The sequence below is a fragment of the Lontra canadensis genome, unplaced genomic scaffold (assembly GCF_010015895.1).
Source record: "Lontra canadensis isolate GAN:19392208 unplaced genomic scaffold, GSC_riverotter_1.0 scaffold19, whole genome shotgun sequence".
NCBI classification, from domain to species: domain Eukaryota; kingdom Metazoa; phylum Chordata; class Mammalia; order Carnivora; family Mustelidae; genus Lontra; species Lontra canadensis.
This window is the reverse complement of record NW_022631013.1, coordinates 9,405,126-9,476,498: the sequence shown is the minus strand read 5'-3', so window position 1 is coordinate 9,476,498 and position 71,373 is coordinate 9,405,126. Positions and strand designations below refer to the sequence as shown.

The 71,373-nt window shown below is 41.8% G+C and overlaps 2 protein-coding genes across 3 annotated transcripts; one reads left to right on the top strand and one right to left on the bottom strand.

The window, feature by feature from the left end:
• Window positions 1-24,216: 24,216 nt before the first annotated feature.
• SMU1 (SMU1 DNA replication regulator and spliceosomal factor) lies at window positions 24,217-44,621 on the top strand. The gene is made up of 12 exons (XM_032860363.1): window positions 24,217-24,302; window positions 27,308-27,518; window positions 29,044-29,196; window positions 30,638-30,748; window positions 32,519-32,647; window positions 34,063-34,182; window positions 35,865-35,981; window positions 36,589-36,716; window positions 37,562-37,688; window positions 40,658-40,825; window positions 42,882-43,034; window positions 44,106-44,621. The coding sequence occupies exons 1-12, from the start codon at window positions 24,277-24,279 to the stop codon at window positions 44,202-44,204; spliced, it is 1,542 nt and encodes a 513-aa protein (XP_032716254.1). The 5' UTR covers window positions 24,217-24,276; the 3' UTR covers window positions 44,205-44,621.
• Window positions 44,622-52,178: 7,557 nt separating this feature from the next.
• On the bottom strand, window positions 52,179-61,991 carry DNAJA1 (DnaJ heat shock protein family (Hsp40) member A1). Of its 2 annotated transcripts, none has more exons than XM_032860361.1 (9): window positions 61,860-61,991; window positions 60,619-60,760; window positions 60,298-60,475; window positions 57,926-58,030; window positions 56,999-57,226; window positions 54,505-54,619; window positions 53,732-53,847; window positions 53,339-53,439; window positions 52,179-52,551 (listed from the first exon to the last, which is right to left on the bottom strand). In XM_032860361.1, exons 2-9 carry the CDS (start codon window positions 60,748-60,750, stop codon window positions 52,333-52,335), a joined length of 1,194 nt encoding a protein of 397 aa, XP_032716252.1. In that variant the 5' UTR covers window positions 60,751-60,760; window positions 61,860-61,991; the 3' UTR covers window positions 52,179-52,332. The 2 variants fall into 2 exon arrangements, with proteins under 2 accessions (XP_032716252.1, XP_032716253.1); XM_032860362.1 differs by lacking the exon at window positions 61,860-61,991 and adding an exon at window positions 61,673-61,767.
• Between the last annotated feature and the right edge of the window lie 9,382 nt (window positions 61,992-71,373).

Below are 71,373 nucleotides of genomic sequence, written 5' to 3'. Positions count from 1 at the left end.
GTGTGTGGGGAGGGTGGAGGGAGAGGTCAAGGAAATGAGAAGATGTTCAAGTTCTAGGTGTTGCCAAGTCTCCACCACACTTCCAGGCTCCCCTCCTCCTGTTTGTTCCAGGAGGTGAGAGTTTGGACATTCCCAGGGGCCGATTTCTTAGAACTGGAACTTCTTAACCCTGTTAGAAAGGAAATGAGGTTTGTCTGGCTGAGCGGGTCATGCCAGACAAGCCTCATTTCCTTCTCTGGCAGAGTCCCCAGGCAGGGAACGTGGCTGTTGCCTTCATCTGGGCTCAGGAAACTGTATGCGAGCCGTGAGGCAGAGGAACCTTCAGGGCATGTTTGTTGTGGGGAGTGTTAGGGTCAGTAGACCAGAAACCAAAGGGCTATGACACTCCAAGGACATCTGCCCTTGAGCAAGATGTGTGCCAGGTCACCAGGCAGGGGGCCCAGGAAGATGCCAGGAAGAGGCCATATAAACAGCAATCATTACTTCTGGCTCTTTCTGCCTTCCCACTCACTGTGTAACCCTGGGCAAGTTGATTTGCCTCCCTGAGCCCTCAGTTTGCTCTTCCTCTGTTTTAGAACTTGCTCTCAGAATCCACATCTGGTCTCCCCATGGTTCTGCCCTTCCCCCAGTAGGAAATGCCCTGATCTTGGGTTTCCTCCTGTTCTTGAGGTGAACCCTTCTTATCACCTTGAAGGAAGTCACTTTATCTCTGAGTCTTCGTTTATAAAAATAGCAGGATCGGGGCGCCTGGGTGGCTCAGTGGGTTAAGCCTCTGCCTTCAGCTCAGGTCATGATCTCAGGGTCCTGGGATCGAGCCCTGCATCAGGCTCTCTGCTCAGCAGGGAGCCTGCTCCCCCCCCCCCGCCTCCCCCATCTCTCTGCCTCTCTACCTACTTGTGGTCTCTGTCAAATAAATAAATAAAATATTAAAAAAAAATAGCAGGATCACCCCCATCCACCCTGTGCAAATCAAAACCATGCTGAGATACCACCTTGCACCAATTAGGATGGCTGTTATAAAAAAAAAAAACAACAGGATAAGTATTGCTGAGGATGTAGAAAAGTTGGAACCCCTGAGCCCTGCTGAGGTAGGAATGTAATACGGTGCAGAACCTGTGGAAAATCACGTGGTGATTCCTCAAAAACTTAAACATAGAATTGCCATAGGGTCCAGTAATTCCACTTCAGGGTATATATGCAAAAGAAATGAAAACAAGGACTTGAACAGCTATTTGTATACCCACGTTCACAGCAGCCTTATTCACAACAGCCAAAAGGTGGAGATGACCCAGTTGTCTGTCAACAGATGAATGGATAAACAAAATGTGATGTATACAGACATTGGAATATCATTCAGCCTCAAAAAGTAAGGAAATTCTGGGGCGCCTGTGTGGCTTGGTTGATTGGGCATCTGACTCTCGGGTTCAACTCCCATATGATCTTGGGGTCATGCGATCAAGTCCTGCATTGGGCTCTCTGCTTGGCCAGGAGTCTGCTTGGGACTCTTCCTCTCCCTCTCCCTCACTCTCTCTCTCTCTCTCTGAAATAGATAAAGGAGTAAAATCTTTAAAAAAAAAAATTCTGGGGTGTCTGGGTGGCTCAGTGGGTTAAAGCCTCTGCCCTCGGCTCAGGTCATGATCCCAGGGCCCTGGGATCAAGCCTCGCCTCCGGGTCTCTGCTCAGCAGGGAGCCTGCTTCCCCCCACCCCTCTCTCTGCCTGCCTCTCTGCCTACTTGTGATCTCTGTCTGTCAAACAAATAAATAAAAATCTTAAAAAAAAAATTCTGACATACACTACACATGGATAAACCTTGAAGACACGCTGAGTGAGATAAACAAGTTACAAAAGGACAGATATTACAGGAGTCCACTCACTATATGAGGTATCTAAGTCGTCACATTCACAGAGACAGAAAGTCGGGTGATGGTTGCCCTGGGGCCACAGGGGAGAGTGAGCAGAGGGAAGAATGGGGAGTTAGTGCTCAGTGAGTCCTGAGTTTTAGTTGTATAAGATGAAAAAGTTCTGAAGATGGATGATGGTGATAGTTGCACAATATGAAGGTACTAACACCAGAGAACTATGTACTTAAAAGTGGTTAAAATGATAAACTCCATGTTACATATATTTGCTATAGACTGAATATGTCCCAAATTTATGTTGAAACTTTATTCCCAATATGATGGTATTTGGAGCTGGGGCCTCTGGGAGGTGGTTATGTCATGAAGACAGAGCCCTCGTGCTTAGGATTAGTGTCCTCATGAAAGAGACCCAGAGAACTCCCTCATCCCTTCCTCCCCCTAAGGTTATTGCAAGAAGGTGAGCAGTCTGAACCGGGAAGCAGCCCCTCACCAGACCTCAAATCTGCCGGCACCTTAATCTTAGACTTCCCAGCCTCCAGAACTGTGAGAAATAACATTCCCGCTGTTGATAAGCCATCCAGTCCATGTTATTTTTGCGATAGCAGCCTGATAAGACTAGGATAGTATATTTTACCACAATTTTTTTTAAAAGGAGGCAGCTCCCTGTGGCCCAACTTGAACTCCTCCTGCTCTGGCGGTGGCTGAGTGTGGCGGTGTGAGTCCAGCAGCCCCCTGGAGCTCTTGAGTGTCAGAAGAGCTGGCCAATTGGGGCATGCCACCTGGGGATGTGCAAACCACGGGTGCTCCGCTTGATTGCTGACTCCAGCCTGGTGCTCTGTCCCCCATGACCGGCTTTTCAGTCACTGCCTTTGCCCAAGACAAACACCCTTTTCTAAGGAAGCCAGATGCAGCAAAGCTATGACATAGGCACAATTATTCCTTCGCCAAGGGGGTCTGGGTGGAGAAGGTGAAGCTTGGACTCTGGCAGTTAGGGTATCAGGACTAAGGGGCAAGGAGGTGCTTATTCCCAGAGTGCCCCCTTGGTTCCCATTCACTGTTGGCCAAAAGTAGGGGTTGAAGTGGAGGCTTTTTAAAGGAAGAAATGACAAACTGGGCCAGATTACACCTAGGCATGGAAACAGTCACCTAGACGGGTTCTGTCCAGATGAAGGGGAAGTCCCCCAAGGGTCAGCAGGGAGAGCACAAATGAGTTCTGGAGGACAGGAGGGACTTTGGAGAGATGGTCCTATGACGTGGTGTGGGTGAGGCCAGGGGAACCTCCACCCCCATTCTGCTAGACTGGTACAACCTTTCTATGAGTGGACTGTAGAGAAGTTACTCCTTTTTTTTTTCTTTCTTAGAAAGGGAGGGGGGCACCTGGGTGGTTCAGTCATTAAGCATCTGCCCTCACCTCAGGTATTGATCCCAGGGTCCTGAGATACTCAGAGCCCTATGTCGGGATCCCCGCTCAATGGGAAGTCTGCTTCTCCCTCTCCCACTCCCCCTGCTTCTGTTCCCTCTCTCGCTGTCTCTCTCTGTCAAATAAATAAATAAAATCTTTAGAAAGAGAGAGAGAGGGGCGCCTGGGTGGCTCAGTGGGTAAAAGCCTCTGCCTCTGCCTCAGCAGGGAGCCTGCTTCCCTTCCTTTCTTTCTGCCTGCCTCTCTGCCTACTTGTGATCTCTGTCAAATAAATAATTAATACAATCTTAAAAAAGAGAGAGAGAGAGAGAGTGCACATGTGTGTGCTTGAGCCAGGGGATGAACAGAGGGAGGAGAGAAAGAACCTCCAGCAGACACCCCACCAACCCACTGAGCATGCAGCCCAATGCGGGGCTTAATCCCATGACCCAGAGATCATGACCTGTGGTAAAATCGAGAATCAAGATGCTTAACTGACTGAGCTCCCCAGGCGCCCCAGCAGAGAAGTAAATCTTAAAAGAGGACCTATCCCTCGACTTTGCACTTCAGCTTCTAGGAATTTATCTGAAGAAAACAAAGCTGCACACCGAGATGTATGTTTTACTCAGCCAGTGCTTGTAAGTTGAACACTTAGAAGCTACTATCAATGGGGGCCTGTGCTAGGGAAGATGAGGGGCATCCGAGCAATTAAGTACGGTGAGACCATTGAGAATGACGAAGCGGATCTATATTTATCGACTGGGAAGAGGTATAAGGAAAAAAAGCAAACTCCACAATGGTATTTCCATATACAGCAGGGAAGTGTATGAATAATTCAGGGCAGAAATTACTCTGTAATTGTTTTTGGGAGCAGATGCACGAGCAGTAGAATGAAGAGATGATCTTCCCTTCTCTGCACAGACTGGACAGCCAGGCTCCCATTTGGGGGTAACAATCTTTAGGGTTTGGGGATTGCCTGAGGGCTGAGGCCATTAACAACGCCGCCCCGTTGAAAGAATGAGCTGGATAGTCGCCTGGCGTGGGGGTTGCATGCCCCGCTAGAGCCCTGACTTGGAAGGAAGCTGAGGCGTCCTCCCACGGGGAGCGATTCGGCCTGTTCACCTGTGGTAGGACGTGGCACGCTGTGGGGCTGCTCACGGAGGCCAGACGGCTGGGGCTGAGGAGCTTCTGGCTATTCTCTCCGATTTAGAAAAATAAAGGTAGGACATCGCTTGCCGCTACTCCCTGAGCACAATGGGGTAATGGAAGTATTCGAGATCAAAAAGAAAGGGAGGGGACTCTGTTCCCTGGCTCTCAAGGAGCAAGACTGGCCTGAGGCACCTGATCAGCACCCTGTGAAGAAGGTGAGTGAGGGAGGAAGTGAGGGGGCCCCCCACTGCCCACGAATCTTTGGCCCCAGAATCTAGGAGCTCTGTTGCTGAGGGAGGCCCTGACATCTGGATTCTGACGCAGATTTGAGCATGGAGCTATTGCAGACTCATGTCCGGTCCAGATGTGAGTGCTAGACAACAGGCCTGTGCTCCTGGACCTGGGCCCTGCCTGGGGAGTATGGGCCAGAGGAGGGGGTGGGATAGCAGGCCTTGGTACGTCTCAAACTTTGAATCCCTATCTGGTAGAGTGTCAGGAGTTGTGTGCCCAACCTTGCCCCACCCCGCTCAGCTAGCTCCATGGGGCCCCACCAGGTGGAGTTCTCTGTATTAAGAAATCTGGACATGGTGAGCTAGGGGAGGTCATCCAGCCAGGGCCTTGGGCCTTGGTGTGAACGAGTCCTGTTGTTCTCTCAGTAACTTTGGCCTGCTCTGATAACAACAGCCCAGGAGACAGCCCAGTTCCAAGGTCCCGGCTCTGTAGTTGGCAACTTCACCAAAGGCATGTCAGCAGTGAGGGAGCTAGCAAGGGAGGCTGCAGGCAGACGGGGTGAATGTGAACGGGTGAACTGCTGTGTGTGGGCCCTGAGGAGCGCACCTGGCACTTTCCTACCTGCTCTGCACTGCTCAGATGTATTCCCCATCACAGGGAACAGAGGCTCAGGGGGCTCATGTGACTTGTACAAGGTCACACAGAGTGCGTGTCTGACCCAGATGTCCTGACTTCCACTGGCCGCTGGACCATGAGCCAGCCACTCATGCAGGCTCAGCAGCCCTTCCTCCCCCAAACAGGTAGCAGCTAGAGGCTTCGGGCAGAGTGGCGCCCCACCCCCGCAGGAAGATGTGGCCCTCTCCGCAAGCCTGGCGTCAGCAGCAGTGCCCAGGGAAGTGCAGTGCAGGTCAGGGACTGGGCCCAAGAGCATGGTTTTTCATTTGTGTGTTTTCCGGTTTGTTCGGTTTTCCCTTTACAGTTTAGAGGACTTGGGAATCAGGCATACCTCCTGGCAGCAGCTCCCGGAGCAGGGATGTCTGCACTACCACAGTCTGGGAGACACGTGGGGCGGCGGACACTGAAATTCTCCACGAGGATGCAGGAGACCCGGGTCATGGGGTATGAGGAGGAAGGGAGACCCCTGAGGGCTGAGGCCCCACATGGCCCTGAAGAAGCAGGGCTGCTCTCCACCTCTGGAAGCATCGCTCTGGGAAGCAACAACCTGGTTCACTGCCGGCGCAGTTCCTTTAGGCAGCTGCGCAGCACCGCCCCTGCCCGGGGCTGACACATGGCCTCCAGGAGGATTCACCACAGCTTTGCCCTGAGGCTGCGGAGACCAGTGGCTTGGGGTCGAGAGAGACCCCTGGACTTGGGTTCAGCCCTCCTTTGGATCCTTCTGGGCCCCTATCCCCCCAGTACCATCCAGCCTCTGCCCAAAGGAGGGCAGCTGCCACACCATTCCCAAGCCCCCCGAACATTCTCAGCCAAAGGCATCTTCCTAAATGAAGCCAGGGGCATGTTTTGATTGGGCTGATGGTACCTGATTTTTAGACAGGCTGAGCTAAGAGCATTCAAGAGCTGGTCTTTGGGTTTGACTTTATCAGACTTCAGACCTCAGTGATTCACGTTTCATGTGGTTTGCCCGGGATGGGAGCTGAGCCAGCCGCAGTGAGACCGTGGAATGAGGAGAGAAGACCAGCTGCTGAGGACAGGAGAGACCTCCCCCATGACTGCTTTGTCAGCTCAGAAGCCAGCCTGGGTTCTGCCTCTGACTCAGGTGCTAGGTCTCAACTTTGTCTCTCACAGGCTTTGTGATTGGTGGGTTGGGCTGATGAGCTTGGCCCTGCTGGCTTCCCAGGGCCTGTGAGCACTCTCCCCATCTTGGGGCTGCCCTATCTTATTGCAGGTTCACTGCCCACACCTTCCAGAAGAGTGTTCCAGGGCTTTTCTTCATGAGAAACAAGGCCTGCCTGCCAGGCCTTTTGCTGTCCCGCCACCAACACTGAGGTGAGGACAGGGCTGGGACTGCTTTGCTTTGGGGAGATGCAGGCAGTAGAGGAAGCTAAGGAAGCCCTGGATGGGGAGCCCGGTGTTCATCCAATGGGTGACCAAGGCCAGAAACTGGGTGGGGGGGGGGGGGGGGGAAGGCATGGTGGCTCTGAGGGCCCTTTAGGGCGGCCAACCATGGTTCTAGGAAAACTCTCCAGGCTGTTTTATTTCTCCATCTCCTTCTGCCTGTTTGAGGTTGCTGCTGGGGTGCTTAAGATAGGACTCAAGGCCAGAAACAAAGGTCCCCTTTGTCAATCCAGGAAATCAGGGAGGGGGAGGGCGGAAGGAAAGGCAATTCCTGGCAGTTCTGAGGCATTCCCAGGGGCATGTTTCATAGTCCAAAGGGAACTAGGCCTTTGCTGCAACCTTCCAGGAAGGCCCTGTTGCTCTTCCTTCTTTAGTCTGCATTACCACCTGGACTGAGGCTGCAAAACCATGAAGTTCAGCCTACAAGGTGAAACACAGACTTGTCCCAAGGGTCTCTGGGGGCCTAGTTTCTGTTTTCTCCCAAACGCTGCTAGAGACAGACCCTGGGGGTACATCAGAGCATCAGCCTCGCACCATGCCCTGGGAGGGCCCCAGCCCTGAGCATCTGTGCTGGAATGTCAGCCTCCTGCTCAATTCCCCCTGCAGGTAGAGAGGGCCACTCTCTTACAGGGGACTTGGTGTTTGGGCCCAGCTGCAATCTACAGGAGAGGAGAGGGGCCCACCAGAGGCTTTAGCGCTATGGAACAAGGCCACTGCACTCTTCTGGAAGGCAGTAGTCATCTCAATGGACACAGCCTTTCCCACAGGTGCTCCCAGCACTTGCCAGTTCACAGAGCACTTCCGTAACTTCCAGTCTTGCTGGCTTTTTGGGAGGTGACTTTGGGAGGCTTTGGGAGGTGACTGGGCCATTGGCAGAATGTAAAGGGTATGGACTTATATTAGGGCCAGATATATTTGGGTTCAAACACCTGACTTCAGGGTGCCTGACTGGCCCAGTTGGAAGAGGATGTGACTCTTGATCTTGGGGTTATGAGTTCGAGCCCCACAGTGGGTATAGCGATTACTTAAATAAATAAGTAAGCAAAAGAAAAAAAAAAAAGACATGATTTCACCACATAGCCCCTTTAGGGCATTGGGCAAATTATTTTTTTTCCATACAGATATCCAATTATCACAGCACCATTTTTTGGAAAGGCTGTCCTTTCCCTACTGCTCTGCAGTGCCACCTTTGTCATGAAGCTGAAATCCCACCATAACTGTGACAGTCTATTTCTGGATTCTATTCTGGTGTGTTGCTCTATTTATCTACCCTGTGCCAGACCATACTATTTTTTTTAAAGGTTTATTTATTTATTTGAGAGAGAGAGAGAGAGAGAGAGAGCATGCACGCATATATGCACAAGTCAGGGGAGAGGCAGAGAGAGTGAATCTTCAAGTAGACTCCCTGCTGAGTGTGGAGCCTGACGTGGAGCTCCATCCCACCACCTTGAGATCATGACCTGAGCTGAAATCAAGAGCTGGACGCTTAACTAATCGAGCCACCCTGGTGCCCCAGATTGATTTTTAAATACTAAACCAAACTTGCATTCCTACAACAGAATCGATTTAGTCATAATCTATTACCCGTTTTACATAGTGCCAGATTTGATTGATTAATCTGTTAAGGATTTTTGCATTTATATTTATAAACGAGATTGGCAGGTAATTTTCCTTCTCATAATATCCTCATCAGGTTTTCATAATTTCTGAAGGAATTATTTTTCCTTTTTATTTCAATATTACATTTCTGTTCAAAGAAAAACATTATAGTTTGGATTCTCTCTATTGTATTTTATTTCCATTTCATTAATTTCTGATCTAATTTTTAAGATTTTCTTCTACTCTATTTGGATATAATTTGCTTTTCTTCTCATACTTTGAGATTAGGGCTTAGCTCTTGATATATATTTAAATATATTCATTTAAATTTTCCCTATAACCACATATTTAACTGTATTCTATGTGTCATGTTCCTTTTTTAAAAAAAATAAATTTTCCTTTTGTAAATTTTAAAAAGATTTTATTTATTTATTTGACAGAGAGAGAAACATTAAGAGAAGGAACACAAGTGGGGTGAGTGGGAGAGGGAGAAGCAGGCTTCCCGCTGAGCAGGGAGCCCGATGTGGGGCGCAATCCAAGGACCCTGGGACCATGACTTTAGCTAAAGGCAGACCCTTAACAACTGAGCCACCCAGGTGCCCCTATGTGTCACGTTTCTTACTATCTAATTTCTACTTCGAAATTTTTTCTAATTCCAATAGATTTCTTTTTCTTATGATAACATACAAATATGCTTTTTAAATGTCTTTTCATGTGTAGAGATATGTTCACGGAGGGAATGTGACTGCCAGTTGACCCAGGAGCTGGACCTTGGGCAATCAGGGGCTCCTTACCACTTCCCTGGTCCTTAGAATGTACACTAAGCTTACTATTCCACAGTGGGAACTGTTGCAAGGACATAGCCTTGAGAGACGAAGGTGTTATTGAGAAAATCTGGACAGTATATGTTACTGAACCCTGTTAAGGCCTCTATATAAACTCTTAATATTGGATGGGTGGGTGCAGAAATCTACTCCTTTTGCAGTAGCCTAAGGCAAGTCTCATAAATAAGTCTCCTTGCTTATGAAAACTGCCACTTACCAATCAGGAGTGGTCTGCTTCTGCCTCTCCTGGCCCTCTGCACACAGTAGCCAATTTAAGATTACACCCAGAAAGCTCCTAAATTTTTGAATCAATATTTGGGTTTTCAAATTATTGCTTCTGTTTCTTATGGCTTTCTAGCTCAATTTCATTGTAAGCCGGAAGCATCCTCAGTATATCAATCCTTTGAAATTTGTTGAGACTTGCTTTGTGGTCCAGCATACGGTCAACATTTGCAAATGTTCTTGTGTGCATAAAATGGACAATGTAGGGCTCTCTGGGTGGCTCAGTGGGCTAAGCCTCTGCCTTCGGCTCAGGTCTTGATCTCAGGGTCCTGGGATTGACCCCCACATCAGGCTCTCTGCTCAGCAGGGAGCCTGCTTCCTCCTCTCTCTCTCTCTGCCTGCCTCTCTGTCTCCTTGTGATCTCTCTCTCTCTGTCAAATAAATAAATAAAATCTTTAAAAAAAATGGACAATGTAGTCAGAATTTTGAAGGACAGCATTCTGCATATGCCATTAGGTTAAATTTGCTAACTGCATAGTTCAAATGTTTCATAGCTTTAATGAATTTTTAACTCAGATGTTCTAGACCCTTTGTTAAAAAACTTCCACTATTATTGTACATTTTTCTGGTTATTCTTGTAGTTCTATCAATTCCTACCTTTCATGTTTTGAGGGTATATTGTTAGAGCCCTACAACCTTAGAATGATTATATCTTCTTGATTTACAGCCTTTGCCTTGAACTCAACTTTATCTAGGCATCAGAGAGTGGTGATGGTTGCATAATCTTGTGAATATCATAAAAATAAATTGTTAACGTGTACACTTGAAAAGGTATGAAAAAATTTACCTCTTCTGATACTAATATAGCTACATCAGCTTTCTTTTGGTTAGAAGTCTTTGCATTATATATTTTTTCATCCTTTAAATTTTTCTGTATCCTTATGTTTTACCTGTGTCTCTTATAAACAGCATTAGTTGTTTTTAAATCCAGTCCAACAATGTCTGTATTTTAATTGAAGAATTTTTTCCATTTATAGTCAAAGTAATCACTGATGTATTTCAGTCTAAATCTATCACTTCATTAAGTGTTTCTGTTTGTCTCACATGCACTATATTCCTTTTTCTTTCCTTCCTTGACCTATTTTTGAATTCACTACATATTTTTAACTTTTCTGTTTCCCCTCTATTGGCTTAGAAATTTTACATTCTTTTACTATTTTTTTAGTAGTTATTTTCCAGGGATTACCAGATCAATTGTTGATTTGATCAATTCTACTAGGAGTTTGCCTTCTTCCAGAAGAATGCAAGAACTTTGGAACACTTTTGCTCCTTTTATGCCTTCTTGACTTCTATGTTATTGTTGTCATGCATTTTAATTTCACTATATTTGAAACCTCACAAGAGATTATTATTGTTATTGTTTTATAGTCAATATCAATTTGAGATTATCCACATATTTACTGTTTTCATTGCTTTTCATTATTTTCTGCATTTTTAATGATTCCCTCTGGAGTAATTTTCCTTTTGCCTGAACAATATTTTCAGTGTGGCTCAACTGGAAGAAAATTTGTTAATTTTCTCTCTCTCTCTCTTTTTTTTTTTTTTTTTTGGTCTGAAAATGTCTATTTATTTCACCTTCATTATTTCTGGATCACATTTTTAGAATGCAAAATTTCAAACAAATACAAAAACAGAGATGCTGGTATAATGAACCTCTGTGTTCATAATTAAACTTCAACAATGATCAGTACCTATTCAATTTGTTTCATTCCACCCATCCCTTCCCAGTCTCAGATGATTTCAAATCAAATATCCAGCATTGTAATGTTTCATCTGTAAATATTTATTGTCTATCACAAAAAAGAGAAATACTCTTTTTAAAAACCCAAATAATTAAAAATAGTAATTCTTTAATATCAAATATTCAGTGTTCAAATTCCTCCAATTGTTTCATATATTTTAATTTATAATTTTTTTTGAATCAGAATCCCACCTTTCTTTTTTTTCCCTACCTTTCTTCTTGAAGGATATTTTCACTGTATGTAGAATTGAATTTGTCAGTTATTTTCTTTTTTTAAAAATATTTTATTTATTCATTTGACAGTCAGAGATCACAAGTAGGCAGAGAGGCAGGCAGAGAGAGAGGAGGAAGCAGGCTCCCTGCTGAGCAGAGAGTCCTATGTGGGGCTCGATGTGGGGCTCGATCCCAGGACCCTAGGATCATGACCTGAGCCGAAGGCAGAGGCTTTAACCCACTGAGCCACCCAGGCGCCCCTGTCAGTTATTTTCTTTCAGTGCCTTTAAGATACAATCAATCCCAATGTCTACTGGTTTCATTGATCCTTATGGGAAGATACATATTAGTTTACTTTTTGCCTTTTTTTCTTTTTTTAAGGTTATAAGTCCCCCCCACTGCCCAGATGTTTTTAAGATTTTTTTTTTGTCACTGGTTTGATCAGCTTTTCTATGATGTAGCTAGGCATGGGTTTCTATTTAATCTATTTGGGTTTCCAGGACTTCTTGAATCTCTGGCTTGATACTTCCTTTTTGAAAAATTTTCAGCCATTAGCCCTTCAAGTTTTGCTGTCTGTCTTTTGTCTTTCTTGAATTTGAATTACCCATTGTTAGATCCTTTCATCACACTCTATGAATTATTCTCCTCTTGTATTTTCAAAACTTTTGTTTTTCTGCACTTATTTCTGGTTATTATTTTATGACTATTTTCTAATTCATGAATTCTCTCTTTAGCTTGTCAATTGAATTGATAAACCTGTAAGGACCTATTTAGAAACTGTCCCTGCCCCCCTTCCCCCAGGGGATAAACCAGCTTCAGGTAACAAAGCCCAGATACAAAGGTGGATCAGGCCAGGTGGAGATGTCTGATCAGTGGGGGGATGCATACTGTCTCCCTGGTTACCAAGGAGTATGGGCCCCGCCCTTTGGGAGCCTTTTGGGCGCCAATCCCAAACAAGGTGTAATAGGCTGGTTCAAATGTCTACGAGGATAAATTGTAACTCAGTTGGTCACCTAGCATCACTGTGGAGTTTCCTGTGTGTGTTACAATCTCATTGGCCACCTGTGCATGGCCAGGCCTGACCACATGGCCTTTGCCCTTAAAAGCTAGTCTGTGAAACAGAGAAGGGTCGCCCTCTCTTGTAAGAGGTGCGGCCCTAAATGTTCGGTTAGATTCTTGATGCTTGGCACAAAATAAAGCTTTGCTTGACCTTCGCTTTGTATCAGTCTTGCTCCTTTAATCACGGACCCATTATTGGGGCATAACAAAACCTATCCATTATTTCTTCTTATTACTGTATCTTTATCTCTGAGATTCCATTTAGGTTTTTTTTGTTTGTTTGTTTGTTTGTTTGGTTTTTTTTTTAATTTTTCCCAGTCCTCTGTTGAAAATCTCAATCTTGCCTTTGGTATATTTACCACATGGTAAACACAGTTAAAGTCTGTATCTTATAATTCCAATATTTGGAGACCCAGTGAGTGGTTTCTTTTTTTTTTTTTTTTAAGATTTAATTTATTTATTTGACAGACAGAGATCATAAATAGGCAGAGAGGCAGGCAGAGAGAGAGAGGAAGGGAAGCGGCTCCCTGCTGAGCAGACAGCCCGATGTGGGGCTCGATCCTAGGACCCTGGGATCACGACCCGAGCCGAAGGCAGCTGCTTAACCCACTGAGCCACCCAGGTGCCCCCAGTGAGTGGTTTCTATTGTCTGTTGCTTTTGCTGATTTTCATTTATGCCCTATTGTCTGTGCATGGACCATTGTATTTTAAGATTTTATTTATTTATTTGACAGAGAGAGACACAGAGAGAGAGGGAACACAAGCAGGGGGAGTGGGAGAGGGAGAAGCAGACTTCCTATTGAGCAGGGAGCCCAATATGGGGCTCAATCCCATGACCCTGGGATCATGACCTGAGGCAGACACTTAACAGTTGAGCCACCCAGGTAACCTGTGGGCCATTGTATTTGTATCTGTAAAACACAATGCAAAGAATTGTCTATGGTAATTAATTGAGGCGTAACTGGTCTTCCTCCAGAGAGGATTACCTTTACTTGCTTCTGCCAGGCTCTGGGGAGTTACTGGCATTCTAGAATCACTTTATTCCAGTTTTAAGGATTGAGATTATCTGAAACTGATCCCCGTGAGGAGGGCCCATCTACTTTGAATTCAGCCTTATTTTTAAGGTTCAGCCTTTCAGTATAATAACCCAAGGGTAGTTCATCAGGGCTCCTCACTTTGACCACTCCTAAACTCCAATCCCTGTCCTCTGTTCCAAAAAGCCATCTGTCTCTTGGTCATTCATTCTGTCCTTGACAAATAGCCCTCAGGGATAAAAAATAGACCCAAACACTAATTTATTATCTCTTCTATGCCTTCTGGCAGATTTGTTTTATACTTCCCAGTTGTCTTCAGTAGGGGGGAATGGGTCAAACTACAAGAAGTGAAACTCTCCTTAACTTTCTGAACCTTAATTTTCTCAAGACGAAGACCTAGATGTGTTTGTTGGATTTGGCAACACGAAGTCACCAGTGACCTTGACATAAGCATTTTTTTGTGGAATGGTAGAGGGGAAAGTCATATTGGAATATTAGGAGTGAGTTGGGTGAGGAGGTAGAAACATTTGGAGGCAATTCTTTCTAGAAATTTGGCTATGAAGGAAAGAAGAAAAATGAGGTAGGAAATGATGAAGAATGATGTTGGTCAAAGGAGAATTTTAAGACACAGAGTACTAGAGCATGCTTGTATCCTGCTGGAAATGCTTAAGATGATATATATATATTTGTCATCCTCATGATAGGTATATTTCATACCCATATGACAGTTAAATTAACAAGTTGGTTTTCCATGTCTGCCACATAGTGGTGTTTTAATTAGCATGAGTCAAAACCCATGGGCCCTGCCAGCCCCATGGTCCAGCTCTAGCTAGCTTTTCTTATCATATCCCTAGTCACTTTCATTTCTTCTTTTACGCACTCCAATACCATGCTTGGTCCTAGATTAAGCCCCCATTCCCTTTTACTTGATCTGATTCTCCTGAGGTTCCTACCATTAGGGTCATAGTTCCCAGCCCCTCCCAAAAGAAGTCACCAGAGCGATTCATATATATCATGTGCCAGGTACTATTCTAGGTGTTGGGAGCTCTAAAATGCAAATGTAAACACGTCAGTCTCCCACTTAGTAATACCTCTTTACTCTCCATTTCCTCTGGCTGAAGCCTTACATTCTACCTGTCTCTAGCCTGCCCCCTCTTCACCCTTGTTTCCTTTCTTCAGCAGGCCACTATGTGGTGTAAAGCAGGCCTGGCTGGGAGAGAGATACTTGGGCTGGGAAAGGCAGAGGCTCTGTGTGTCCCAGCTTTTCTGCCCAGCCTGAGCTAACTGTCTCAGGGCTGGGAGTCTCTGGGGCAGCATTTGAGCCCGAACTCCAGTTCTGGGGAGACAAAAGTAGGAGCAGACACCCTGGACTGGTGAGTCATGCCTGAGCTGTGTCAGGGCCTTTGTTTCTAACTTAAGAGAGGCTTCGGGTTTCTGTGTTTTTTCTAAGAGTGGGGGATATGCCATGTGGGTAACACAGCGGCCAAAATCAACAGGAAAAATGATACCCGGGGGAAAAACCTACTCCCTTAAGTCAGAGCGCTGTGGTGTGTGTATGTGTCAAACTTTCCGTGTCTGTCATAGGACTTTATGTGTCTCTGTATATATATTTCATATCACTGTGGGGTGTGTGTGTGTGTGTTTGTGTGTGTGTGTGTCCCTATGTTCCTGGCTGTGTGCCTGTCTGTGTTGTATGCTGAGAGGGAGAAAAGGGGAGTCTGGATTGTGCCCTGCATCCATGAATTAGTGATGGCTGCCTGTTCTGTGTGCCTGTGTCTATCTGCATGTATGTCTGTATCATATTTCTGGGTGTATCTGATATATGTTTGTATGTGTTCTAAGCCTCTATGTTTATGTGTATTCAGCCCCCAAATTCCATGACTTCTTCCCCTCAAACATTTCTTCTTGACTCACTTCAGCCACTCCCTCTTGTGGTCACGTCCTGAATCTTGTCTTCACTGAGAAGGGCTCTATTCTTTCCAAGATCCAATGTTTCGGATTCTGACACGCCCTCTCTCCAATTCTCTTCAGCTCTGAACCTCACCCCACAGGTCTTTTACACTACTGGGGCCTCCAGGCTTTCATGGCTCCCCTCCCCCTTCAGCCTTGGTCTCCAGGTGTATCACTTCCTCAGTTCTCTTCTCAGATCCTCAAGGTCCTAACCTCCCACTTTTATCTCACCCAGCTAATCCCCAGCGATGTAGTTGAGCCTTACTGGAGAAATATCATACACAGTTGGGTGGGATGAGTCTACCTAAATAAAGTTTATCACCTATAAACACATCCTCTACCTGATACAAATGGTCTTTCTTCTCCTACTTAAAGCTATTCCTTTCTCGAATTCAACCTTTACCCCACTGCAAGTGCTTCAGTTGATCTGAACACAGAGGCTTTGCCTCCTACCACCTCACAGAAAAAAAAACAAAATAAACCCTGAGGTTAATGGGTGTAAACTTCCGCCACTTCCTGGCCCCCCCACCTCCAAACTTGTCTGTAGCTGTACCCATTCTCATCTCCTTTTTCTGTATCTTGGTGTATTTTCTCACATCAAGGCTAGATCTACCCAAAAGAATCTATCTCAGTTCTCTTTTGTCAGTACCCTTTTATTTACTTATTTCTTTTTTTTTATTATGTTCAGTTAGCCACTGTATAACACATCATTAGTTGTTTTTTTTTAAAAGATTTTATTTATTTATTTGACAGAGAGAGATATCACAAGTAGGTAGAGAGGCAGGCAGAGGGAGAAGGGGAAGCAGGCTCCCTGCTGAACAGAGAGCACGATGCTGGGCTCCATCCCAGGGCCCTGAGATCATGACCTGAGCTGAAGGCAGAGGCTTAATTCACTGAGCCACCCAGGCACCCATACATCATTAGTTTTTGATGTGGTGCTCAATGCTTCGTTAGTTGTGTATAACACCCAGTGCTCATCACATCATGTGCACCCTCCTTAGTACCCATCACCCTGTTACCTCATCCCCTCCCCCAATTTACTTATTTCTTACGTAGATTCCACGCCCAGCATGGAGCTAAACATAGGGTTTGAACTCACAACTCTGAGCTGAGCCTGAGCTAAGATCAAGAATTGGATGCTTAACCAAGTGAGCCACCCAGGTACCCCATCAGTACTCTTCTAATCAAAAATGACAGAATCCCGGGGCACCTGGGTTGTTAAGCGTCTCCCTTTGGTTCAGGTCCTGGGATCAAGCTCCACGTCTGGCTCCCCAGAGAAGGAAGCCTGCTTCTCCCTTTCCTACCCATCTTGCTTGTGTTCCCTCTCTTGCTGTGTTCCTGTCAAATAAAGTCTTTAAAAAAAAAATGACAGATCCCAACCAACCAGCTTAAAGAGACAAAGAGGGATCCTCTACCAGCTCACATGACTAAGATGGCTCAAGATGTATTCTTTTTATTTTTTTTAAGATTATTTATTTATTTATTTGACAGAGATCACAAGTAAGCAGAGAGGCAGGCAGAGAGAGAGGAGAAAGTAGGCTCCCTGCTGAGCAGAGAGCCCAATGCAGGGCTTGACCGCAGGACCCTGGGACCATGACCAGAGCTGAAGGCAGAAGCTTTAACCCACTGAGCCACCCAGGCGCCCCAAGATGTATTCTTTTTAGGAACAGCTATGTCCAGGAACTTACGTCATACCACCTGGAAATGTCATGATTCTGTGCCTCTGTTTTCTCATCTCTAAAATAGGATATTAATAGTTCTTACCACATAGAGTTTTGTGAGGAAGAAAGACATCAGAAACCCAGAGAGCACTACTGGTGTCTATCATGTCTTTCTCTATGCAGTGGTTTCATTTTTTTCTTCTGTAGCCTGACTTTCTTTGCTCTGCAGTCATGCAGGAGAAAGTGACCACCCACAACTCCTCAGCATGTCAGACCATTTAGAACTAGAATATTTAGATCCCAAATCTTAATACCTGGGAGAGAAAATCCTATCAGCTTAGTTTGTGTTAAGTGTCCACTACTGGGCCATTCTAATACGGTGAGGAGAGCAATGCCTTGTAAAATGCAACTGCAGCAGGCCCATCCCTAAGGAGGTGGCTGGAGCACCTCAGAAAGAAAGGAGAATTATGGATTGGCCATCCCAAAAGGTGTCCATTGCATTGGGGAATGGGGCAACTTGGTCTGCTTTATGAGTAAGAATCATATGGGGAATGAAGCTAAAAGCTTCCCATCAATGTAAAGAAAGGCCAAGCATTCCAGGTGTGTAAGTGTAGTCCTTATTCTATTCCCTGGAGTCCCTAGAGGTTGAAGGAAAGTAGTGTAGGTAAGGAGATCAGAAATACTAGTTACAAAAAAGGACAACAGTGGGAAGTCCCTGTGGGGGAAGTACATGAAGCTGCTGGGGCTCGTCCTGGCCTGACCCTGTTGAATCTATTTGTACAGATAATACATCAAAGAGTGCTAAGAGAAACCTCTGGAAACCACAAGTGCTAACAAGTCAAGGTGTAGGGAACTGGGCTCTCCAACCCTGGCCTCCCATCCAAGCCCCAAGGCTTGTGGGAAGAAACCTTTCTGTGTAAATAAAGGAGATGCTGGCCACACCCCCATTATGGGATTGGGTCACAGATGCTGACTTGGCCAGTAGTGACACAGACAGGGATTCCAAGGGTCTAGATAAAATGGAGGATTATGGGGACCCACCCATCCACCAGCTGGTGGCACATGAAAAGGTACAAACCCATCTGTGAGAGCAGCATTGCATCAAAGAGGGGAGGAGTCCCTCCCTCTAAAACTAACCAATTTGACTTTATTTTGACTTTCGGTAATTAATTTTCATTCTTTCCTTCCCTCCCTCCCTCCTTCTTTCCTTCCTTGCTTCCTAGAGAGAATGCAAGCACGAGAAGGGGGAGGGACAGAGGGAGGAGGAGAGAATCTCAAGCAGACTCCATGCTAAGCATGGAGCCTGATGCAGGACTTGATCTCATGACCCTGAGATCATGACCTGAACTGAAATCAAAAGCTGGATGCTTAAGCAACTGAACCACCCAGGTGCCCTCAGTATTAATTTTCTTCTTGCTTTAAGAAACATAAATAAGAGAAGGGTTTTTACTTCATAATGTATCATCATAATAATAGCAAACCCTTATTCAGTGTTCACTATATGCCAGACAATGCTGTTTCATATATATTAACTCATTTAATTTTCATAGCCTTCGAGGTAGGTACTCTCATTATCCTTATTTTACAGATGAAGAGACATGGCAGAGAGAAGTAACTTGCCTAAAGTCACACAGCTGGTAAGGAGCAGAGCTGGGATTCCAACCTGGGCGACCTGGGCTGTTAACCACTCTCAGCACTGCTACTCTCACTCTAATGGTGTGTGTTGCTTAGGTTCTTTGGAAGCAAGGAGCTCAGACTCTTTGGAAGTGAGATGCTTCCCACAAGCTAGTTCAAGGAAAGGAGGAGTTATTCAAGGATAGAAATTGGCTAAAAGAAAGAGATGAAAGAGCTTGGAAGTCTAAATATAGACACCATGGTACAGGCCTTTAGGAGTCTGGAAATGGAGGTTCTCTAGGGCTCAGAAGTCACTCCAGCATCCTCAGCAGCAAGGTGGAGCTCAGGGCTCACCACTCAGAGTCCCTTTATTAACACCATGCAACATACTCAGGTGTCTGCTCCACGCTCACCTTATATACTCACTGGCCTTCCTTCCCTCAGCTAAATATCTTCCGGCTCTCTCAGCTAAAGCTGCCTCACACTTTTGTCTTACTCATCTCATGGCTCTCCCTCCCTTAAAATCTTTCAGCTGATCTCTCTACATTTTCAAGGTCATAATTCTGAGACAGAGAAAAACTAACTGGCTCAACTCATTTTTTTGAGTCAGTTCAAATCATAGGAAGCCAGGCAGTCTACGGTTTGTCTGCTCTTGTATATGGTATCTCCCTCTAGTGTAATTTCTTCAGACTGAGATGGAGACTGGTGTCACATGCTATAAAATATGGTTGCCTATGGTTGGCCTTTTAGGTGGTACTATGGTGAGGCTGTTTCCTTTGAAGGTGCCTCCATGGTAGGCATGTGGAACTCAAGTCTGTCTGAGCATCGTGTCATCAGGCTAGAACTATTCTCTGTGCCCCAAGTCAGTCCCATTTCCTTGCCCTCATAGGAAGGCATCTTTCCCCCCTCTGCTTCTCTCTAGTCCTGTAAGCCTGGACTTGGCTGGTCCACCGACAGCATCTGCAGCCATTAATTTGGGCATTGGTTAAAGAAGGGAAGGAAGGGACAGAAATCAGCATAAATGAGTTCTTACAAGGTTGGGACTCACTCAAGTGAGTGAGTCTGGGAAATCTGGGCAGATCCCTTCGTTCCTCTTCTCCACTCTCTTGTTCACGAATTGGGACACTTCAGCGCCTCCTACCAGCCTCAGAGACCAGACCGTGCAGACAGGGTTGGTTGGCTGTCCACCCAACAAGCTCAATCTCTTCCTCCTTGCTGGATGATCTGCGATTGTATTTTGATGCCCAGGAAAGCAATCTCTTCATAGCCCCACTTGCAAATGTGCATGTCAGGTCGACCACGGTAATTCCAATCCCCTTGCCGCTGATGGCTTCAGCTTCACCATGGACACATACTGCCATCTTGGTCAATGTAGCAGCTGAAGGGGGAGGGGTTTCTGAAAGATTTTTGTTCCTGATAAAAATCAATCCATGTGGAGAAACTGCCCATTTGACTATAGGGCCAGAGTCACACTGTAATCTCTGAAGGGAACAGACTTGCTCTTTGGGAGTTACAGAAAAGCCCATTTTGTTCCAAGTTGAACAGGTGGCTTTCAATCAAGTGGGTATATAAAAAAAAAATGAAGGTCCTTCATCAGAGATGATGGAGAGATTCCTGCTTTGGAGAAGGAGGTGCAAATTAAAAAGGAGAAGGCTGAGTTAGAAGACCTATAAGTCATGTCCTGCCTCGAATAGGTAGAATTGTGTGATAATTTTTCCTCTAGACTTTGCTTTATTATTATGTTAGATGAAATTGATCTCATTTAATAGGAAGGGTCAATCCTTTGGCCCATTTTGGCACTCAAATATTGACCTGCCTTATACTTCATTTGCTCATTGGAGGATCTCTCTCCCCTATACTTTTCCTACCGAGTTAGACATCTGGAGATCCACTTTACAGTGCAAGCTTTTCTGTGGTCAGCCTGCCCTCTGCTGGATTAAGGAAATAGACTGCAGAGATGCAGACTTCTGGGAAGAGCCAGCTTCCGGGAAAGGGGACATGATCAGTAAATTAGTTTTCTCTTGGGGTCACTCTTGGCCATTTGTTCACCAGAAATCAGATCTAGGAGGCTGCAACCTAGTTCCTGAGTGCAAGGTGGGAAGCTTCGTGATGAATATAACTGCCTGGTTTAGAGGTTAGAAGTTGTGTTGTGGAATTTCTTTACAGATAAAAAAGAGATGTGAGAGGCCTCATTTGTCTAGTATTAAAAACAAAATTTCCTAGACAAGTTGGTCTCCTAGTAACTGCTATAGTTTATTATCTTGCTAATAAGGGATCAGTAAGATGACAAAAGTCTATGCTTTTGGTATGAAGAGGACATGGAAATTGATGGGTTATATAGTTGGGATACAGAAGACTTAGTAAGCAGCTAGTTTAGGGATAAAAAAAACCCTTCCCAACTAAACTGGATAAAGACTGCAGTTTTAGGACACAGTAACAAAAACATCATATTTAAATCTATTACACAGGAGACATGGAAGAGGACAGTGTGTGATGTCAGAGCTATTGGCTGTTAATCAGAGATTACAAATCCAACACATCTAAGAAATAAAGGATGAGACTGCCAACTGTAATAAAATTTCATTTCTCAGGAATGGTGTCTGTTTGTCATGGATGCATGAACTACAGACACAGCCACAAATAAGTTCTGACTTGAAACAGGCCGCCTGACAACAGGGATTATTTTTAAGCAGTAAGCAGTGCAGATAGAATACAGATTATGTGCACCCTCCCACCCCTCACACTTTTTTCTCTTTTTTTGTTAGTGCAGAAGCAATTTTTATTTCTCTGAAGTTAGAATTATCAGAGTGAATTTTTCCATACAAGTTAAATTTTGAGATAACTGATATCTGCACTGTTAAGTACTATAACTGTTCTTCTTAAAATTCAGAAAAATATTTTACATGCTTATGAAAAATAATTTTAATGATGCAGAAAAGTGAAAAGGATAAAATATTAGTCCAAATCTTATCATCCAGACGTTAGATGAATATCATTTTGAAGAATATATGTATATATACACACACACACATACAATAGAAGATTAGATGGAGAGAAGATTAGATTAGATAGATGAAGATGAAGCTCACAATACTTTCTGAAAATGGTGAGGCTACATGTTTTGGATTTTAGAATTTTTTATATTTTGGAAAGATAGTATGTTTTATATGCTATATGTTTATAATATCTCTGAGCAGGCTCTAGGGAGTACTCCATAATTAAATATGCTAACATTTCTGCACATGAATATTCACACTAAAAGATCTTTAAAAAACTGCAAACAGCCTTACTTAAATTCAGGACAGATTGTGCTGCCAAATAACATAAAATATCTTTAATTTTCACAGCTTTTTAGATTTCAGAATTTGAGGTAAGGAGTTGTGGACCTGTGTTTTCATAAAATAGGGTAATATAGTACATGCTATTTTTTAGAGAAAAAACAACCTATTTAATTTTACCTGTAACTGACTGAATAAAAAGAAACTAAAGTGAAACCAAAGGAGCTGTCTCACTTTACATAAATGTTTCATTTTCAAAATAAGTATTTTCTAAATTATTTTTCCAAGGTTAAAAAAAGAGGGGCCACCTGGGTGGTTCAGTGGGTTAAGCCTCTGCCTTCGGCTCAGGTCATGATCCCAAGGTCCTGGGATCGAGCCCCACATCAGGCTGCTCGATGGGGAGCCTGCTTCCTCCTCTCTCTCTGTCTGCCTCTCTGCCTACTTGTGACCTCTGTCTGTCAAATAAATAAATAAAATCTTTAAAAAGAAAAGAGAGAGAGAGAGTAAGAATAATAAGAGGGCATCTGGGAGGCTCAGTCGGTTAAGCAGCTGCCTTCAGCTCAGGTCATGATCCCAGAGTCCTGGGACTGAGTCCTGCATAGGGCTCCTTGCTTAGCGAGGAGCCTGCTTCTCCCTCTGCCTGCTGCTCTCCCTGCTTGTGCTCTTTCTCTCTCTCTGTCAAACAAACAAACAAACAAACAAATAAATATCTTTTAAAAAAGGAAAAAGAATAAGACATTGAAGTCATTATGTTGGAATTATTTGTGATGGAGATCTTCCCTACATGTTCTGAAGTACTATTAGGCTCAAGGTCCTCCAAATATTTGGTAACATTCCCTTTGGTATCTTGAAATTCTTGGGTAATATAATCTACTCATACACACAATGAAAGAATAAATATAATGCCTAATACATATGAAAAAATTGGTATAAAATATAGTAATGTGTGTTTCAATATTTAAATCTTTGGGCCTAAAGATTTAATAGGAGTTACAAGAAGAGAAGCCATTCCATTTAAAATGAAAGCAGAGGTGTAGCAGACACTAGAATAAAACGTGTGGCTAAGTAATTATAGAGAAGACTTATTCATATAAGTGCAATAGGGAAGCAGCCTTGATTGAAGTAAAAACAACATGACAAGTATTAGGTGAAGATAATGAATATCCTATTGTTGAAAATGAGTTGGCTCTTCTCAAGGAGGATGTGTAATAATCTTCCATGTTGTGTCATGGGATGGGATAGTGCAAGAATCTCAGAAATCACACAACTATCTAGCTACCTCACCACATGCTGGAGCAAATATTTGGATTTTATTTGTGATATCAAAGACCAAAGAGTTGATGGGAAATTGAGAAAGATTTGAAAACAAAACAAAACACAAACCAGTATTTAAGAGGCTAGAGAGAAGCTGTGTGCAGATCTTTGGGGATACACACAGTATCAGATAAGACTGAAAGCCAACAGGAAATCTCCAAATAAATCATTTCAGTATGTAATTTTCACAACATAGATTTCTTACCATTTTGCTGCAAATATTTTTTTAAATTTATACAGAATGGCCATACAATATTTTAAAAACTAGCCTTTATGAAATTCATTAACATCTCTACATTTCATTTGTCTAGATTAATTTAATAATGTATGGGTTGAAGTCTATAAAAAGGAGTCTCAAGTCTCCCTTCGAACATTTGCATTTAGTTTCTTTGTTTTTCTAGTAACCTACCACTGCAGTGAAACTCTTTTAAACTAAATACTTAGTTGGAAATGCTATAAATCATTCCGCTCTTTCCAAGAAGTGCGTATGCAAATCCCAACTATGTCCCCAACTTTTCATAATTAGATTGACTAAACTGTTTCGGCTTTAAAGTCTTATGCTTTTAAATCTTTCTGTTTATTTCTTAACACTTAACTCTTCCTACAAATGTTGGCTAGCGTTCAACTGGTTTCGAATGCATTAATCTCCTAGTCAGGTATTGTGAATTCAATCCTATCTTTAAGCCTAGTCAACTAATTGCATCAAAGGAAAGTAAAATTTCCAAACCACTGCTTCCAAGCAGTTCTCCCTCAGGGAGATAGGAGAATTCTTCTCCCAAATAGGCGGAGCAGGCGCGCAGACTCAGACCTCTAACAGCAGCTCGAAGCCCCGCCCCCCGCGCACTCCACGCCCCTCCGTCGTACACGTCATCTCCGGAGAGGGCGTCGGACGTAGGGCGGAAGTGGTGTAAGGCGGCCGCCGGGGGTGCATTTGGTGTGTTGCTCGACTGGGCCTAGGGGTGGACTGGTGTGTGTCCCTTGAAGATATCACTATGTCGATCGAAATCGAGTCCTCGGAGTGAGTCGTGCGGTGGCGGAAGTTCGCGAGGTGGTGGGGGCGGGGAGGTAAAGGGTGTGGAGTGGAAGATGCTCGGGGGGGGGGGGGTGTCTGAGAGTGGAGGGCTTTTCCTTGCCCACAAAGAAGCTTCTTGGATCTGGCTACCTCGGAGGCGGGCCCGCTAGAAAGTAGCGAATGAGAAGCCCAAAGCCCCTTGGGAGAGTGCTGGTGGCTGGGAGGAAGCATAGGCCTTGAAGACCTGAGTTCTAGCCATCGCCGACTCCTGGCGCGCTCTGTGACTGGTCGGTCAAACTGCGCATACATGCTGAACTCCAGTCTGATTACCTGCACAAGGGAGCTTGGATTCTAAGCTTTCTTCTCTTCTCGCTCCCCCTTAAACGATTTGATTCGTTTTCCTCTGTGCTTACATGGCCCCTTTGCGTTTCTCTGCCTCGCACTTACCCAGCATTGTAGCTGTTTCTCTGCCCACCCTACAGGCCTGTGTAGGCGCCGAGGAGTCCTAATAGTCCAAGTTCTTAGCACATCGTAGATGCTCAATTACTGCCTTCGGAACGAATGAATAATTAGCTGTTTTATCAAGCGGCATCTGGCGCTGAATTTTGATTGGTCAGAGAGTTCTCTGTAGCTACAAAGGAGAGACGGAATGTGAAGACGAGGCCAGGAGAATGAATGATCGACTTGTGAGGGAGGCAGACTAATGACTGAAGGTCTTCAGTGAACTTTTTTAGGACTCCACCCTCTGCCTTGCCCTTGCCTATGCGTAATAATTAAACCAGCAGAGATAACATTTGTATCCCGAGTGTAAGTAAGGGAGAAGACTTGTCCTGAAGACCTGCCACAGGAGAAAGGCTTATTCATTCAACAAATACTGAAATCTATTCTGTATTGTTCTAGACCCTGGGAATGCAGTAGCGAACAAAACACAAAAATTCTTGCCTTTATAGAATGTACGTTATGACAAACACAATAAGTAAGAGACTTAACAGATGGTAGTAAGTGTTGTGGAGAAAAATAAATTAAGAAGAGTGATGGTGCTGGCAACTAAGACAACTAAGGGCAGTAGTTGTAAAGCATTCCATGCTTTGGGGGCTCAGTAATAGCGGACACCACTCAGCCTCCCATCCTTGGGCTGCTGCATGCTTGTTTGTTTGTTTGTTTGTTTGCTTTTAAGATTTTATTTTTAAGTACTCTCTGCACCCATTGTGGGCCTTGAACCTGCAGCCCTGAGATCAAGAGCCTCACAGTCTACTGACTGAACCAGTCAGACGTCCCTGCATGTTTTTATTATCAGTAATAGCTGCTCTTTAGTATTTCTATGCTAGTCATGCTATGAACAGTATAGTCAACCCTACAGGATAGGTATTTTTCTTAACAGATGAGGAAACAGGCACAGAGATGTTAACTGACCTGCCCAGGGTCACAGTAAGTGACCAAACTCTGTTTCAAATCCCAACCTATCTCCAAAGCTTTTAGGTCTTTATGCATTACAACTGACTCCTTGAATAACGGCTTTGAACTGTGGAGTCCACTTAATATGAGGATATTTTTATAGTACAGTATTATAAATGTATGTTGTCTTCCTTAACGATTTTCTTTTTTCTAGCTTGCTTTATTGTTAGAATACAGTATATCATACATATAACATACAGAATATATGTCAATTGACTGTTTATGTTCTCAGCATGGCTTCTGGTCAACAGCAGGCTACTAACATTTACGTTTTTGGGGAATCAAAAGTTAAACACAGATTTTTGACTGTGCAGGGGGTCCGTGCCCCTAACCCACATTGTTCAAGAATCAGCTGTACATTGTGTTTGAAGAAAGTAAATTTGATTTGAGGTGTGTCAAATACAAGATTTTTATAGGGAGGGTACCTTTTTTGGGAGTGCAAATGTAAGTATGCTAAGAAAGATAGTAGATACTAGAACAGCAGGAATCTAAACCTGAGTAACTCTTAAAGGGGCCGAGAGAAAAGACTACTTAACAGAAGTAGCAGTAATCACTTTCCTTCTGCAGGAATTTTTTTTTTTTTTAAAGATTTTATTTATTTATTTGACAGACAGAGATAGATCACAAGTAGGCAGAGAGGCAGGCAGAGAGAGAGGGAGGGAAGCAGGCTCCCTGCTGAGCAGAGAGCCTGATGTGGGACTCTATCCCATGACCCTGGGATCATGACCTGAGCCGAAAGCAGAGACTTTAACCCACTGAGCCACCCAGGCGCCCCCCTTCTGCAGGAATTTTTAAGAGGGTGTTTGCTTTCCTGTCCAGGGATGTGTGCTCAGGAGCCACATTGTCAGTTTGAGCCTTCATTTTTCCATTTATCTCTGTTACTTGGTCAAATCCTTATCTGAAAAGTGGACATAATAGTAATACCTACCTCGTAGGATTGTTTTGAAGAATAAATGAATAAATAAAATGAATAAATGAATAAATGAATAAATAAAAGAATAAATTAATCAATATGCCTAAGGGTATCTGTTATATAGTAAATACATAATAAACAAGAAACATTGTTCATTGTTTTATGTTTATTATTTCTCCCTGATAGAGGAAATTGATTAAATTCCTATCTGAAATTTCTTCCAGCCAGGACAGTCTAACCCTCTATACTCCTGCTGTCTGTAGAAATATGGTTTGAGGGGCACCTGGGTGGCTCAGTGGGTTAAGTGTTCAACTTGATTGATTTTGATTTTGGCTCAGATCATGATCTTGGGGTTGTGAGATCCAAGCCCTACAACAGGCTCTATGCTCCATTCTGGCTGTGGAGCATACTTAAGGTTTTCTTCAGTTGCCTTTCCTTCTGTGATTTTTGGAAAGTTTTACTTATATGATAGGATAATATATGATAAGATATATGATATAATAAAGAACTAGAAAGCAAACAGTGAAAGGAGGATGGCCAAATAGAAGAAATAAGCTGGGGGGAGGGAGTTTTATTTGTGGACTCATTGGTATGTGAGGATTACTGAGCTAAGTGACTTGCTCTTTTTTTTTTTCCCCCCCAGTGTGATCCGTCTTATCATGCAGTACCTGAAGGAGAACAGTTTACATCGGGCACTAGCAACCTTACAGGAAGAGACTACTGTGTCTCTGAATACCGTGGACAGCATCGAGAGTTTTGTAGCTGACATTAATAGTGGCCATTGGGATACTGTTTTACAGGCTATACAGTCTCTGAAATTGCCAGACAAAACCCTCATTGACCTCTATGAACAGGTAAGAGTGGAGGTGATGCTGATCTCCTTGAATTGGTTTATTGTGGGCCCCCTCACTGGGAAGCATCGGTGAGCATTTCTTGAAGCACTGTGGGAGTATAACAGCCCTTAAAACTTACACTGTCAAGGCTTGAGTACTACTTTGTATGTTTTTTCCTTTTTTTTTTCTTGAAAAGCCAAGATTTTCCTTAACTAGGATTATTTTTTAAGTAATCATTAAATAAACTGTTCTGATACGAAGTAGTATATTACAGTTTGTTGCTGGCACTAACCACGCAGTTAGTGCAGACCCTGCAAGCTAAAGGCTCAGTCCTCCCCAAGATGCCCCTTCAGACACCGGCTGCACTTTTTTTGGGTCTCAGGCCCCCCACACTTCTGACCAAGTGGCTGCATATCTGGGGTCCCCATGACCCCTTCAGAATTGATGATTCACTAGAATGAATCACAGAACTAGTAAAGTGCCATGTTTATGATTACAATTTTATTATCAAGAATACAGATCAGGAACAGCCAAATGAAGAGACACAAAGGAGAGGTCTCAGAGGGTCCTGAGTGCAGAGCTTCTAATGCTCTCTCCCTGTGGAATCAGAGCATCTCACTTGGCGTATTAATGTGTTTACCAACCAAAAGCTCCATTGGGATTTTTATTGGGGTTTCATTCAGTCTTCAGCTCCCCAGCACTCCTTGGAGGTTGGGCTCACTCAAAACCTCAACCTTCTAATGTGTTTGGTTTTTCTGGCAACCAGCCCTTTCCATGAACTGTCTTCATAGCACAAACTCAGATGTAATGCACAGGGCTCATTAATAATGAAGATATTCCTCTCATTAGGAAATTTCCAAGGTTTTTAGAAGCTCCGTGCCAGGAAATGAGGACAAAGATTGTACAAATTAGTTATTATACACTTGTATAATAACAGAACGGGCTTTCTGGAAATAACTATGTAGTTGTTGTTTAAAATAAAAATAGGATAGTTTGTTTATTTACAGTCCATATGAGTTTAGTAATTACCCAAAGAAAATTTTGTTAACTGGAGAAAGGTTTCTCTGGAGCTCATGGAAATACTCTCATCTTTAGTTTTCTTCAGTTTCTGTATTCTGAGCAGGAAGCCTGAGAGGAGAGGAGATCGGTAGATAAAAATGAAGGACAGAAGTTGAAAGACTGGGGTAGCTCAGTCAGTTAAGCAAGAGTCCGACTTCATCATGATCTGAGGATCCTGAGATCTGAGTCCTGTAACAGGCTCTGCCTCTCAGCGGGCAGTCTGCTTCCTCCTCTCCCTCCGCCCCTCCCCGCCTTGTGCTCTCTCTCTCATAAATGAATAAGATCTTAAGAAAAGATTGGAAAAAAAAAAGATTGAAGTTATCATTTATAATTGCTTCATTCACCTACCTGAAAATACTAGGGAAAAGAGGAAGGAATATTTCCTAATTTTGGAAATCATGTTGGGAGGCCATTTTTGAAGCAGAAATTGTACTGAAAGAGTACTAAAAGAATGCATTGAAACAGACATTTTCTTTCCATTTTCTAGGTTGTTCTAGAATTGATAGAGCTGCGTGAATTGGGAGCTGCCAGGTCACTCTTGAGACAGACAGACCCCATGATCATGTTAAAACAAACCCAGCCAGAGCGGTATATTCATTTGGAGAACCTCTTGGCCAGGTCTTATTTTGATCCTCGTGAGGTATGACAAGAAGCTCTTATTAACTTAAAAAAATATATAATATTGTACTCTGTTTTTTAACCATTTTATTGGATACTGATTTTGATTTAATTTTTGAGAATGAGGCTTAATTGTTTATGTATGTTTATTGAAATTTACATATGCTAAAAAGAATACTCTTGTTTAGTTTTCTGAGTATTTGAAGGTCTTCCCTATACACCCCATTTTAGAGGGTTGTATGTTGATTAGTCAGAAATTTTACTCTGATAAAATTTCTGCATTAGCCCATGTACTTACTTGACCCTGAAGTGCTTGCTGCCTGACTGCTAGTATATTACTGTGCATTTGTGTCACTTGGCCCAACAAGTGCAATTTTCTCTTTCTTTTCTTTTTTAGTTCTTGGAAAGCTTGTGCTTTTGTCTTAGCCGGTTATGCTTACTGGTAGAGTGTGGTGACTGACAGATACTCTTTTCTTCTTCCCAAACCTCATTATATGTTTCATTGTTGCTCACCCAGCCTTTTACTAGTCTAAATAAGAGGAAGAAGAATTTAATAGGTCCTAGAGAGTATAAAGTTAGGGTAAACTCACAGAAACCATGAGGAAAGAAATTTAGATTACCATGCTAGGATTCAAGTTAGAGGTGGTGAAAAACTTCTGGGTTGGGAGTCATTGGACTGAAATAAATTACCAAAAAATTATTAAAAGAATCCTCAACTCTGCAGATTTTTCAAAAAACTGGAAAAACAACTCTGGCTTTGACATACCTACTTGGACCCTTTCAGAAATAACAATGTGGACTGGCTGACTTCATCTCTCTCCCAGCTTATACTTTTGAAATGCAAGTGGGGAGAGTTGGGAAGTTGTCTTAACTAATTAATATAATCAATCCCTTCTTTCACCAGGTAGTTTCTTTCTGTGGTTTTTTTTTTTTTTTTTTTTTTTTTAGTGTTTCTGCTTGGCGTGCCTGGGTGGCTTGGTTAGTTAAGCCTCTGCCTTTGGTTCAGGTCATGATCCTGGGGTCCTGGGATGGACTCCTATGTCAGGCTCCTTGCTCAGTAGGGAGTCTGCTTCTCCCTCTGCCTGCTGCTCCCCCTGCTTGTGCATGCTTGCTCTCTCTCTCTCTGTCAAAAAAATAAAATCTTTTTTTTTTTTTAAAGATTTTATTTATTTGACACACAGAAAGAGACAGCAAGAGAGCGAATATATACAGAGGGAATTGGAGAGGGAGAAGCAGATTTCCCACTGAGCAGGGAGCCCAGTTTGGAGGACCCTGATTCCAGGACCCTGGGATCATGACCTGAGCTGAAGACAGAAACTTAACGACAGAGCCTCCCAGGTACACCAAATAAATAAAACCTTAAAAAAAAAGTTTCTGCTTGATGATTATTATTGGTTTTAAATAAGCACACTCATATCCTGTAGCCACTTCTTAGAATGATGCTACCCCATCTCCTTTTTCAGGCATACCCAGATGGAAGTAGCAAAGAAAAGAGAAGAGCAGCAATTGCCCAGGCCTTAGCTGGGGAAGTCAGTGTGGTGCCTCCATCTCGTCTCATGGCATTGCTGGGGCAGGTAATTAAAGTCTGTGGAACAACAAAAAAAAAGTCTGTGGAGTTGAGCTCCTGGTAGTTTCCTATATATAAACTCTATAGGCTAGAGAAATCAGATATCCTTAGAATTGGGGACAGCCTACAGTGCTGCTTGTACCAGCACGTGTGCCATGCCACCTTCATCTTTCCTGGGAGAAGGAGTATAGATTAATGGTTAATAGCACAGGCTCTAGAGTTAGTTAGAATTAGGATGATTGTAGAATTTATCATTCCATCTGGGATAGCTGGTACTATCAACAGATGGTACTGTTTTTTGGTTTTTTTTTTAAAGATTTTATTTATTTATTTGACAGACAGAGATCACAAGTAGGCAGAGAGGCAGGCAGAGAGAGAGAGGGAAGCAGGCTCCCTGCTGAGCAGAGATCCGATGCGGGGCTTGATCCCAGGACCCTGGGATCATGACCTGAGCCGAAGGCAGAGGCTTTAACCCACTGAGCCACCCAGGTGCCCCAACAGATAGTACTGTTGATCATTGTGCTAGGACACTGTCAAAGGCAAATTGGAATAAATGTTTAGTTAGAATCCAAGATCTCTCACTTACCAACTAATGTGATCTTTAACACATTACCTAACTTTTGTGGACTTTTTTTTTTTTTTTTTTTAAGATTTTATTTATTTATTTGACAGAGATCACAAGTAGGCAGAGAGACAGGCAGAGAGAGACGGGGAGGCAGGCTCCCCGCAGAGCAGAGAGCCCGACTCGGGGCTCGATCCCAGGACCCCGAGACCACGACCCGAGCCGAAGGCAGAGGCCTAAACCACTGAGCCACCCAGGCGCCCCTGTGGACTTTTTTTTAAACAATTTCTACACCCATTGTGGGCCTCGAACTCCTGAGCCTGATCACATTAAAACCTCACAAATGGATAGGAAAAATAGTAAAAGTATAGTAGACAAGTGGGCAAAGAACATAAATAAACAGTAAGAAGAGGAAATAAATTGGGAGCCATTAAAAGAGTTGGCAAAAGATCTACCCTAGGATCATCAGTCTCCAAAATGCATGATTTTTCCACTCCTTATAATGCAGTCTTAAACACTACTGAAGTTACAACTTTTTGGGAAACCAGTTTGGCAGTGTGTATCAAGAGCTTAACCATTCATATTCTTTTTTGGGTTCAGTAATTCTTCTAGGGATCTATTCTGAGTGAGTATTATCCCTCAAATAGAAAATGCCTTATGTTCAGAAATGTTTGTTGTGGCATAATTTAGCCGTGTAAAAAATTGGTAGCAGTGTGACTGTCCATTAATGTATTAATTAAACTATTAAGCCCTTCACCATGTAGGGTATATTTTATAGCCATTGAAATGATAGTCATGTCATTGCATGACCTGATGATAGGTGGTGAAAACAATATAAAATTTTATATAGAACATCATTACAGGTATGTTAATTAATAAACACATGGGGTGGGGGGAAACACTAGAAGGTATACACAAAATGCTAACTAACAGTTGGATGTTGGGACTTTGGGAGATTTTTGTTTTTCAAATTTTGTTTCTAGTAAAGGTTAAACCTCTAAGATAAACGACATGGAAATACGAACCTGTTGGCTCTCAGAGTTCCCTGCATCCAGGCATCAGTGTGTGTTCCTAAGACACAGAGCTGCATTGATTATATTGTCTTCAGATGGCCAAAGACTCGTGTTAACCTGATCCTTTTGGGCTGGCTTTGAGCAGTCAGGACTGGATCTTAGAGGCACCCAAGCAGATGAGTGTACGTTTCTTTGCTCACAGGCCCTGAAGTGGCAGCAGCACCAGGGATTGCTTCCTCCTGGCATGACCATAGATTTGTTCCGCGGCAAAGCAGCTGTCAAAGATGTGGAAGAAGAAAAGTTTCCTACACAGCTGAGCAGGCATATTAAGGTAGGATCCTTAGATACTCAGCCATTTGCTAATCATTTGTCAAGGACTTCATGCCTGCCCATCCAGGGCATGTGCCGGGGCTTGGGTGGGGGAGCAGAGCTCATTCTCCAGCTCTGACAACATTCAGGGTTGCGGCTGGTGATCACTGGCGTCTTTCTGGGCTCTGGCAGTGGCACACCTCAGGTGTATATCCATAAATTTGGCAGCTGGCCCGTCCTCTGCCCTTGCACTTCTTCCCAGGTAAGCCTGGAACTCACTGTGCGCTTTCTGTGTATTCATCCTGTTCAGTGTTGCAGTTTTTGCCTGCTCCGTGTCTGGCAAATTACCAGGCATGGGTTGTAAAGCAGGCTTGTGTGGTGTTGGAGGAAAATAATTTTATCATCTCATGGCTATTTCTTGTTTTTTTAGTTGTTGTTGTTCTTTTTTTAATCTGAGACTTTTCTAGGATAAAGCACACTCACGTAATTGCTGCAGCTCCCAAAATTAAAAGCGCATTTGCTACTTCAGCATCTCCTTTATATTAGTTTCTCCCTGGGTTTGTGGTCTTACTGAATTTATGGCTTTTGACATAATTTCATATTCCTCAAATCTTGGGCTTTGGCTTAGAGCTTTAAATTTTACCTTTTCTGGATTGTATGTTCTGATTCCCATGTAAAGATATTTCTAAGTAGCACTGTTATATTTACCTGGGTGAAGCCTTGAGACAGAAATCCATTATAATTACGCTGCTGGGCTAAGATTTTCTTTTATGAACAACTTTCCTTTTCTGGTATTTAAAATGAAATTCATAATAGAGCTTTTCTCTGTTTTCCTTTGTCTAATGTTCTGTAGTTTTCATCTGTTACTGGGAACATCATTGCTGGTAAATGCTCAGGATACATCTCCTTGGCAAATAGTCTGTCAGCTCTAATTAGTTCTTGAGTCGGTCAGCCCCATGTTATCACTTGATTAAATGAAGGTCATGAGAAGGAACAGGATGGAAAATTTGTTTACAAAACAATATAGGAAAATAGGCATTTATTTGGGGGGGGGGAAGTTGTCCCCTAGATGTACAACATATTGTCTCACATTGAATATGAAAGTCATACTATGGCTGTGTCAGGTAAAAACTTACTGAGTATTTTAATAGAATTATTTGTTCCAAGTCCCGTGCTAAAATAGTTCCTTTGTACTGCTTTGGAAATACAAATTTCACATTAAAAAAGCTAGTTTAAACTGAGAGCCCAGACCTAAAACTGATCAGAGAAAATACATCCATTGCCTCTGTCCAGATACAGAATTAACTCTCCAATACTCTGTAATAGAGGCTAGCTATCACTTTGTCCTAGGGCAGGATTTCTCAAAAGGTTAAAATGGAAATTGTCTTAAGGTCAGTAGATAAAAATGCATCTGTTTCATTGTTTCATTTGAAACAGTTTGGTCAGAAATCACATGTGGAGTGTGCTCGATTTTCTCCAGATGGTCAGTATTTGGTCACTGGGTCTGTTGATGGATTCATTGAAGTCTGGAACTTTACAACTGGAAAAATCAGAAAGGTAAAGTATTAAAATATGTTAACTTTTCTAGTGGCAGAATTATCTATTTTTTGTTTTTAAATTACCTTATTTTTACAATATAAATTTATTTTTTAAATCAATAATATGTACATCTGATACATTTTTAAAAAATAATACTTGTTTGAGAGAGAGGGAGAGCACACCAGAGTGCTAGCCCAAGCATGAGTTGGGGGAGGGGCAGAGGGCGAGGGAAAGGGAGAAGCAGACTCCCCACTGAGTGCAGAGCCAGCTACAGGCTCCATCCGAGGACACTGAGATCTTAACCTGACCTGACCTCACTTAACTGTCTGATCCACCCAGGTACCCCCATTTGATAAGACATTTTATAAATAGAAAAGTTATTCAGTAAGAGAGTCTTGCTCCGGGGCACCTGGGTGGCTCAGTGGGTTAAGCCTCTGCCGTCGGGTGGTCATGATCTCAGGGTCCTGGGATGGAGCCTCGCATTGGGCTCTCTGCTCAGCGGGCAGCCTGCTCCCCCTCCCCCTCTGCCTGCCTCTCTGCCTACTTGTGGTCTCTCTCTCTGTCAAATAAATAAATAAAATTTAAAAAAAGAGAGAGTCTTGTTCCTCTTGTCCCTCAGTTGGTCAGTTCTCTTCCTTGGTCCACCCAGGGTTATCAGTTTCTTACGTAACCTTCCTTCACTTTCTAGGTATGTGGAAGAAATTACTTACTTTTTTCTAATTTAATTGCAGTACTGATTGTTTCTCTTATTATGAATGAAGTTGATTATCTTTTTATATGTGAAAACTACCAGTGTTTCCTGTTCTGTGAAGTCTTCGTATCCTTTGCCTATTTTTCTTTTGGATTCTTACTGATTTTTAGGAACAGTTTTTGTATTATGTATTGGAAATATTTTTCAGTTTTGGCTGTTTTTTGACTTTGCTTATCATTTTGTTTTACAGACTTAGTTTTTTTGTATCATATTTGTCCATTTTTTTTTCCTACAACTTCTAGTGCTTTCATGTTTCATTTTATGTTTAATTTTTGATCCATTGGAATTTGTTCAGGGAGATGAAGTTGGTGTAGATCCAAGCTAATTTTTTCCCTAAAAGGTATTTATTGACTATTCACTGATTTAAAATAGAACCTTTATCATAGAATACTAACTTCCGCTCCGTGGGTAGTGAATTCATAAGTGATTTTCATTTTCTGCTTCATATATTTCCTTATAGTTTGCTTTAAAAAAAAAAAAACCATGACTCAGTCTTACTTTGTAATTAGGAAAAGATGGATACTTTGTTCTGAACAGTAGTGGATGATAAAAGTAACATTACGATTCAGTACATTAGTCAGTATATGGTTTTAGAAAAAGTAGCTGACGATTTGAAATTCTTTTCACATCATACCTCTGAAATTCAGATACATTAAAAATGTACAGTTGTGGACTTGTAGGGGAATTTTGCACAGAAGAAGGCTCAGTAAGCAAAGGATGTAGGGTGTTATATCGGAATTTTTTAGAGTATTAATTTGAAGTGTGTAAAATTACTTATTCCCACCACTATCAGTTGTTCATTAGGAGAACATGTGCATGGCACTAGTATTTGCTTGGGAAATTTAGGGTAGGCACAATCTGTTACTCTGCTTTCAGTGAGTTTATAGAGATCTAGCGTAACTGGGGAGTTTGTGTTGTTTTGGTAACTGCTTATCTTTGTTTCCTTTAGGATCTTAAATACCAGGCCCAGGATAACTTTATGATGATGGATGATGCCGTCCTCTGCATGTGTTTCAGCAGAGATACAGAAATGTTAGCAACTGGGGCCCAAGATGGAAAAATTAAGGTATTTATTAGTGGCATAAGCTTTTATATGTAGACCTTTTGAGACTTCTGCAATGAGGTAGTGTTCCACATGTGATAGCTTAATAACACCTGCTGTTTTTGAGCATCAGCTTTATGCTAATTTACTTTTTCTTGCTTAATCCTAATAACTCTGCCTAGGGAGATCCTAAAATCAGTTTAAGGTCACACCGTTGATAAGTGATAAATTGGGACTTCAACTCAGATCTACTCCTCATGCCCTTTCTGCTGTACCACCCTGACGCACCTTATAAAGATGTGTTGTACTTTGGATTTTTTTTAGAGAATGGGATTGGTCTGCAGTTGATTAGCTGTGGTTTGTATTTAATTGCTGGTAAAACACCCTGGGCTAGATTAAATACAGAAATGGTCTTTGCTAAGTGAACTTTCAGTTTAAACTTTTGTTTTAATAATTTATGAGTAAAGAGATTTAAGTTTCAGAGGATTCGGTTATTGCACTATGTGAAGCAGCCATATTCAGCTATTAACATGCATTTTTAATACACTGTTGAGCATTGCATCTTGCTCGGCTCTGCAGGCAGGAGTGGGACTCTGTTTACAAGTTTTTACTATTTTTTTTTTTTATAAAGGTATGGAAGATTCAGAGTGGGCAGTGTTTAAGGAGATTTGAAAGGGCCCACAGTAAAGGTGTCACCTGTCTAAGCTTTTCTAAGGATAGCAGTCAGATCCTTAGTGCCTCTTTTGACCAGACAATTAGGTAAGTAAGAGTCTCCAAACTCTCTCACTTGGGTTTGCTATGGTGAAGCACTGGAGGGAGGTACTCGTGATTCCTTATGCTTTCACCTAGGTGGTGTTATATGAAGAATGTGTGTATGTGAAACCTCATTATGATTTTGTTCATTTTAGTCTACCCAGAAGAGAGATTAGAAAGGTATTATACCAGTGTTTCATGTTTCTCAAAATGTGAATTTTTGACCCATGTGCATCAAAAGTACCACAGAGGGCATATTTTCTTCCAGTCTCTGTGCCAAGCTTTTGTTTTTGTTTTGTTTGACAAAATGAAAATTATACTGCATAGTCCTCTTTCTTCACCTGATAGTATAACTAGAGCTTCTCTAATTCATTGAAAGAATATTCAACATTTGGTCCCAATTGCAGTCTATAGAACACTTTTTTTTCTTTTAAAGATTTTATTTATTTGTCAGAGAGAGTGAGAGAGGCAGACAGAGGGAGAAGCAGGCTCCCTGCTGAGCAAGGAGCCTGATATGGGATTTGATTCCAGGACCCTGGGATCATGTCCTGAGCTGAAGGCAGACATTAACGGACTGATCCACCCAGGCATCCTAGAATATATTTTTTAATAAACACTTTTTTTTTTTTTGAAGATTTTATTTGTGAGAGCAAGAGAGAGAACACACAAGTGGACAGGAAGGGCAGAGGCAGAGGGAGAGGGAGAAGCAGACTCCCTGCTGAGTGGGGTTCCATCCCAGGATCTTGGGATTGTGACCTGAGCCAAAGACAGACGATTAACCAACTGAGAGCCACCCAGGCACCCTGCAGTCTGTAGAGTTTTAATTGTTCATTTCTTTTTGTTTGTGATAGAATTCATGGTTTAAAATCTGGGAAAACTTTGAAGGAATTTCGTGGCCATTCCTCCTTTGTTAATGAAGCAACTTTTACACAAGATGGACATTATATTATTAGTGCATCCTCTGATGGCACTGTAAAGGTTAAGTATTTGCTACTAGTCTATTTTGGAGTGTCTATTTTTGTCCTTTGAAGAGTTTTCAGTGGTGATAATGGTGATGCTTGTGGTGGAGTAAACTTCTTTATTAGCTCTTTTAGCTGTAAATGAGGTGCGTCTGAGACATAGTAATATTCTTGGGTGAATCCCTGTTGAAGTATCTCGGGTTTCAAACTTACATATTCAAAACAGACTTTATCATGTGTAGGAAGAGAAGAAGGTGTGGAGGCCTACATTAAGTCACACCCCATTTATAGCAGTTAAAGTCTGTCTAGATATAGGTATGGTTCACCCACAATAGTCAAGTTTACAAAGGGCTTAGTGGCCAGATAAATAGATCTCTTTTTTTTTTGCACAGTCTCACTCTACCCCTGACCCCCCAACATTTAGGGGCCTTCTCAACAACATTTATAGAGAGGCAGGGGAGCCCTCTCTCAAATACTCATTTACTATCTCAGCTCTCAGCTGAAAGTAGTGAATCTTCATTCAGCAACTTCAGAGGCTCGCTTATTTATTTATTTATTTATTTATTAAAGATTGATTATTTATTTGATAGAGAGAGAGATCACAAGTAGGCAGAGAGGGAAGCAGAGAGATAGGGGGTAGCAGGCTTCCTGCTGAGCAGAGAGCCTGATGCAGGACTCGATCCCAGGACCCTGAGATTGTGACCTGAGCTGAAGGCAGAGGCTTTAACCCACTGAGCCACCCAGGCGCCCCAAGGCTTAGTTGTTTAATTTAATTAATTAATTATTTATTTTTTTTTAGATTTTATTTATTTATTTGACAGAGATCACAAGTAGGCAGAGAGGCCGGCAGAGAAAAAGAGGGAGAAGCAGGCTTCCTGCTGAGCAGAGAGCCTGATGTGGGGCTCGATCCCAGGACCCTGGGATCATGACCTGAGCCGAAGGCAGAGGCTTTAACCCACTGAGCCACCCAGGCGCCCCAAGGCTTAGTTATTTTTTTTTTTTTTAAAGATTTTATTTATTTATTTGTCAGAGACAGAGGGAGAGAGAGTGAGCAAGCACAGGCAGACAGAGAGGCAGGCAGAGGCAGAGGAAGAAGCAGGCTCCCCGCCGAGCAAGGAGCCTGATGTGGGACTCGATCCCAGGACACTGGGATCATGACCTGAGCCGAAGGCAGCCGCTTAACCAACTGAGCCACCCAGGCGTCCCAGGCTTAGTTATTTTAATGGCAGGCTTCATTTCCTAGCAGAGATGAGAATTCCAAATAGAAAATTGCTGGAGATATTTGAGACAATCCATTTAAATTTTGGACCTGCTTTTGTTTACTTTTTCATTTATTCATGAGAGACAGAGAGGGGCAGGCAGAGGGAGAAGCTGGCTCCCCTCAGAGCAGGGAGCTGGGTGTAGGACTTGATTCCAGGACCCCAGGATCATGACCCCAGTTGAAAGCAGCCACCTAACTGACTGACCTGCCCAGGTACCCTGGACCTGCTTTTTAAATCGCCTTAGGTATCTGTGTAGTTTGTAGCAGAAGACTGAAGCATTTTAACACAAATGCCTAAAAGATCACCCTCAGAAATTGCTTGTTCTGGCTTGGGAATTGAACCAGGAACCTGAGGGTAGGAAAGTCTTCCTCAGGGTGGTTGGGGCCATATACAAAGCTCTTAGTACTTTAGTCATGGGATTTGCCCTCGTTGTGCTTTGTATATGGGCCTTAAACAATCTGTGAAATGCTTGTGGTCTTTTCCTTTAGTTCATTAATGAGTCAGATAAAGCATCTCACTGACTTTTTGGACAGAAAACACTGGGATCTTTATAACTCTTCACTGAAAAGTTCATTTCTCTCCTGAAGACATTTGGGCTTTAGGGAGATTGGGCCAGATGATAACGTATAAATTAGGAAAATAAACACTGGGGCAATTAGTGGGGCAGTTATTTCTTCCTGTTTATAGGTATTCAACATTCGTTTAGTACTAAGCTCTGTTGGAAGCACGAAGGAAACAACACAGTCTCTGCCTTTGAGGCTTTTGTGTGTATATATATATACACACGTCTCATTAAGTGAATAGTGTCCAGACAATGCTATGGAAAGATTTGGTCCATTCCTTTTCTCAGCTCATCTCAGGTTTCAGGAACTGTGATGTCTGATTTAGCCCCATCAGTTTGTAACAGCCCAGAATGGCCAGGTGAGCATTAGGTTGGGGCCTATTAGCAGAAGAGATGTTGGGCTAGGAGAGGTAATACACGTGGCCAAGAGTGACTTCTACTTCATGGATCCTCATGTGTGCGTCAGCACTGTGGCTTCTGTTCAGTGGTTCGAGCTGTACGCTGGAATCATTTCTGGAACTTTTTTTTTTTTTTTTAAAGATTTTATTTATTTATTTGACAGAGAGATCACAAGCAGCCAGAGAGGCAGGCAGAGAGAGAGGAGGAAGCAGGCTCCCTGCTGAGCAGAGAGCCCGATGCGGGGCTTGATCCCAGGACTCCGAGATCATGACCCGAGCCGAAGGCAGCGGCTTAACCCACTGAGCCACCCAGGCGCCCCTCTGGAACTTTTTAAAAATGGACCTGCCTATGCCCCACCCTAGAGCTCAGGATAGAATCCTGAGCATATAATTCTAAAAAGTTATTTTGATGTCCAGATAAAAGTAGCTTTCTGGTTATTTGACAGTAGCAGTGTTGATACATAGTAAATTTTAAAGATACAAAGCTCATTAGGAAAATTTTGTAAGGGAAGATCATAGATTTTAAAAGGTTTTATTATATAGCTTTGTGACTTTTTTGATACCACTTAATTAGCAAATATGATAAGTGCTTACTATGTATATGGCAAAGCTAGGTATCTGATAGGACTAAAAATCAAGAAGCCTTTTTTCTGAATCAGTTTTATTCGCTTTTTTTTTTAAATCACATTTTCCTTTTTTTAATCCCCAAACTTTTAGAAATTCTTATACCCCAGAAATGTTAATGCCTTAAACTTTTGTGTCATAGATCTGGAATATGAAGACCACAGAATGTTCAAATACCTTTAAATCCCTGGGCAGCACTGCGGGGACAGATATCACTGTCAACAGTGTGATCCTGCTTCCTAAAAATCCAGAGCACTTCGTGGTGTGTAACAGATCAAATACCGTGGTTATCATGAACATGCAGGGGCAGGTGAGTGCTCGGAACTTTGCATGGAACTTGTGGGCCATTCCTAAGTCATCCCTTGGTTCTGGCCCTTCCAGTAACAAAATATGGGTTCATCACTCCAAAAACCTGAACAACATACGGGTTAGGGGCACCGACTCCCTGGATAGCAATCTGCATATTACTTTAGACCCCTCCCAAAGCTTGACCTCTGAACAACATAGGGTTAGGGGCACCGACTCCCTGGATAGCAATCTGCATATTACTTTAGACCCCTCCCAAAGCTTAACTATTAATAACCTACTGTTAACTGGAAGGAAGCCTCACCGATAACATAAATAATTGATTAACACATATTTTGTATGTTATATGTATTATATATTGTATTCTTATCATAAAGTAAGCTTAGAGCAAAGATGTTATTAAGAAAATAATAAGGAAGAGAAAATACATTTACAGTACCATACTGTATATATATATTTTTAAAATCCATGGGGTGGTGGATCAGTCAGAAGACTGTGACTCTTGATTTCAGGGTCATGAGTTTGAGTCCTGTGCTGGGTGTAGAGATTAGTAAAATAAATAAATAAATAAACATTAAATAGAAAAATCTGTATATGAGTGGACATGCGCAGTTCAAACCTGTGTTGTTGATAACAATCCCTGAGTAAGGGAGCTACAATATGTGGATTACTAACTCAGTACATCTCCCAGTTACCACACGATCTAAGTTAGAACTCTCATAGGAGAAGGCCAACAGTGCTTCATGATATGTATTTGTAATCAGGGCACCTGTATGTTCCCAAGGAACCTCACTTCTGTAGCACCAGGGACATTAGGAGTGTCAAGATTAAAGTCTCAAGCCCTGGGAATGTGTTGCGGTGCTACTAGACTGTTGGCTTGGGCCCTTGGGGATCCTGCTGAGCGTGGAGAAGAGCCAGGGGCTGGTGTCTGGAACCGTCTCTCCCTTCCATTAGTCCTTGTAACTGATAAATTTGTAGTTTAGAATCCCTGGTTGAGGGGCATCTGGCTGGCTTGGCTGGAAGAGCTTGCAACTCTTGATCTTGGGGCTATGAATTCAAACTCCACATTGAGTGTACAGATTAAGTAGGCAGACAGACTGACTCACTGACTGAACGAACTAAAAAAAGAGCCCATGGTTGAGTTAGCTGGTTTGCATTATCTACTGGTCCCCTGTATAACACCTGTTGTTGCCCACTTCCTAGTTTTCTGCTGGTACAGAACGAAGAGTGCCTGTGTATGCACCCTTTCCCTGGTGATAGCATCCTATATAACCATAGTACAATGATCAAAACCAAGAAATTGACATTGATACAATACTATTAAATCAGACCTTATTTGGATTTCACTAGTCTTTATATGTGTTCATGTTGAGGCAACAAGTTCTATGAAGTTTTATCAGATGTATAGATTTTTGTAACTACCACAACAATCAGGATACAGAACTGTTCCATCATCCCCAGAGGAACTCCCTCATGCTACATCTTTATAGTCAAACTTCCCCTCTGTCCCTAGCCCCTGGCTACTACTGATCTGCTTCCCATTATTATTTTGTCATTTTGAGAATGGTGTAAAAATGGAATCATGTTATGTAACCTTTTAACCTGTTGAGATTGGTTTTGCTCAGCTTGATTTATGATGATACGGTGTGTAAAATACAGCAAGCAAGGTCTTGGAGACAGAGGCCATCTTGCTTAAGGAAAGCATCCCATTCTGTTAGAAAGAGGAAACAATGGAGTATAAGTCCACAGAGCATTGACAACTGGTAGTATATTGATTTAGAAATTTAGGTGGTAATGAATTTACTTCAGGGTAAAATGACTCAGTAGACTAAAGAGCAGGGTTGGTAACTTGGGATGTATGATTAAGTTAGATACCTTATCCATGGAATATTTCACAGGCAAGAGGATTTAGCACATGGTGAGTGTAATTGGTGATCTAATTATAAGTGTCAGTAAACCAAAATGCAAAATTAACAATGTGAAGGTGTTAGTTAAAACTGCTTTTGAACTGCTGCTAATCCAGATGTTTTGTTTTTGCCTTGGGGTATGGTATGATTTAGATTGTCAGGAGCTTCAGCTCTGGTAAGAGAGAAGGTGGGGATTTTGTTTGCTGTGCCCTGTCCCCTCGTGGTGAATGGATCTACTGTGTCGGGGAGGACTTTGTGCTCTACTGTTTTAGCACAGTCACTGGCAAACTGGAGAGAACTTTGACGGTGAGTATTACTAACTTAAGGCCCTCTCAAGAAATTGCATTAATACTTGTGTCTTTCTGAAGTCTGAAGTAAACCTTTTCCAGACTGCTCTGTGAACCTTGGTATAAAAAATGTAAAAATTTTATGACTAAATAAAATAAAGGGCCCATTAGTAATGATAAAGAATTACCTCCTCTCTCAGGAAAGGTCTCCTTCAGTGAACCTTCAGCTTCAAGTGAATAGGATGGGTGTACATAAAGCAGACAATAAGAAAGGGAACATGCCTAACTAGCCAGCTAGATTAGGCGTATCCTCCTCGGTGGGACCAGAGAGTGACAGATATAGCTTATTTCTTGTTATGTCACAATGTGATAGGAATTAGATAGTCTTCCTCCATCTTTTGTGTCATTTGGAACAGTGGCCTCCAGTTATCTCAGGAGGAGAAAAACTAGCTGCGGGCTATACTGGATGTTTTTAAGACTCATATCTGGAAGTGGCTTATGATACTTTGTTCCTCATTCTTATTTGGTTCGAATTCAATCACATGGCTGACTAAATGCAAGGGGGGGACAGGGAAAATGTAATTTTCTGTGGTCCAGAAGTGGTGGTATGGTGAACATATAAAAAATTACATACAAATCCTTGTTAGAAAATCATCTCTTGGTTTCACATGACTCTTGAGTGAGCTTTTGATGTACCTGCTCTGTCAGGCCTCCATGCAGGTCTCAGAGATGACTAGCTGAGGGGTCTGGAAAATACAAGTTCACTGAGTTGATGGAATCATTTGGTCTTAGACACTGTCTTGGCCTAGAATTTACAAAATAGTGATGGGGAGTAGGATCAGCTGTAATGCAAAACGGATTTGGAACAAAGCATTATTCACACATTATGAAAAACAGTACGGAAATGTCAACTAGCATTGTGATAGCCTCATTTGTTTTCGTTTTGTTTAGCCCTCTTCGAGGCTGCCTTAGGTTGGATCTCTTTGGTGGGAAGTGGAAGCTTCACTCTTCCTCCCTCCCACTCTGTATGCCTCTTCAGGGTGATTTTTATAGACCTATATCCTCTAACCCAATGCTTTACTTTTCCCAGGTTCATGAGAAGGATGTGATTGGTATCGCACATCACCCTCATCAGAACCTGATTGCTACCTACAGTGAAGATGGACTCCTAAAGCTCTGGAAACCCTAATTTCCACTTTTCTTTTAAAAGTTGCTTGAGAGCATGTACCTAAGTGAAGACATATTCATGTATTGCTTTTTCTTTTTTTTTTTTTTTTTTTTAAGGCTACCTTTTCTAAGCAATTGTCTGAATTAGGAACAAGAGTAATTTTGTGAAAATTCATGTTCAAGTAGCAGTTACTCTTTTATATATATTTTTAAGGTATTCATTTATCTATTTCTAATTGGGGCAGTCATGTAATGTTTTCAGTAGTCTCCTACCTGAAGAGTGAAATACTGCTCTTTCTAGAAGAAAACTACTTTGATTTGAAATGGTGATTAAAACATACCTCCTGCAGTAAAACTTGTGAATAAGTAACTATCCCATATTCAGTAGCTCTTTGCTGGTCCGGTTTTTTTAGATGTTAATAAACTTTACCCTTTTGGAGGCTTTGTTTTTAAATGTAAGTAAGTGCTTATCTAGTTAACATATTTACTTGGAATCAGGTGAGGAGAGTGGGACATAACATCATTAATCCCAGTACAGCAGGAAGTCCATTCCTAGTTAGAAAGATAGACTGACTATAAAAGGGTCGGGTGTTGCATAGATTATCTCATTTCATTGCCTTCACTGTCCACTCACTCTTATTAGCTGTGCCTTCTCATATGTTCTGGCTAACTCTAGAGACTATCATCTCCATCTTCTCGGTAGAACCAGTTGCAGGATCCATTAGAATTCAGTTTTGGCATTTAAAATGCGCTATTGTTCTGAAGGAAATTGGAAAAGGACCTGAGATTTAGAGAAGTCTTTTTTTGCTATGTGCATCCTTACCAGTTAAGGAAAAAAAAAACAAAACACAAAACCAACAAAACTCTTGAAAATACTTTGCACATGGGTGTCTTTATGTTTCAACCAAAGATATATTCTGTGCACGGATGTTGATGTTGAAGGTGCTGTGCAGGAATCATTTCAAGAAATTGAGACTTTCATGTAGGCCAGCTCTTATGCCTTTTAATTTTAGCCTTTATTAGGTACAAATTAATGGGGGAAGTTTTTAAAAAGCTTTAGAGTGTTATAATTTACCTTTGATTGAAATATAGCCTGATCCTTTGCCTGGCGCAATAATGTTCAATATTGGCTGAACTATCTCTTGGCAGCACTAAGAAATGACTCTTCCCAATCATATTCCCAAAAGGTTTTTTTTTTTTTTTTTTTTTTCCTTTTGCTGTTAAATCTGCAGCTTTTTGGAGAGCCTGGGTGGTTCAGTCATTTGAATGTCCGACTCTCGATTTCGGCTCAGGCCATAATCTCAGGGTCCTTGTGTTTGAACCCCATGTCTGGCTCTGCTCCATGCTGAACGTGGTGTGCTTGAGATTCCCTTTCCCTCGCTCATGTACACACTCCTGCTCTCCAGTCACCCCCAAAGTTTTAACATGCTTTTTGACAGAAATGTCATTTGCTGCCATTTTGAGAGTTGAACATAGTCACGAATCCAATTTCACATGAATTCTGGTGTCCCATCCCAGTGAAAATAAGTTTTCACATAAATAAAAGGTTTAAGGTGGAAAGAGGAAACAGGTTATGTTAAAATTCCTTAGAAAAGTCTTAAAGAAATTGGGATTTTCTGTTTAGCTCATGACCTCCTGAATAAGCAAGCAGTTGAGCAGTACTGTTAAAAAATAAAGCAGGCCGGGACGCCTGGGTGGCTCAGTTGGTTAAGCAGCTGCCTTCGGCTCAGGTCATGATCCCAGCGTCCTGGGATCGAGTCCCACATCGGGCTCCTTGCTCAGCAGGGAGCCTGCTTCTCCCTCTGCCTCTGCCTGCCATTCTGTCTGCCTGTGCTTGCTCTCTCTCCCTCTCTCTCTGACAAATAAATAAAAAATAAAAAATAAAAAAATCTAAAAAAAAAAAAAAAAATAAAGCAGGCCAAGGGCTTCTGGGTGGCTCAGTTGGTTAAGCTTCTGCCTTTAGCTTAGTTCATGATCTGGGAGTCCCAGGATAGATCCCCATATAGGGCTTCTTGCTCAGTGAGGAGTGTGCTTTCTCCATTTCCCTTTGCCCCTCCCCCTGTTCATGCTCTCAGAAAACAAAACAAAACAAAAACAGGCCTAAAATGGAGTCACTTCTGCTAAGCCCCACATTAGCAAATGCAGACTTAATACCTACCCAAATTGCGGTTTCAGCCTGTCCCAGGACTAATTTTTAACCAATCTGGAATAAGCTGATTCAGAATTTATATGGTAATCTGCCTGATAGGCCCCTTCTACAGGAAGGTGACCTTGCATGAAACAATCCACTCTGTTGGGAGATTATTTTCCCCGCCCCCTTCAAGTTTGTAAATGCCTTTCATTTTGTGCAGCTCTTCAGACCTCCTTTTTATTAGGATGTTGCTGGATTCACTAATCATTGAATAAAGTCAGTTTTGCAGTTAAATTTTTTTAACAATATTTCCTTTGTGCTTATGAAGAACAAGAATCTAGTCTGCACATGTTCACTTATTCCTAGAAATTTTTATCAAACGTCTGTTCCTGTACCTAGTACTGAGGATGGCTTAAGACCAGTTCCTGTCATAGAATAGGCAGGAAATGGGGGCGCCTGGGTGGCTCCAGTAGGTTGTCTGCCTTCAGCTCATGTCATGATCCCTGGGTCAGTGGGGAGCCTCTCCCTCTGCTCCTCCTGCTTGCACTATCTCTATGGGAAGAAATACAAGTTAAAGGGAGTACTTAAAATGGGATATGAAGAAATCTTGCTGTTTTTTGGATAATGGGAGGAAGGGCACCTTCTCAACCCTTCTGAGTTAGGAAAGGCTGAAGAGTTGACCATAAAAAGACCAGCTGGAGCCCATGGGTAAAAGGATTTGGCCAGTCCAAGTTAGCAGGAGCGTTTCCAGGCACCAGTGTGCTCTAGCTCCAAGGCATATATACTGGACAAATGGGAGCATCTTGGGAGACCAGGTGGAGAGAGAAGCCTGGATTTGGAGCCTTTTTTTTTTTTTTTTTTAAGATTTTATTTATTTGACAGATCACAAGTAGGCAGAGAGGCAGGCAGAGAGGCAGGCAGAGAGAGGGGGAAGCAGGCTCCCCGCTGAGCAGAGAGCCTGATGTGGGCCTCCATCCCAGGATCCAGGGATCATGACCTGGGTCAAAGGCAGCGGCTTAACCCACTGAGCCACCCAGGTGCCCGATTTGGAGCCTCTTAAGTAGGTATTTTTTCTTAATGAATTGGTGTAACAAGTAAAAAGTTGAAAACCGTGAATCTTCTGCCTTTCCCAGGTAACTGCTGTGTCTCCAATTTCCTTTTGTACAAACCTTAAAAAGTGCATTTACTCTACACCTAACTATTCTTATGTAAGGGGGAGCCCCAGGGACTGAGGCCAAGGGGAGAGAAGGGCCACCCAGGCGTCTTGACTGCACCAGCCTGTACCAGTGTCCAGCTGCTTGAGGGCCTCAGACCCTCCAGGCACACAGTGGTGTCTCTGTCCTTGTTCCAGGTCTGGGTGAAGCTGAGCAGTGTTGGAGCTGGCCTGCATCCTGGGCTAGGGTGCCCCTTAAAAGCTGTGGGTGCTGTGCACCTCCTGGAGCCAACAGTCAGCAGCTGGAGGTCTCTGATGGCACCAACTGGGCTTTTCACCTTATGAAGAGATCATGTTGTTATTGGCCTCTTACCAGTATAAGCAGGAGAGGAAGGGAGTTTGATACCCCCAAGCAATGGCATACAGTAGTCCCTCCTTATCTGTGGTTTCAGTTACATGGAGTCAACCGTGGCCTGGAAGCAGATGATCTTCCCCTGACATAGCATCAAAGTCCACAGTAGCTTAACATCATGTTACGGTGCTTTTCATCATTCACCTCCCTGCATCTCCTTTTATGGGCATTTTATCTCCCATCATCAGAAGGGTGAGTACAGTGGAGTAAGATAGTTTGAGACCACATTCACGGAACTTTCATTATAGCATGTTGTTCTAAATGCTTTATTATTGCGGTCTATCTCTTACTGTGCCAAATTTATGAACTAAATAGGAACACAGGTAGGTATGTAGGTATGCATAGGTAAAAACATACATAGGGCTCAGGACTATCTTTGCTTTCAGGCATCCACAGGAGGCTGGGGTGACTTGGAATGTATTCCCTGCAAATAGTGGAAGGGGAGAGATGGACAACTGAGCTCTTCTGGAAGAGCCAAGTTGTGTCAGGTCCCTAGGGAGGCCCTCTGCCGCCACTAAAGATCTGCTATTGCCCTCCAGCACTTAAAAGTACATGGCAGTAAATTGACCTCCGTAAGGGTAAGGACATTTGTCCTATCCCCCATTCAACTGCTGAATAAGTGACTGGAAACACTGAAGATCTGAGGGTATTTCAAGGTAACTTTTTTTTTTTTCTTTTTAAAGCTCAGGTCCTATTCGGTTTCTTCACCAGTTATTTTTCGGTTTGACTAAAACTAAGAGCATTTACTGAGCCCTTCCTTCCGATGTAAGCAGCCTCATTTAATTCTCAGAACTACTCTATGAGGTACAGCCCATTATGGTTCCCATAATACAAACAAACACACTTGCACGCTGAAGTTATTCCAGAGATTCCCATACCTTGCACGTGGAGGACCCACTGACAACTAGGTGTAATTCCAAAGCTCAATTTCTTTATTCTTTGAATCCAGCTGCTATCAGCTTCTCTTCAGGTTTGGGGAAAAGTAAAGAATGCTTGGATTATTAGGCCACATTCCACTGGAACTTATTTACCTTAACTGACCACAAGCAGTGAGAGGAATGAGAGAGCAGGAATTACAATAACTGGGATTCCAGTTTTTGCTGTTCTGTTTCACTCTTGCCAGAGCAGAGGTTCTAAGTGCCATGAAAAACTAATTCTCAGGTTCTGTCCCTGACCTATGGAATCAGATGTGGCAGCAGGGATCAGCAACTGCTCAAACCTGAGAACCGGAAGACTAGTGGGGAGTTTCTCCGCGTACAAAGTAGGTATTTCGGATTCTCGTTCTCACAGATTGCAGAGATGACCCAATTAAGTGATAAATGTCCAGGACTTCAAAAACCCTTAAAAGAACATCTTTATAGTGCTGCAGCTTGCCAGCAGTTTTATCCACTGGGTATTTAGATTCTATACATCTCATTTCCCCACATTACTTCAAAAAGGAAATTGTGATAGAGTCCATCTAAGCTGGGGAACTCCCTTGGTCTGGGTCTCAAACTTTTTTTTTGACAGATCACAAGTAGGCAGAGGCGCAGGCAGAGAGAGAGAGGAGGAGGAGGCAGGCTCCCTGCTGAGCAGAGACTCGATCCCAGGACCCTGAGATCATGACCTGAGCAGAAGGCAGAGGCCTTAACCACTGAGCCACCCAGGTGCTCCTGAGTCTCAAACTTTTAATAGCAGTAATAAGGGCTGCCATTATTTGCCCTTCCCTAGCAATTCTCTTAGCAGTGCCATTACTACCCTAGGTAGTTAACATCACTATGCACCCCCCTTGTTGGCAGTGTTGAACCCTGGCTGTTCAAGACCACCCTGATGCTTAAGCTATACCCAGCTCCATTACATCAAAATCCCTGGAGGTGGGATGGGGGGACACAGACATTTTAGAGCTTCCCAGGCAACTCATGGAGCCAAGGTTGAGAAACAGTACCATATGTAGAAAAGACAGGATGCTAACTTCACACATAAGATCTTCCACCATGTTCCAAAAGCATCCTCATGGGACATTCTTGTTCCCTGTAAGTATGAATGGATGGGGGAAGTATCAGAGAAAGCATTAGTGCTGAGGGCAGGAAATGCACTTGTGTTGAAGCGCAGGTGTTCCTGTGGCAGACCTGGTCAGAATTCTAGATGACCTTGGTCAAAGTTCTGAGAGGCAGTTTTTAGATTACAAACTTATTGTTTCTGCCTCTCCAGATAACTATTTCCTTCTAGCAATTTTTCTTCCAGATTTTTATCTTAAAATGTATTTTTTAAAGATTTTATTTATTTGACAGGCAGAGATCACACGTAGGCAGAGAGGCAGGCAGAGAGAGAGAAAGGGAAGCAGGCTCCCAGCTGAGCAGAGAGCCTGATGTGGGGCTTGATCCCAGGACCCTGAGACCATGACCTGAGCCGAAGGCAGAGGCCCAACCCCGAGCCACCCAGGCGCCCCTTAAAATGTACTTTTTAACCATTTTTAACTGTATAACCCAGTAGCATTAAGTAACATTCACAACGTTGTATAACCATCATCACTGTGTATCTGAAACCTTCTCATCACCACAAACAAGCCCTAACTCTCCATTCCTCATCTCCCTAGCCCCTATAATTGGTCTCTATGAATGTGCCTAATTTAATTATACATACATTTATACGCATATGATAATTTGTCCTTCTCTGTCACCTATACATGCACCATCGCATTTGGTTTGTCCCTTAGTTGGATATGGCTTTGTTTCGTTTCCCCTTTGGCTACTCTGAATGCTGCAATGAACACTGGCAGTAAGAATCTTCCTTAGCCAAGGAGGGAACCACACTACTCCTATAGTCCTTGTTTGGCTTTTTGAGGAAGTGCCCCAACCTTCCCATAATAGACACAGCATTTTACACTCTCCCCAGTACGGCAGAGTTCCAATTTCTCCGTATTTTTACCTGTTTTCATTTTGGATTAGTAGGTGTGAAATAGTAGCTCACTGTGGTTTTGATTTACACTCCCCTCATGACTGAGATGGGAAACATGAGCTCGTGTTATTTTTAAAAAATATTAAATGTATTGCCAACATAGGTTCTCTTTAGAAATTCAAGATTTGTCACAGCCATTATTTTGAATACTTTTTTAAAGGAACTACTCTTATACTCTAAGTTTTAGTTTCTCCTACAAGGAAACTTAAGACCTGGGCCACTTCTTGGTTAGAAATGTTTAAGCTTCCTGATTATGGGAAAATACAGCAGAACCAGAACAAACAGGCAAACACTCTTGACATTCTCAATCTAGTGTTTGCTAAGTTTTTAAAATCCCTTTTGGCTCATTACTCACCCCTCACCCACATTCACTCTTGTTTAACATTTAACTGTAGTTAAGTAACATTTTGTATTACACATTTAACTAGTTAAAAAAGAAATCTATCTTACTTAGTGAAAAGACAATGCTTTCAATCTAGGGGAAAAAAAAGCCTGTAGTGACACACTGGAAATGCTTTGTAATCAGTATATTAAGGAGACATTCATACATTCCAAATGCTTAATTCTGATAACCAGATTTAAGCTTGTGAACATGACTTTTTAAACATACAATTAAAGCTATTCGTCATAATTTGCTATACTACCAACATTAAATTACAGTTACTTCGGAGCGTTATTTAAAGTAAGCCTGTTAACATACCTTAAAAACAAACAAAAACCTTCCTATCTCATACATGCAAACTTCTCCACATAAATGTCTCTTCACTGTAAGTTACCCTGCTCCCGAAGCCACTACTCTGAAGCTTATCATGGTCCAAAGAGAAGGAAAAAAAGTATAACCAGGACTGATATATATATATATATGTATGTATATATATTAAAAAAAAGGGGAAAAAAAAAAGATGGCACAGAAGGGAATGCAATTCTACAAGTGCAAGCCCTCAAGCAGCAGCATATATGATAAACCCTTTCTTTAAAGAGGTATCCTTTCTATCACTGATACCACAGGCCAAATTACATAGCATGCCATCTTCAAGTAACAGTTGAGGCAATAAATGCAGAGGCATCACAATGAATCCCACTTAACATAACTACAGACCAACACTTCTCTACAAATTCTTTGTCTGATTGCCAATTAAATACAAGTTTTAACTTCATAGCTTAACAATTAAGGGTGATACAATGAAGTCAATACATACACCTAGCATTTCAGTCTGAGCTGTTTCATATACATAGAACTGAAATTAATTACAAGGTACGGCCTAACAAATGCTAGGGGAGATTTTTTTTGAAAGCAGTTTTTACAAATATTAAACTTATCTTCCACACTGAAGTCATCATACATACAGGGCAAAGTCAGAGCTTTTATATTTGAGTTTATTCTTCATTTAACTTTTAAAACACTACTATAGTTGAATATTAAAACAAAAACAATAGCAAGTAGTGAGCTATGATTATAGTCCTTCACTCATTCACTACTGCACATAAAATGCCAGCAGTGTTATTCACTGGCCCCATTAAGAGGTCTGACACTGAACACCACCCCTGGGATGATGTTCATCATCCTCATATGCTTCCCCATTGTAATGGCGCCGTCTTTCCTGATTTGGATCAAAGTCCACCAGTTCTACCTGGTCCATTTCATCAGTCTCTTCTACTTCCTTCCTCTCAGGTAGGAGTTTTTCCAGCAAAGAGAGTTTATCAGGAGACAGAAAGCCATTCTCAGGAAAGTTTACCTGTAAGAAGAAATCTCTACTGTAAGTTCAGTTTGCTGTATTTCTTGTTCCTTTTATATATTACCACTGACCCATTTTTCCCCCAGAAAAACGTGATGACACACATGATGATCTTTTGGTCAATCTGCCAGTCCCAAGTTAGAACATGTGTTCTAAAAGGCATTGCATCTATCTCGCTAGTACGCTGAATTAGAACTTAAGGCATTAAAAAAAATTATCATCCTAGCAAAATTACGTTGTGATGATCACTGTTCTAAGCACATAGGAGAACCCTTCCTGAAATACATACTAATTCCTTTTAACAGGTTTTTAAAAGCTATTTTTTCCTCAAGAAGGCAGTTCTTTCTTTGCCCCAAAGTTTTTTTTCAATTCTCCATTTCTATAAAACATGATTTAAAAAATAGTATTTTTAACTCTATGGTCACCAGAATTTCAGTTATCAAAACTGCCCACTTGGCATCCCTGAAAAATGTTTTTAATAAAAGCTGTATTTATGGATTAAGGGCCAGACAATTTAAGACTGAAAAAAATGACTGAGGGTTGCTTTATAAACCATTCTATTAGCAAACCAAGCCTTGTAGTATTTTGCCAAAAAGCCACAGTAGTTATTTTGAGTGCTTCTGGCAAACTTTAAAATCCCAGTTATAGCCCTGTATTAGCTTAATTTATTTCTTCCTGGACAAGAAAGAGTATCAATTTGATGCACCTTACTATTTGGAAATATAATTGTTATTTTTTTAAATAAGCTAATCATTCTTCAGTATTCCTACAATACTTTATAGCTTACCTTAAATTCGATGATGAGGCGACCCTTCTCATATGGCCTACGATAAATTGGCATGCCTTCATTTAGCACACACTTGATATCTCCATGCTTGACAATTTGACCTAAAAACACAGAAGCCAAGTTTTTCCTTAAATAGTCACATTTTTATGAATAGGGGAAAAAAGAACAGAGGAATGTGCTAGCTCACTGACAGGAATAAATTTATGTGAAGACATCAATCCCATTACCTTTTTTAGGAGCTTCCAAAAAGACCCAATATCCTATACAATTTCAGCTCAGCTTGTAAGTTACATAACTGACCAAGTAAAATACTAGTTTTCTCAGAGCCCATACCAGCTAGGAGCAGATCATGACAATACTAGAGGAAAGACAAGCTCATCTAAAGTATTATACCTGGATGAGAGGTGATGACAATGGTTCGGTTGTCCAGAGTAGATATTGGCTTTTGGAAACCGCACAGTGCTTCAACCAGCTGTATGTCCATACACATGAAAAGGTCTTCTCCTCGCCTATATCAATGTCAATATGACATATACTTAATTATCTTTCAAATCACCGATTATTAGACGTACCACAGCAGGCAGTTATGTTCTCTTAACAGCAAGGGTGTATGGGGATCTTTTACAAAGATGTCTTTTCTTTCCCCATTCTCAAAACAGCTGAGATCTAGAAACAGCAAATATATATGGATCCTGCCAGCTGTTTCCTGGACTTCAGAATCTTGACATTCTAGGCAGCCTCTACTACTTACCATCCCTGAACTGTTACACCATCCCACTCCCTCCTAGTGCTTAGACATTCTTTTCCATTCCGTATTAGTAAAATATCTTACCCAGAGTACTCTACCAAAAAACTCATGTAGAGTCACCTTGAATGACAGCATTTTCCATTGAGACATTTGTTGTAATGCTTTTTTCATCAAATTAAAACCAGTTCCTTCAGGTGTCATTCCCAACACATTTATTGGAATGCTACTCTAATCCAATGCTTTAAATTAGCAACAGATGGATATTTAACACGTTGCTTATCATTCTTGTGCTTCACTCCAAGTTCATCACAAACAGTATTATTTCACAGTATTTCCAAGAAATGTCTTTAAGGTAATGAAAAGCCCATTTAAAAAAATATGCAAGATGTCAATTTGAGTAGTTCATAAAAGTTCTTACCGAGTAAAAACAGCATGGTCCTTCTGATCTAAAACAATGATAATATCTCCTGGTTCCAGTCCTGGTTCTTGGTCTCCTTCACCATGGAATGTTATCTTCTGGCCATCTTTCATGCCTAAAAACAAAAGATTTCATTATACTCTTGTTTAACATCCAACTAATGCCAGAATCTCAATCTGTTAAAAAAAACACTGATGCACATCAGAATCTCAATGTTAAAAAAAACACTGATATACGTTTGTGAATCTGTGGGAGGGGAAAAAAAAAAAGGTCTTGGTAGATGTAGGTTTACCAAAATGACTGAGAATGCCCACATGATTAAATCAGTTCTGTTTCTTATGAAGTGAATGCAGTAGAGAACACAAACTCTACAGAGGTAAGTCTCCAAATTTTAGAGCTATTATTTACTACTAGCTGGATTACCCTGGGGAAGCAAATTGCATGACCTTCCAAAATAAATACTAACTTTCTCTGAGACCTACCTCACCAAGGCCTTAAATAAAAGGCCTATATTGGGGGCACCTGGGTGGCTCAGTGGGTTAAGCCTCTGCCTTAGGCTCAGGTCATGATCTCAGGGTACTGGGATCGAGCCCCGCATCGGGCTCTCTGCTCAGCATCGAGCCTGCTTCCCTCTCTGCCTACTTGTGATCTTTGTCAAGTAAATAAATAAAATCTTTAAAAAAAAAAAAAAAAAAGGGCCCATATTGCCACCAAATCAGCAGACTAGCAAACATTATTAACTATAAATGTTAATTATTTCAATTTCATTACTCATATCCCTCTATCTCCTGAAACAATGATCACCAAGGTGACCCACACGAGAACTCATTATAGAAAACATTAAGCATACATGTAGCCAGTATTAAAATGAATCCCTAGGGCCCCTGGGTGGCTCAGTGGGTTAAGCCGCTGCCTTCGGCTCAGATCATGGTCTCAGGGTCCTGGGATCGAGTCCTGCATCAGGCTCTCTGCTCAGCAGGGAGCTTGCTTCCCTCTCTTTCTCTGCCTGCTTCTCTACTTGTGATCTCTGTCAAATAAATAAAATCTTTAAAAAAAATAAAAAATAATTAAAATGAATCCCTATACAATCACCAAACTAGATCCAGCAGCTATCAACGCATGACTACCAATTTCTTGTATTATACCTCCACCCACGGTACCCCCCCCAACATATTTTGAAGCAAAATCCTGACATAATACTTCAGAGTATGTATGTACCTCTAAAAAACTAAGAACTTAAACCACAATACCAGTATTCAACACTGACAAAACTAAACAGTCTTTAATCATTCATGAAGCCAAGTAACTGTCTTTTTATGGTGATGAAGCAATTAAACTACTAGCTTTTGCTAGTTGTTCCATTACTTTAAAGACCGTGGGTAAATACAGCAAAAATGGCTTCACTCACCACGAATGCCCTCAAAATACATACTGCTCATAGCAAAAGGGGAGGTCTTACCAGAGCAGGAGTAAAAAAAAAAAAAAACCCTACTAAACACAAGAGGAAAAAATGATGGGAGAGTTGGTATCCTGATTCATATGAAAGAATACTACTGCACGAGCTTAAGTTAATGTAAAATGTATGTAATAATATATAATGTTCATATTATCAATAGTTCCACCAATATGCAATATGTAATACTAGTTTCATTTTAAATTAATGAAGTCTGAAAGGCATTACTACATATTCATAATCTAAGTTCTTACATATCAACTAATGAAACATGCTCATTAGTTTAGAAAAATTAAGGAAATCTTTATGAGACCTCCAGAATTCTTCACCTAACCCCACCCTCCATCCTTCTAAGCAAGCATATTCCAGGGTGCCTGACTGGCTCAGTCAGTGGAGCACATGACTCCATTTCAGCGTTCTAACTGCAAGCCCAATGTTGGGGGAGAGACTGATTACTGATTGATTGATTGATTGATTGATTTACAGATTTTATTTGACAGAGACACACAGCGAAAGAGGGAATACAAGCAGTGGGAAAGGGAGAAGCAGGCTTCCCGATGAGCAGGGGGCCCGATTCAGGGCTCGATCCCAGGACCCTTGGATGGTGACCTGAGCTGAAGGCAGACACTTAACTGACTGAGCCACCCCGGCGCCCCCTGAGTGGAGATTATTTAAAAAATCTTAAAAAAAGGTAGGCATATCCCTTAAATTTAGCAGTTCCCAAGAAAATTACTACTGTGTGAAGTTAATTGCAAGAAAAAAGTGGAAGAACTAATGATTTAATAGAAGAGAGTTAAGTGTGGAACACTATTTAATCATTTGCTGATGTGTTATATTAAGTGAGGAGATCCTTTAAGTATTCACTACAATTATACAAAAGCTCGGCATAAAAAAGCACTTATATGTAGCTAAGACTTATCCTTGGGTGATACCATATATAAAACCTATTAAAGACGGTTTTTAACAATTACAAAATGTAGTATTAATAAACTTGCTACAACACTCAAGAACTCACAATTAAGAAAGTGGTTCAGAACTCACCTTTGTCAATATGAACTTCTAGAATCTTCTTCTCTCGAACTATCTTCCTTCCATTGCAGCTTTTACATCTATCTTTAGGACTGATCCGTTCCCCATGGCCCTGGCACTCCATGCACACAGACTGAATTTGCTGAACCATTCCAGGTCCTATCTGATGAATTCTTATTTGCATTCCAGTACCTCGGCAATTGGGACAACACTCAACTGCTCCTTTCTTACCACCTCGGCCTAAATAGTTTAAAAAGAAATGTTTGAATTAGTATTAGATACAACAACAAAGGTTTTAAATGAGTTTTTACATACATCTGATAGAATTCTGCCCTCAAAGTCTACAATTCAGGTTTTCGCATTCGATAAAATACAGCCACCATCAGCTTCAATTTGATCTACTGACATTTTGACTGCTTTCTTAAAAGTGCCAACTCAGAATCTTGTTTTGAGCATGTGCTCTCAAAGCACCATTCTTAGGACTACTTTATCTGTGAGATGGGACCAGTTTAAAGCATTCACTCTTTAGGAAAGAACATTTCCAACAAATAACTTAAAAAAAGATCAGAGGTTCTTAGCAAAGAATTTGTCTGAACAGCTAAGTGTCCCAAAAAGAGGACACTATCAAAATATTATAGACTCTGAAACCATATGAATTTGAGTCTACGTTTTAGAGGGAACAGCAACTGTTCACCTCCAAACAATGTTGAGGAAAAGACACCAAATTTGATTGATCCCAACTGTATTTAGCGCGCGCGCGCGCACACGCACACACACACACACACAGTGGTGTTTTGCCAATATTTCTCAAGGTGGTAGGTTCATGTTTTCTTCATACTTGCACCCTGCAAGATTTAGGTAGTGTACTGTCAGTTTTATATATCCAGAAGAGTCTGTTTCATTTTCAGTTATATTTAGAGGTGTTAAAAAAGACCGTACCTTCACATTTATCGCAAATCACATTCTTTTGCAGAGCTAGTTTTCTTGTTGCACCATTATATAAATCTTCTAAGGTTACTGAGAGCTGATGCACAACATTTTTACCTAAAACAAAAACAGTACTCATTAAAAGTCTGAGATGCTACTCCTCTGTGTTCATTGCACTTCAAAGAAAGATATGAAAGATGATGTTCACAAGATACATCTGTTAAGCACCTACTACCTACATAAAAGGTCACATTATCACTTGTGATCTCAAAATGAGATGTAGTTTCAGATGAGGAAAATTAGGTGAAAGTAATTGCCTACGGACATATTTGTGGCCATCTTACAAACTACAGCAATCAAAAATGTCAACTACAAAATCACTTGGGAAACCAGTTATTAAATAGCAGGTTTCCCAATAAATTAATTCAAACTGCATCTCTGTTGTAATATATTCTTTGAATCTCACTTAGTATAGCAATGATATGACCAATTATTTCATTAAAAAATTCAACACATTAAGTCCGACTAAGCAAGATTGGCCAGGGAAGCAGATATACTTATCCAGTCTCTGCAGAAGATCATTAGTTCTCACTTTTTTTTTTTTTTTAAAGATTTTATTTATTTATTTGATAGAGAGATCACAAGCAGGCAGAGAGGCAGGCAGAGAGAGAGGAGGAAGCAGGCTCCCTGCTGAGCAGAGAGCCCGATGCGGGGCTCGATCCCAGGACTCCGAGATCATGACCTGAGCCGAAGGCAGCGGCTTAACCCACTGAGCCACCCAGGCGCCCCTAGTTCTCACTTCTGACACAGGAGTAGCACACTTACTTTTGGGACAACAGTACTTAAAAACTGTATTTCTCATACAGTGCTAATACACCTTCCTGCAGTCACAAATATTTTATAACCCTGATACCTAATACAGAAGCTGCGAATCACATGTGGTCATTTAGCACCTTAGTTAAGACCACAGATAAAGGAATTTTTGTTTCAAATTAATCTAAATTTAAATGGAGCCAGGGGATACAAAGGAGTGACCGATCTCATCTTAAAATGCCAAGTGGAAGGTGGAGATTGCGTAAGGACACAAAGGCTACACAAACGAAATCACCTGCCAATGGTTAGTAAATTCTAGTTAGTGATTCTTCCAGTGACTTTTACCCACCACAGAACAGTACTGCCTTAAACCTATTTTCTCGTATCTACATGTCTAATGAATACTTTTAGTTCCCCAAAGAGTGTGAAGCACCATTAACTATATCCTTTTGTTCCTAGTTCCACCTTTGGTTCTGTATCAGATATAGTCCATGCAGTTGGTTCTGATATGCTAAAAACTGCCCCTCTTACTCTAGCTTTATAGATCTGAGAACACAAGGAAGGAAAACAAAAACTCCTTTAGTGTGGTTACATATCCTTCAGTATCACACCAAAAACCAACTTTCATTAATCTAAGTCAAAGTCTGCCAGCCAATTCCTTAAAATTCTTTTTTTCTAAATAAAAACCACTCTTTTTTTCTGTGGGACAAATCATCCTCAACAATTAACTATGATTGCAAATTTTTCTGAAGTAAATTCTGCAACCACATTTCTGTTAAAGGTTAAGCACACGTATTTTAGTAAGAAGCTGAAACAAGATTAAACAGGCCATAAGCTATTTGGAGTTAAGAAAAACCTGTGTTCCATTCCTGACTCTACCTTCCAATATATGACCTTGAAAAAATGTTAATTTCTAACTTTAACTCACTTAACTGAACAAGGCGATGTACCTCCAACTGGATTGGGGGGGGGGTCAAAAAAGCTCTCTAGAAAGTGTTTTGTCCTTTACTCTATTCCTTTAATTAATGCTTGATAAAGGTATCAGAGGGCTTTACAAGCATTTAAGTAATCTCTATACCCAACATGTGGCTGGAACTCACGACCCCAAGATCAAGAGTTGCATGCTCTGCTGATCGAGCCACTCAGGTGGCCTACAATCATTTACTTGTTAGAACTTGACTGGCCTATTTTTGGCTACATCAATCCCAGTTTAAAAAACATCATAAATCAAAGTGGCAGTATATGTCAATTTGCAACATTATACCAACAGGTAAACAAGCATTACAAATAGATACAAATAGATACTTTCTGAAGAATCTGCTTTCACTAATGGCTACTTTAATTTGCTCCATGTAGACTACATTATTCTTTTTTTTTTTTTTTCCATTTATTCATTTGACAAAGATTAAAAGTAGGCAGAGCAGCAGGCTGGGGTGGGGGGAGCAGGCTCCCTGCTGAGCAGAGAGCCTGATGTGGAATTCAAAGCCAGGACCCCGAGATCATGACCTGAGCTGAAGGCAGAGGCTTAACCCACTGAGCCACCCAGGCACCCTGGACTAGGTTATTCTTACCTCTCCTTTCTCTCTGCATTCTTCCTCCTCCTCCAAAAAACATATCAAAGATGTCCATGGGGGAGCCAAAACCACCACCAGCTCCACCTTCTTTAATTGCCTGTTCACCTCCTTTGTCATATAATTCCCTTTTCTTTGCATCAGAGAGTACTTCATAAGCTTGAGAAATCTGTTTAAACTGTTTGAGAAAAAAAAAATTTCACTGAAAGTGTTGCAAAGCAGTCACTGTATTACACATACTCATTGTCAGGTTGTAATAATTACTATACACCTGGCAAAGAATCACACAGCTACATTTAAGAGTCTGAGTATATCACTTGCCTTCTCTCCTTCATTTGGATTCTTATCAGGGTGGTACTTCAAGGCCAGTTTCCTGTAGGCCTTTTTCAGTTCTTCTTGGGTGGCATTGGGTTTGACCCCCAAAACATCATAGTAAGTGGTTTCTTTCACCATTTTCTACAGCCTGAAATAAAATGCAGTTTTAACTGACTTTCAACTGGAAATCTTAATTAGTAAAAATCAGAGTTAAGGCAGAGACATCTGCTTCTTCCCCAAATCTGACTTAAAAAGCCTGCCTTCCCTAAACTTCAGAGAAGGTAACCATTCTTTGGTAATTCAGCCGTAAATTCTAACCAACTAAGTATTAGCTAATAATTATTGGGATAATTCAAAGGCCTTTTATGGCAGCTGGTTCCCCCTCTCCCACAGGAAAGCTCCATACTAATGCCACTATTATCTGGATTCTGTTTCTCTTTCCAGTACTGACAGCAGTAATCAAAAAGGGCACCAATAGGTTCAGCCTATTGGTTATTACATTATCATTGTCTTTGGTAAATCTGATAAGCACACACTCCCTAGATTTAAAAAAAAAAAAAATGTGGGCACGGGGGAGGAGTAGAGGGAGTGGTTTACGAAACTGATTAAAAGCACAAGAAAGCAACCTCCCCTCCCCCCTCCTAAGGATGTTTCTCAATCACAGAACTTACAGCATCTCCACTTTGACCACCGAACCCCTCTCGCCCCCACAAACCAGCGTAGTTTATATGCCGTTAGGTTTCCCCTGCACTAAGGTCAGATCTTAAAGGTTTTCTTCTTTCCACCTTGACCGAAGGAGTGGGAGAACCCCAGCCAGCCTTCAACAAAGAGAAGGAAGAGACCAGGGAAGCGGCCGCAGCCTCCGCCCCGCTCCCCTCGCAGCCCCTCGCCCCTCTCGCGCGTGCGCGCATGGTCGTCCACCCCCAGCAAGCTGGGGCGGAGGGGACGCGGGGGCGCGCACGGGGGGGGGCGGGTGTAAAGCCGAAGGCGGCAAGTCCTTGGGGACCTCAGGCTAAACAGAGAGTGGAGAATGCTTCAGTAACGTCTCGGGCCCACTCACCGCGTGCCGGAGATGGGTTGCCGCGGCACCACACCAGCCCTCCCAAAATGAGAATCGTGAGTACAGGAACCGACAACCCTCCCGCCCACGCGGAGCCAACCGCCTCCGACCGCGGTCCCATCCGGCTTCCCGTGCCAACAATGGCGCCGGTCTTGGGACGAGGGGAAGCGCGAGGGCTGAAACTCACCGGTGAGAGGGCCGAGGCCGATGTGGGGGAGCGGGAAGGAGCGCGTTGCTGGGCGCAGCTCGGGTAGCCGCCGCTCCTCCGCGTCTCACCGAGCGTTCTGGAAAGTTCCGCCCGGCGCGCCGCAGCCGTCGTCTTTTGTAGCCGAGTCCCGACGCGTCACTCGACGGAAGTCCCGCCCCTTTCGCCGTTGCCACCGCCCCGCGGTTACCAAGGCAACAGCGCGGGGGCAATCGGCCTGGGAGGAGCTGTGCCGAAGGGCCTTATGGGATTGGGTGCGAGCTTGGGTTCCTGGAGCTCGTGGAACTTTCTGGAGTTCCTTTCTCCACCCGGTGAGACACAGAGTGCGGAAGTCTCGGGCTGGAGTGGGGCTAGCTATAAGCGGGACAATACCAGCCCAACTCCGGATTCCCAAGCCCGCGGGACCGCAACGGCCTGCGACCCGAGAAGGGCTTGGGAACAGATCCCCATGCAGGAGCTGAGTTCGGGACAGGAACCTCTCAGAACAAAACCCTGCCCTACCTCCTCCCTGCCGACTCCTTTTTTGCCGCTTTGAGCATCTGTAATTGGCCTAGCTCCTCAGTCCTGAGATTCTGGGAACCCGCGGAGGAAGAAGTGAATTGTTCTGGACGATCTCCCAGGTCTCTGAACTTGCTCCTTTTCACGCGTAGTCCGTGGACTTGTAATCCACCAAATTGCAAGTGGGAAGAACTCTTTGTGCGAGTCCAGGGCCATGCACGTATGTTGCTTACCTTGGTCCTGACCGTGTGCTACACGTTGGGCACAGGAAAATGTTTGGAATACCTTGGTCCAAACTGAGGGTCTTGGGCTACTGGCCTGGCATTCACTTTGTTGACCAGTGAGAGGCACCAAGAGTGGTTAACAAATCGTTTTAATTACCTAAATTTTAACCCCCACCAGCCTGTAAACTTGCATTTACAGTCTGCAAAGTGAGTCCTTGCATTTTTAAGTGTCCCGATGGGGGCCATAATGGAAAATGGAGTGTTACATTCAATAATACTAAATATAGGAGTATTTATCTACCACCAAGGAAACTGGAGATGCAAAGTAGAAAAAGCTCGGTTCACATGGCTTAGATTTTAGTAGGGAACCAGACATGTCAACTAACTCAAGAGAACCACAAAATAGAGGTCAGCAAGGAAGAGACTCCTATATCAAATCTGATGGAATAGAAAAAGAATCTGTGGGAAAGTAGTAGAGCTGACCGTTTTTTCTGAAGATTTTATTTATTTTTGTTTAATTTAAATTCAGTTGATATATAGTGTATTATTAGTTTCAGAGGTAGAGTTCAGTGATTCATCAGAACACCCAGTTGCTTATTATATCATGTGCCCTCCTTGACGTCCATCACCCAGTTACCCCATCCCTCACCCCCTTCCTCTCCAGCAACCCTCAGTTTGTTTCCTATGGTTAAGTCTCTTATGGTTTGTCTCCCTCCCTGATTATACCTTGTTTTATTTTTACCCCCTTCTTCTATGCTTCTCTGTTTTGTTTCTTGAATTCCACATATGAGTGAAATCATGTAATTGTCTTTCTCTGCCTTTTTTTTTTAAGATTTTATTTATTTATTTGACAGACAGAGATCACAAGTAGGCAGAAAGACAGGCAGAGAGAGAGGAGGAAGCAGGCTCCCTGCTGAGCAGAGAGCTGGATGTGGGGCTCCATCCCAGGCCCCTGGGATCATGACCTGAGCCGAAGGCAGAGGCTTTAACCCACTGAGCCACCCAGGCGCCCCTGACTTTTTTTTTTCTTTAAAGATTTTATTTATTTGACACAGAGAGGGAGATCACAAGTAGGCAGAGAGGCAGACAGGGAGAGAAGAGGAAGCAGGCTCCCTGCTGAGCAGAGAGCCTGATGCAGGGCTCGATTTGAGGACCCTGGGATCATGACCTGACCTGAAGGCAGGGGTTTTAACCCACTGAGCCACCCCAGTGCCCCTCTGATTGACTTATTTTGCTTACCATAATATCTTCTAGGTCCATCCACGTTGTTGCAAATGGCAAGATTTCATTTTCCTTTGATGGTTGGGTAGTTGTGTGTATGTGTGCGTGCACGCATATATATGTATATATATGCACGTGCACACATGTGTGAGTGTATATGCACACGTGCACACGTGTGTGTGTGTGTGTGTGTGTGTGTATGCACACATACACACCACATCATCTTTATCCATTCATTTGATGATGAATTTCTGGGCTTTTTCCATAGTTTGGCTATTGTGGACATTGCTGCCATGAACACTGGGTTGCACATGCCCTTTCAGATCACTACATTTGTATCTTTTGGGTATGTACCTAGTAGTGCAATTCCTGGGTCTTTTTACCTTTTTAGGAACCTCCACTGAGCTGATTTTTTATTTTTTATTTTTTTAATTTAAAATTTTTTTTAAGATTTTATTTATTTATTTGACAGAGATCACAAATAGACAAAGAGGCAAGTGGAGAGGGAGAGAAGGAAGCAGGCTCCCTGCTGAGCAGAGAGCCCGTGAGCTGATTTTTTAAAGGGAGAAAAACATTCCCAACATAGAAGCACAAGAGAAGGGTAAGGGGTGAAAGAATGTGATACTTCTAGGGAATTGCAAGTAATTGGATGTTGTCACAGCTAAGGGCAGTGGGCTAGGCATTCCAATTTTACCATATTATAAGCCACGTGTTTGTTAAGCTAACATCGGTTAAGCGTATGAAATAATAAGTAGAATATATGTATCAAATCACTTTGAGAGTTTCCACAATGAATGTTACTATATCTAGTATTTCTTAAATATTACTGTATTTAGTGTTTCTTTTTGCCTCAAGAATCCAATTGAAGTTCCTACAACTTTGAGAAAGATGGAAGTCAACATAAAGCTATGAAATAGCTTTTTTTGATATCAAAAATCTTTCAAGCTAAGTGAGCTTAATTCTTTATTAAGACTAAAACAAGGGGCATAAAAGTTGGTTTTAAAAAAACGAAAACCGTTGCTTATTTGCTTGTATGTTTATAGAATATCTCTCAAGGATACCAAAAAAGTTGTAATATGGTTGCCTTTGGGAGATATATGTGCTGGTAGAGGAAAATGGGAAAGACACATTTCAGAATATAGCATTCTGTAACTTTAGAATATCTAGTTTATTTGAATGTACCACTTATTTAAAAAATTAAACTTAAAAAAGTATAGAATCCTCTCCTCCCAATTCAGACTTTGAACTAGTAATTTGTCACCCCAACAACAAAGTTAGGTAATTCTTGGTGGCCTTAAAAACCATCATGACATGTGTTCTAATGTTTTTCCTTCATAGAAACTTAATGATGCTAAAAATATGTCTTGATGAATATTCTAGCTTTTCAGTAAGAGAACTTAGTGCTTTTAAGGATTCTTATTTATATAAAATACAAAAAGATGGCAATAATTTAGTATGTGATTTTTTTTTTTTGGTTAAGAAATGGTATCTCATCATACATGCTGTTTGTAATTTGCCCCTTTCACTTAATTTATTGTCATCTTACCATGTTAGAATAAATAAATCTACCTTTTTTTTCTTAAGATTTTATTTATTTGACAGAGAGAGACACAGTGAGAGAGGGAACACAAGTGGGGGAGTGGTAGAGAGGGAGAAGCTGGCTTCCTGCTGAGTGGGGAGACTGATGCAGGGCTGGATCCCAGAACCCTGGGATCATGACCTGAGCCAAAGGCAGATACAAAACGACTGAGCCACCCAGGCATCCCTCTACTTTGTTATTTTTAACGGCTTCATAGTATATAGTATGCAGGTATTTTAATTTATTTAACCATTCCCTATTGGCAAACATTTGAAAATTTCCAGTGTTTTACATTCAGTGGTGCAGAGCATTCTCAAATACAGCTGTAGACACTCATGCCAGTATTTCTGTAAGATGGACATCTAGAATTGAAATCCCTTCAACGTAAGTGCAGGTTTAAAATTTAATAATTAACTACCCTTTTCCTTTTTTGGCTTTTGTGTTTCTTTTTCTTCTTCCTTCTTTTCCTCTCTCCCCTTTTGTTCATTTGCTATGCTTAGGAAGCTTTCACCAATCCAACATTATAAACATATTCTCCCAGGTTTTCTTCTGGTATTTTCATGGTTCCAATTTTTACATTTAAATCTTTATTCCACCTATAATTGATTTTGGTTTAAATACTGAGGATTATTTATAAGAAACTGAGTTTTATTTTTCTTCAAATAGAAAGCTAGGTTTTCTGTTTTAATACTCTATTTTTCCTGCCTAATGTGAAATTGCCATTTTTCTTATATAGTAAATTTACATTAAAATACATTTTTAATTTTTTTAATATTTTATTTATCTGAGAGGTATTGTGTGAGCATGAGCAGGGGAGGATCAGAGGGAGAGGGAGAAACAGACTTCCAGTTGAGCAGGGAGCCCAGTGCGGGACTCGATCCGATGACCCTAGGACTATGACCTGAGGCAGCCGTTTAACTGACTGAGCCACACAGATGCCCCTTAAAATGTATTTTAATGTCTGGGAGGGCTAGTTTCCCTCACTGGTCCTCCTTTTTACAGTTTTTCCTGGCACTTTCTAGTATGTTTATCCTTCCAGGTGAATTTAAGAATATTTCTGACCAGTTCTCCCTAAATCCAATGTGACTTTGATTGTGATTACAGTCACAGTGCTTTTATACATCAGTCATGTTTATAAGGTTGAATCTTCCTACCTGTGAACAATGTATATTATGCATACAGCTGCGTATTCCCGTTACTGTGTTTTATAGTTAGTGTTTTTTAAAAACTAGGTCCTGATCATTTCTTCTTGAAATTGTTACTAAAGATTGTCTTTTTATTGTTATCATGAATGGTCTCTTGTCTTATCATTGATTTTATTTCAGTGGTATGCATCATAACTTTCCCTAAGCATGTGGCCAGATTACAGGTATTCAAGGAGGTAGCTGGAGATAGAGAGACGCATGGTAGAGGCCAAGTCATTAGGGCTTGAACACTATGCTAGTAGTTTGAATTTTATCTTGAAAAAATACTGGAGGATTCTCAGGAGGATGGTGATATAACTCTACGAACTGACTTTTTTCTTCCTGAGTGCCTGTCAGGCACTGTGCTAAACTTTCTGCAATTGTTGTCATATATTAATGCTCACAGCTACCCTTTTTTTAACAGGTGATTTGATCATATTTACATTTTAGAACAATCATTTGGTACTGATGTGAAAGATGGATTCCTAGGAAGCTTTTACTGTGAGAGCGAAGATTACAAGTGGTGAGGCTTAATAATAGAAATAGAAATAGAGAGAAATAGAAACATAGAAGTGGAATCTGCAGTTCATGGTGACCAGCTGCGGAGGTGAGGGAGAAGGCGTCATGCCTGACTTCCGGCATTCTGGCCTTAGCAACACAATGATTGGGGATGTCCTTCCTGAGATAAGGGAGCCCAGAAAGAGGAGGATGTCTTTGGTGGGGCAGAATTAGGGAGGGCAAAGATGAGTCCAGTTTTGGATGTGTAGGATTACTGTATACATTTTTCTTTAGATTAAAAAGAGAAAATTTTTATTGGAAAGTACAAAATGGAAAGCAAATTATAGCTAAAATGCTGTTTCTTATGCTTGTATAAATTAAATTTCTTGAAACATTTAGTTTTTATTTGACTGTGGGGCCTAGTGGGGCTGGAGATATTTCTTTTTGCATATCAACAATTTGTTCTTGTTCTCCTCTTTATAATTATACATGGTTTATCTTCTTTATGAGCTCCTCTCCCTTGCAACCCTTCACCATTCCAGTTGTTATTATTTATTTATTTATTTTAAAAGAGGTTCCTTATTTATTTGAGAGAGAGAGTACAGAGGGAGAGGGAGAAGCAGACTCCCTGCTGAATGGAGATGTAGGGCTTGATCCCAGGACCCTGAGCTGAAGGCAGACGCTTGATCGACTGAGCCACCCAGATGCCCTATTTTTCTATTTTAAAAAAATTTGTTTAATTTATTCTTTTCAGAGAGTGTGTGTGTGAGTGAGAGCACAAGCAGGAGGCAGGGACAGGGAGCTCCCAGCTGAGCAGGGAGCCCTACGTAGGGCTTGATCCTAGGACCCTAAAATCATGACCTAAGCCAAAGGCAGATGCTTAACTGAGCCATCCAGATGCCTCCAGTTTTTATTTTTTAAATATACTTTTAATTTTAGAATGGTTTAAGATTAGAAAAGTTAAAAGGATAGTACAGTGAATTTCTTTGTAGCTGGTATCCAGTTTTCCCTATTGTCGTCATGTTTAAATGATAACAGTAGTTACAACTAATGAACCAATACTGATACATTATTAGTAACTAAGGTCCATTCTTTATTTGAATTTCCTTAGTTTGTGCTTAATGTCCCTTTTCTGTTCCAGGACCCCATCCGGGATACCACATTTCTTTTAGTGATCATATCTCCTTGGACTCCTCTTAACTGTTACAGTTTCTCAGATTTTTAAAATTTGTTTTTCATATTTTTTATAACCTTGACAGTTTTAAGGAGCACTGGCCAGGTATTTTGTAGACTGTCTTTCAGTTTGGGTTTGTCTCATGTTTTTCTCCTGGTGAGACTGGATTTATAGTGTCAGAATCTAAACTGCGCACTGAATAAGATGAAGCAGAAAGGTGAGTTTATTGCAAGGCTTTCTACTTGCCAGCTGGGGAACTCAGGGCAACTGAAAGGAATTTTTCATGGGGTAAATGTGGAAGTGCTTGGTTTTTTCAGGTGATTGGTTGCCTAGTGGTCTTCTTTCTTGTCTTAATTAGGGTAGCTGAGTTGGGAATAAGAAAGTCCAGAGATGGCATGAACAGACTGGCATTTGGGGATCGGCTGATGTACTTGCTGATTTCTGAGAAAAGCTATAAATTCCTGTAAAATTAAGTTAAAAAATTAATTACATACTTAATTAATTAATTCCCTTGTATTGTCTGCACTGACCATCTCCATTTTGTCCCTGACATAAGTGACTCCATTTTAGTTTGGTCTTACAATGGGTTTGGGGGAGTAAGACCATAGGGTTAAAGTGTTTAGCTTCATCATATCATATCCAAGGTACATACTATGAACATGACTTATCCCTATTGATGTTTACCTGATCACACCTGGTGAGGTAGCATTTGTTAGGTTTTTCCATTATAAAGTTATTCCTCACCTCAGTTCACTCCTCTTTTCCATAATGTATCCTTGAGAAGGAGTCTTATTCATCTTGATGTCATTGGCATAAAGGCATGGTCTGGCACAGGGTAGACATTCAGTAAGTGTTTGTTGAACTGAACTGGGTCTCTATTATTTTGTGAGTCTCACAAAGGACCTGCCAGAGAATTTTCTGTTTTATCAATAGGAAAATAAAAATTTGAGAATTTGAGTAACTTGCCCAAAGTCCACCACCAAACTGGTCAAGTTTGGAATTTGAACTCAGTCTCTCTGAATGCAAAGCCTGTTGTCTTTCCCCACACCACTCTGGCTTCACAGAGGGTTGTGTTTACCTTGCCTATTTCCCCTAAGTACTTGTAATGCAAAGAGTATCCACAAATAATGGGGTTAGTTCTTTGTTTATATTGAAATTTAATTCATCTTTTCAATTTAAAGCCCTACTTCAGAAGTCTCAGCCTCAAATTTGGCAGACCTCTGTGCCATGTATTGCTCAACCTAATTCCAATAGAATATCTTCTTTTTAATTTCCTACAGAGTGGTGGAGGGTGGGTTGCAGCAGGGCAGGGCCTTCCTGGGAAAATGGGTACCATTAGGATGCTATTACAATAGTATGAGACTGGCTACATAATTTGTGAGGCTCAGTACAAAATGAAAACATAGGGCCCCTTATTAAAAAATTATTAATAGTTTTAAGATAGCAACAGCAGAGCGTTAAACCAAGCACGGGGCCTTTCTAAGTGTGAGACCCTGAGTGACTACACACGTCACACACCCATGAACCTGGCTGGGCTGTAGTAGAAGTAGTAGATAAGGAGAGCCAATATTAAAGCAGTGGAAGTGAGACTGGAGAAGAGAGGGTGGTAACACCAGACCTTATAGAGGTGAACTTATAAGAATAGATTGCTGATCAGATATGATAGGTGAGTGGGCAGATAAAATATGGAAGGTAAAGTTTCTGATTAGTGATGCCATCTACTGACACAGGAAATCAGGGGACCTGGTTAGCTCTGAGGGGAAAATGGGAAGTTCAGTTTTAAACATATTAACCCTCACATGTAGTCAGGAGGTACTTGGATATACAAGTATCCACAGAAAAAGAGTTGGAGGATACGCCCTAATCTGATAGTACTGCTTACTTATTTCTGAGGTTAGGGACTTTAACTTTTTATGGAGAGTATTGATGTGTTTCTTAGGTAATTGAGAAATAATATTTTTATGATGAAAAGCAAATTATGAAGTATTATTGTATTTATAAGAGAAAATCAATCTGAAAGTAAAAGTTTGCAGAAGTTTGTAGTAAAAAGAAAAGTACTCGGGTGCCTGGGTGGCTCAGCGGGTTAAGCCTCTGCCTTCAGCTCAGGTCATGATCTCCGGGTCCCGGGATCGAGTCCCGCATTGGGCTCTCTGCTCGGCAGGGAGCCTGCTTCCTCCTCTCTCTCTGCCTGCCTCTCTGCCTACTTGTGATCTCTGTCTGTCAAATAAATAAATAAAATTAAAAAAAAAAAAAGAAAAGTACTTACAGTAGATTTGTAGTCACATATTTTCTGTTGCCAATACCACAGTACATGATTCAAAACAGGATCTTACTGTCTTAATTTTTTTGTGTACCCACAATCTATTGGTTGTTCTACAGAGTGTATAATTTTACAAACTTATATTAAAAAATTTTTTAAAAATAAAAGCTTACATTAGATTTTATTTTTATATCCTATCTCTATGTTTTTTGATAACTGGCATGTGATCATTTTTTTTAAGATTTTATTTACTTATTTGAGAGACAGAGATCACAAGTAGGCCCAGAGGCAGGCCGAGAGAAAGAGGGGAACCAGGCTCCCCGTGGAGCAGAGAGCCCGATGCGGGGCTAGATCCCAGGACCCTGGGATCATGACCCTAGCTGAAGGCAGAGGCTTTAACCCACTGAGCCACCCAGGTGCCCTGGCATGTGATCATTTTTATATTTTAGTGTATATTTTATACTTTCTTTCTATTCCCTGTGTACTTTTTCTTGGGGAAGGTGACAGGGCCGTAGGGACAGCCTAAAGTTGGAAGTCAGGTTTAAGTTCTGGCTCTGGATCTTACTGACCATGTGATGTCAGGAGAATTACTACACTTCTCTGAGCATAGTTTCCTTGTTGGTAAAATGGAGATGAAATTAACTTTACTGGAGATATGATAATTAAATAAGATAATTAAATAACAAAATTCTTTGTAAGTTCTAAATTTTGTGAATCCATATCCTTTAGCTTTATACCCAGGGCTCTTCTTGGTGAGCCTCCCCTCTCCTTCCCAGCTTTATATCCAATAGTCTACTTTCTCAAAGTTGTTTTCTCATCATCCCCTGAACATGCCTTATACTTTTCTGCTTTCTTAAT

Excerpts from the sequence above, each read along its gene's own strand:
- SMU1 (XM_032860363.1), top strand. The coding sequence starts at position 24,277 with ATGTCGATCGAAATCGAGTCCTCGGA. Across the intron at positions 24,303-27,307 it reads ATCGAAATCGAGTCCTCGGA|TGTGATCCGTCTTATCATGC; the intron begins GTGAGTCGTGCG and ends TTTCCCCCCCAG. Across the intron at positions 34,183-35,864 it reads CAACTGGAAAAATCAGAAAG|GATCTTAAATACCAGGCCCA; the intron begins GTAAAGTATTAA and ends TGTTTCCTTTAG.
- DNAJA1 (XM_032860361.1), bottom strand. The coding sequence starts at position 60,750 with ATGGTGAAAGAAACCACTTACTATGATGTTTTGGGGGTCAAACCCAAT. Across the intron at positions 60,476-60,618 it reads ATCCAAATGAAGGAGAGAAG|TTTAAACAGATTTCTCAAGC; the intron begins GCAAGTGATATA and ends TTTCTCAAACAG. Across the intron at positions 57,227-57,925 it reads GATTTGCGATAAATGTGAAG|GCCGAGGTGGTAAGAAAGGA; the intron begins GTACGGTCTTTT and ends TAAACTATTTAG.